The following is a 72,089-nucleotide window of genomic DNA, read 5'->3' as shown; positions in this document are numbered from 1 at the left end:
AAACCTGATTTGGGGTATGGATATTATGCCAATTGCAACTTGTTGAGTAGGGTTTGCCGGGCAAATTGACAGCTGATCCACCTTTCCTTGGTTACAAGTTTGAAAAGATAGCTTTGTTTTTCCTGTTGCATAAAACTAATTACCTTTTATAACAAATCAAGCGCATAAGTATGACAAATTTGCAGTTATATAACCAGCTTGCGAATGGAAGACAGCCGAAAAGTAATTGTCGTAGAAATTGAAGTGAGTGGAACTTCACGCTTTCCATACCTTAGTCCCAATTGCTTCAATAAAAATAAAAAAATAAAATCGCTTGCAATCTCAATCTATTCATACAATTTACTTATATCATCTTCTTTAATTAAAGATAGCAAATCGAAGATTAAAATTATCTGCAAATACTTTTTGCAAATACTGCGCTTGTGACCTTCGTTGTAATTGTGTGAATATTGTGCCACAAACTCAATAACCTGCTTTTGACAGACTTATTTAACACTTTCAACGCTATTAATTAAAAATCAACCAGTGAAAATATTTACACTGCATTTGAATTGAATTTGCTTATCATTCATTAGTATCAAAAATACTTTTTTGTCCGAATACTATTGCCTTCGTAGATCGGTGTCATTGGCTGTTGCTGTAAGCATTTGAATTTCTGTTGTTTGTTATAGCAATGTCCGTGGGATTATCTTTATACGGTAGTTTTTTTTTATTTTTGCCAGGTCTTCTCGCATGTAAACACTTTGGTCTATTAAAAATTTACATACACTGACTTTTTTCACTGGATTGCCTTCGTAGGGGATTAAATAAAAAATAACAACGCAGTCAAGTTGGTTTATTGTTTCGTGATGGAGGGCGAATTCGCTGAGGAGGTACATCATCTTCTTGTCCGCGTTTATCACCAGACTCATTCGCTTTACCTCCCCGAACAACTTGGAAATGATAGGACCAGCAGAGCGGCTACTAAGGCCGTTCAAGTCGAGATCATGTTACGTTACTCATCCTTATGTTACTCAACGTTTCGCGGGGTCCTTAAAATCGATGAGGAGATATTGTGGGTTGCTCCCCTTATAGCGGCTATTTTACACGATTTATCGCATGCTGAATACCTCGCCTACAACAATGCTGATAAGAGCAAATCAGTTGGTGGAGTTAAGCCTTTCACACAATACGCTCGATAATATCGTATAGTCTATGCTTAGGAGGCTCATTGTACGACAGTCGACGCCTATGGCAGATTCGCCTTTCTTATGGATTGGACAGAGCATATGTCTGTGAAGTTGGCATACGGAATGATGCAAAACGAAAAAAAACTGTTCTGAGTAAATTTTCAATACTTCTAGAGATCTTGAAAATGAAGAAAGTGCTGGATATTTGACAAAAAAAAAAAAAATTCTGCAACAAATTTTGTATATGCCAGATTCGCGCAGCATATGCCACACAGTGGTGCGTCCCATAAAAGTTAGCCGGATAAGTTTATTTTATGAATTATTAGATTTTAAACCAGTATGTAGTACATATCCGTACAATTTATAGGCCAAAAGCAATGCATACAAATTTTTTTCCCCAAATTTATATATTCAAAATTTTTTGAAAATGCCAAATGAATACCAAACGGCTGAAATTATTAAAATCGTACAATAACCACGCCCATATCCCATATAACGGTATTTTAGAGAAATGCGAAATCTTCGATAAATCAGTATATACTGAAGCTAATTTATTCAAAATATATAAATTCTTTAGCAAAAAAATACGTTTATGATAACATTTTGGAAAAGGGGCGTGGCGCCGCCCACTTATGACCACTAATGCGTATCTCGGTAAACGTTCTATCCATTTGTATCAAACTCGGTACGATTATTGTTCCCGCCACATAAAAGCATAACGTTGAAAATTGTTGAAATCGTGCTAAAATTACGCCCAATTTTCATATAACGGTAAATTTCATAAATGCTTGAAAGTTCGATACTTCGTAATTTAATTTACTCAACATTGATATTAACAACAATCGCTCGAAAATGAGTAACATTATTTTGGGCTTTTGGAAAATGGGCGTGATACCGCGCACATATAACTATATAAGTTTATCTCATTATGTCTAACTGAACGTTCTATCGAAGATGTTTGAAATAGGCGTAAAACCACTCCTGCTATATAAAACTATATTTAATACTTGCCCCGGGTATTTAATTTTCGGCTCCGCCCGAACCTAGACTTTTTCACTTGTTTTATTTTGGGTTCTGTACATGAAATGAGCTAAGCGAGGAATTTTTTCTGTTTTCTGCGGAGATATGATCTGCCGAAATTTAGGTTTTCTCGTGATTCTAATAATCATATACTTATTCAAATCGTTATATCTCGGGTTGTGCTCATCGCAGAAACTTCATCTTACCTTGGTTTTAAAGCTAAATAAGTGGGCTTAACATTTCTGTATATAAGAAGGTCATGATTGTCCTAAATCTATCTTAGCTATGTACAGTTGAAATAGTTGAATTGATTTGCCCAGTGAAGACCAGTAAATAGGGAATTTAAAATTACAGCATCGTAATCTTTGTTTAGTTCTCTATAAAAAATATGCTTAATAACCTCGGCGTTGTTCTAAAACTATTTTTAAAATATATGTATTTTTTATGACGAGATGTTTTATTTTTGGTGAGTCAACAATATTTTTAATTTGTTTTCAAAAATTTGCGATGAGGTATATTTTTATTATTTATATATTTAACAAATTCCCACGCCCATTTCTAAAAGATTCTTTGATTGAAAAAGTTGTGGAATCACGAAAAAATCCAAACTATGACAGATGTTTTCTTCGAAGAAAAGAAAAATAAATCCTCGAATACGTGTTAGCTTATTTAATGTAAAGAACGCATACAAAAAATTTGAAGCGAGTCTTAGACATGACATAATTTTTTATTTTTTTGCGAAATCCGCCCGATTTAAAAAAGAATGGCTCATATTTGAGTAGATTGTGCTTTCATACAAAATACGAGTTTCATGTAAGAAGTTACCACTTTAGAAATCATTAGAAATCGATCCCGTGTTGTTTTGAGTTTCGTGTATAATGTTCTAAACGTCTGTAGTCTTTATTTCGGGATTCTTCAATATCAAAAGTACAGAGCAGTTTACCGTGGTGTCAGCTTGTCCACTTTAAGTGGAAGCTATAATATTTACTGTGAAAGAAAAACCTATCTCTATAAGCATTTTATGATGAACTATTATCAAAAGATAACTGAACAATTTAAAAAAAAGCTTTAAAAGAAAGGGCGCTTTGTCAATACCGCGTAAACTTTAACTTGGCTTCCTTTTCAAATATATAGTTTTAAATCTCCCACTTGTGTAGGTAAGAAAAATGTAAAAATGAAGGCTAAAAACTACAATTTTCGCATTTCGTAGGTAAGTGTACACCTCTTGACATAAGCCATATTGAACTACCTCAAAATTAGATAATGAATTTTGTACGGATGTATTGATAAAACGCGCCATCGGCTTGTGGAAAAAAGGCAAACGAAAACTGTTCTGAGCGGCTTCTCAATAGTTCCTAAAAAGGAAGAACAAAATTACACCGAAAAAATTAAAAAAAAAAATTTGAAATAGTTTAATGTTAAAAAAAAAATATTAAAACTGTTCTGAGTAGGCTTTTCATAGTCCTAGAATTCCCGGAACCGAAAAAAAAGAAAATTACCCAGGAAAAACATTTTATCCATAATAGTCAGAAAGTTTAATTGAAAAAAAAAATTAAAATATTTGTTTTTACAAGCTTTTATCACCTGTGTGTTATCAAATCTTACAATCATTTTTAAGCCAACTTCGCCAGGTTCAAATCCCAGTGAACTCGATATAGACGTCTGATAAGGATATATTGTGATCTCGGAAATATCAGCTATAACTTCTTCCTTTGTAACTTATTGTTGTTTTTCCGCAACATTTTGCATTTAAAAACGGTCTCAAGCTCAATAAAATGGTTGAAGATACATAAGTCAGCAGTATTGGCTAAAAATATATTTTTGTAAACCAAAAAGGTGAAATACTGACTTCTCGGCCGAGCTAGGGTTAAACGACCTTATTGATCTGCGGCCGTCGTAGTCGGGTGGTAGTTAAGAGGTCTTTCGGATCCTAGTTCAAAGCTTTTCTGAGCATCATTCAAAATATAATTCTTGCTGACTCGGTGGCGCTTCCGCAGGCAGTGAGACTTCTATCAGGGAAAAGCCTCTTACAAAAAAAAACTTTTATCATTCGGAGAAGCCATTCAATTGTTGGCCCCTTAATTGTGTAGCAACATCAAGCAGCACACTACTAACTGAAAAAGAAGAAGTTTCGTTTTTATTGATCGATTTTTACAAACGCATATATATACAAAGCAATAAAAACAATAACCAATAAAAATAAAATTGAGCAATGAAAAGGTGTCAACTGTTAGATGCTAAATAATTAGTAGCTTTCAGAAAGTTTGTTACATAACCGCTATGACTTGCATAAGATGGGTCATCCTGCATATGTATAAACGAATTAGTGCGCACGGTACATGTATGTGCAAAAGGGTGGTCCAACAATGAATGTGAAAAAGTTAAGTCGGAATTTGTATACTCTCACCCGTAGGATTGTTCTATACCGAAATAATATACTCCTAATTTTTGATTTGAAATCAAAAAATATTTAGAGGTCGCTCAAAGCTCTCACTCCATTGGCCAACATTTTAATGCCTAAATATGTACCTGAAGTTTTTAAATTGCCATTTTAAGTTCTAATAGCAAAAAATGTATGGTCAGTTATTAAATGACCAAAAGTATCCAGTGTTTAAATAACCAAAGGTTCGTGGCCCGTTTTCAATTGGGAAATATTTATGCTCTGTTTTTAAGAACAAATTTAATGGCCAATTTTATTGTTACAAAAATGTATGTCTGGTTTTTAAATCTATATATTAATATGATAATATAAATTTTGTCTGCGTTGGTTTGGCGATCCAACCGAACCGATTTCAAAACCAAGAGCACCATTTTTGAATTCTCCCCATTCCATCATTTGAGTTTGACGCATTATATGGAAATAATTTGACACGTTGCGGTTCTAAATTTCACATACTTCAGACCAGGATCATTTGTTTGACGACCCAGGGGTTTTTATTAAAAACATTGGTTATGGAGAAATTGTTGCCCTTTAGTACTCAAAATCTCCTTAAAAAAATCACACTTAGTGCCCTTGGGGTTATAAAATGAGCCGCGTTCGTTTAGTTAATTTTTTAACAAAACATGAATTTTTTAACTTTAAACAAACCATAACATGTTTTATCGTATAAAAAAAGTCAATAAGTTCTTTTCTTCTGAAATAGAATCGGTCACAGAGTGACCCAAATACCTTTTTCATATGGGTCACAGAATGACCAGAAGGGCAATTATTTTTTTTCAAACGAAAATAAATAAAGGTATAATCCACTTAATTTTTTCAAATAACTTTAAAATTTATGCACTGGGCTGCGAGGAAAAAAAATTTGAAATTACATTTAAAACGAAAATTGAGTTTGAAGTCGCAAATTTACTAGTGGAAAACAACTATACTGAGGGAAGAAATAGTAAAATCAAACAAAAACGTATTTAATCTTACTAAAAACTCTATGAAAGTACTATATCCATAATGGAAAGTGTTTAATTCGTATACGCCCATATTAAAATGAAGCATTTTATACTTTACGGATGACTTTTTGCACTTCACGGATGCTTTTTCATAATTAAGATAAAACCAACGAAAAATTGTTTTTATTTATTTATATGGCAAAGCACTCGCCTGATATGCCTGAGGTCCCAGGTTCAAGTCCTGACGCAGGGAATATTTTTTTTGTGTAAAATATTTTTAATGCATCTTTTTTAATTAGTTTTTTTATTTAGGGGTTTTATTGTAATTTTTAAATTAAATTTAATAAAATTTTTTTTTTTCTTTTTTTATGGCACAAGCATTTCTTCCCTTATGTATGTTTTTTCTGCAATGCAATTAGGATTTCAAATTTGTTATTTATATCTAAATTGAAATATCTAATTATTCTTACTTAAATTGATTTAACTTCAAACATCTTAACCACCTCCAATTGGCTTGGAACCTGAGATCTCAGAGCTAAAACCACTACACCCAGAAAAAATACGCTAAAAATATTTTTATCAACACATGATTTCGTAACTATAAACAAATAATGTAACTATGCATAACCAAATCATGTGATGAGGAAAACATATTTAGTTGACGTAACTAAACTATTTTCTCAGTGTGGTCTTCACGTGACACCACATCCGGCATTTGTAAGAAAAGCAGTTAAATGCGTTTTATTTTTGGCTTCGGCAATTCAAAGGCAGATGTCGCTGAACGCTTAAGTTCTTCGAAATTGTCGAACTGATAGGTGCATTTCAGTTAACGAACTAGTATTTTTTTTATTCTTTTCACTGCAGGGCATGTACTATGTTATATGTGTGTGTTTACACAATTGTCACCTCTGTGTATACATATACTTTCTTAATTATGAAAAAGCACCCGTGAAGTGCAAAACGCCATCCATGAAGTGCAAATCGCTTCATTTCACTATTTTGTTTTTTAATAGTTTACTATTTTCCCCCTCAGTGTATACTGAAATACATACGTGTGTGCTAAATTTTGGTATGAAAGTATTATCTTTAAATACGAACACTTTTAAACTATAATCCAATAAAGAATATTAATTTTTACTACGCATTATTTCCCTCAGTGTAAGCGAAGAGTTTTAACTGCTACTCCTCCAATAATAAGGCAGCAAAGTACTAAGTTATATGATGCACTAAAAGAGGTGAAGCAGATGTTGCGTTTGTGGTACAACACAATGATCAACTATACTCTATTCATATAATACATACATACAGACATATGTACATATGTTTGTGTGTCTCTAGGAGTGTTGCATCTAAAGCTTGATTGATGATTATATTTAACAATTGGGAAGAAAAGCGTTACGTAACATAGCTAAGGTATATTTATTACAACATATATATATTTATGAAAACAACCACTAAAATATTTCTGGTACGCAATAAATGTGGAGACAAAATACAAAAAAAACAAAAAAAATTAACAGCCGTAAATATAATAGTTGGTCTGTGAGGATGATACATAACAATACATAGGTATAAAAAGCGGATATGAACTACGCAAAGTATGAGTATCGGCTTGGAATTCGCATGCATGCTACACCTTGCCCATATAAATAAAACTTGAGTTATTTGAAAAATAATTCTTTTTCAATTTATGTCGCTTTTGAAGACCACAGAATGTATAGTCGACATAAACTTGTGGCAAAGGGCAAAGCTGCATTTTTTAGTAAAAATTTCATACAACTTTCACTCATCTTTTTGAGCCCCGCCAGCAATTGAACCAGTTCGAAATGACTAACTCTATGAAAACAAGTTTATTTTGCAGGGAAATAAATATCAGTGAAATTGCGTTAATTGTATGACTTTATTGCAATCAAAAGTAAATCCAATTTGGTTTTGTAAAATAAAACAAAGATGTAAAATTACCACCGACAACGGAAATGCTCATAATTTTTTTTTAAATTGCACTATTGAATTGGATATCAGCATGAAATCTAACTCAATAGATTGTTAGGTTATTTGTTTAGTATTTTCAAGCAAAACTGATTAAGGAGCAGGGCTCATTACAGCGACAGGTTTGTGAATTATATCATTCGTATAAATAAGTGCATAGATATGTACGTCCATACCAGCATATGTACCTGCAAATGTAATAATAAATATAGTACGTGAAAAATTTATCCTCATTTCCGATTATGTAAGTTTTGCCAAATCCATTCATACAAAAACAGTTAAAAACACGCGCATACGTACATACGTACAGTCAGCGTCAAAAATATTAATACCCTGACATTTTGATGATGTTATTTATTTATATTTTCCATACAAATTTTCGTTATATTTTTTTAAAAAATATAGCTTATTCAACAGCAAAAACCAGCAGAATAAAATTCTTTCAATTTCACATAGAACTCGGGTAAAATCAAGAAATACTAAAAATGTTCATCAAAATTTTGAACTAGAGATCCTTAGAAAAATTTTGGGTATGCAGTTTTGTAGCCCATTGAATTCTAGTCAAATAAGGTGCAAGTTTAAAGCGGGGCTTCGGAGCAGGTTTTATTTTCATTGCTGCGCTCTAACTCCTCTCCGGTATTTTGTTTCGCTACGAGCTCCACTCCCAATAAAAAACTTTTTTTTTTCAATTAGCTGACTTTTTTAATGTTATTTTTGATGCGGAACATACATATGTATGTACAGCTATTTATATGATCCTAATGTATTTTATATTGTAAATGAAATGGTAGATATTAATCCAGCCAGAAAAATAAAAAAGAACTGCGGATTTTTGTCCGCTTACCGATTCCATTTTTGGATACTTTGACGATCTGTTTTTCCAGTAAAGTGTGCGGAAAAAATCTATTTGCAGACAATAAGTCAAAACTTTTTTTGAAACGGATACGTTTTTGTCTGTTTTTAGGATTTTCTTTTTTGAAATTTTTGTTCAATATGCTTTCCTTCTGCACTTCTCAGGTGCCTTTTCATGGTTCGAAAAAAATAGGAAGCGCCTGACGGTATTCGAATTCGACACCTAACACATATGTACTACTACGCTCAGCCTCTGCTGACTACGTAAACATGCTCTCAAATGTTTAGCTAAAACAAATAAAATATGAATATTGCTTTAAAATAACATCATTGATTGTAGTCGTTTTCCGTTCGTTTTCGGATACAGAGAATTGTACGAGACGACACTGTCGGCAAAATTTACGTTACTCTATTGGCTGAAGAGTCTATATATTTCATCGCCGTTCAAATTGACGTAGCTGGGCATTTAATTTTCTTTAAGAAGCTAAGAACCAAATGAATTTTTTAGCTCAGCTCCGCTACAGCCAAAATTCTTTGCTCCTTAGCTCCTTACTCCTTTGTTGCGCTCCGAAGCCCTGGTTAAAAGTCTTTAAAAATTACCATTGATTTTTGAGATTTTTTTTTTCAAGGGTATTTCGAATTTTCTTTCATATAAAGCATGAACGAAATCTATTTTTATATGGAAGAAAATGAACTTGCACTTTGTTTTACCAACATTTAAGGGACTAAGAAACTGTACTTACAATTCTTTGATATTTATTTTAATTTCCCCAGTTCTATGTGCAATTGAAAAAAATGATTCTGCTACCCAGCAGAATGTTGCATGAACTATATTTTTATAAAAAAAATAAGTAAAATTTGGTACGGAAAATAAAAAAAAGAAAATATAAGTTTAAAAATGATGGCTAATTTTTTACTTTTTGTATGAATGACTGCGACTGCGATTTGAATGCATTTCTGTTCCTTAGTTATTTGTTTATTCGTTTTGTAATTAGCTTTTCATACTCATATAAAATAAAGATATTATTTTTTATTCTCATATTCGCACTAAAGCTAGTCTATAAAACTATTTCGTTAACATATTTAAATTAATGGTAATAAATACCCGGATTCAAAAAATGTTCCGGGATTGGATGCCTTAGTCAGGGTATTCATATTTTTGACGCTGACTGTACATGTAAAGGCACTTCATGTATCCCACTCACGCAATCACCTCTGGAGTACCTCTCAGTCATCGCTTTGAAATTGAGAAAGTCCACTCATATGTTTAACGATTTGACGTTTCGTTTGATTGAAGTGGCAAGTAAGCGTTGTAGTTTTGTTGTTTGACACACCCTCATTTAACAAAAGCCTTTGTGCGCAGAAAATGGTAGCAAAACAAAAGTAAGAAATTGTTACGTAACTTCTTATTCGCATGCTGAGATCATTTTAATATTGCTTGAGGGGCACATTAATCAAATTTTTCAATGAGTTAATATCGCCTTTTGCTTATTTTCATAGTGACTAGCTAACTCTCGCCAAGCAGTGTAGGTATTATCGGTTTTTAATACAAAGCACTTAGGACGAAAGCTCATCGAACCGTTCAAGTACTTTTTAGGTCTATGTAACAAATACTTACATATATACTTCACTAACAGAAATGGGTGTCCTATCTACTTCTCTTTGGAATGTGCCCGGCGACTTCTTCTTGGTGTGTCTTCACGCATTGCGTTTGGCAATAATAGCGTAATCTTAGAGTTCTTTGCGATAAAATGCCGAAATGTTCCAAACAAAAAAAGTTTTTTTTATTAGGTAAACAAATATTTTTACTAAGCATTTAGTTTCTTTGTACCTATTCATCAAATTTCCTAATTGCTCCTTAAAACCCAAACCAGTGAAAAACCTCAAATTAGAAATTCATTGTGTTAAGCCCACCTTTAAATTCAAATGCAAACCCAAAAATTTAGACAAAAGATCAACAGAAAACTAAAGACCGCAAAACCGCAAGAAATTTATAAAATTTAAACCCGTAGAAATTAAATAAGCGAATGTGACGAGAAAATGCCTGATCATCGTTGCTTAGTAAGCACTTACATATGCACATTAGGGTGGTCCAAGAATAGTGTAGTCGGATTTTTAATGCTCTTACCCCCTACGATTGTTCTATATCGCAAAAAAGTATACCCTTATTTTTTATTTTGAAATCATAAAATATTTAAGGCCGCTCAAAGCGCTCAAAAATTTTTCATGTATTTTGTATGAAAAAAAAACTTTCGTAAAAATGGTATAGAGTTCCTGGAAGTCAACATTTTTTGTTCGAAAAACTCAGGTTCTCGTCAGGAGACTTCTAGTAATAATACCCAATTGTTTATTTAGCCATTTTTTAGTACTAACGATTTTTATTAAAAATGGTAAAATAAACAATTGGATGTTGTTATTGGGAATTTCCTGCAGAGGAGCGGAGTTTTCCGAGCGAAAATATTGATTTTTAAGAATTCGATACCATTTCTACGAAAAGTTGTTTTTTCCCCATATAAATTACTTGGGAAAACTTTAAGCGACTTCTAAACATTTTTTCAAAATAAAAGATAGGGGTATATCTTTCGGTATCTAGGGGGTGAGAGCGTAAAAATTCCGACTTTACTTTTTCACATGCATTTTTTGGACCATCCTAATGTACGTGCATACATAAACTGTGCAGAGAGCCAGACAAAGATATTGGCGTGCTTTATTTGAAGACAAGAAAACAAACATAGACCGCAGAACCACCTACACAATGACACTTAAAAATATTTTAACAAAATTTCCAAGAGGACTTTTTCATTAAAAAGATATTTTTATTGTTATATTCACAGTTTTATTTTACGTAGGCTCGCATTTATTATTTTTGTACTTTTCAAATTTGCCTTTTGGCGCATTTATCACTTACAAATCACCATTAAAACGATGTAGAAGAGATGCATACATACATATGCACATGAAAACAAAAATTAAAAAAAGTAGCTCGTAAATGGTTGAACGCAGTAACTTATTATGCATTTTCTTTGGGGCTTTTGTGAACACCCTAAGTGAATCACCGTTTGATTATTTGTTAATCGTCTGACTCTACGTTTTATAGTTTTTTAACAACTTTTTGTTCAACACGAGTTTGATTTTGACATATAAAGTTATTTGCTTATACACTTAAAAAGCTGCTGCCGCCACATCTCCAAAGACAAAAAACTAGATACTACGGAGGAATGCCAGCAGTTAATAGTTTTTGTTTTCTGCTTTTTCAGCTAATTTTATGAAGAAATTGAAATTACCACAACTCATTTGTTAATCGTAAACTTTCATTTCAACTTCATTTTTTGGTTGATTAAAAGCTTTGATTTTATTTTCGGTATCCAATTAGTGATTTGAAATTTAATATGTAAGAAACTTTACCGGTAAATCAACCGAATAGAGTTGAGGGCAGTTTATGTAAGAAGCAAAAGTGAAAATTTGATATATGTATGTAAATATTTAAATTTAAAAAACAAAAACTTTAAAGGTTACTCAATATAAATATAATAAACTTAATCTATTAATTCTAAGATATATTTTTAACCGATTTTCAAAACAGTCCTCAAATGCATTGTTTATGTTTCAATCAGGCATAGGAAATAAATGTAAATTATAGATTTTGAAATCAAAAAGGCTCAGGGCCGTTTTCTCAACACGAATTTTATTCTCAATAAATGTGTTTGAAGGGCAGATAAGTTTTAAAAGCTTCTTCAAAAAAAAAAAAAACAACCCTACGTGGAATGATGGGTTTTCTTCGAAGATTCTAATGATACCCATCTCTTTGTAGAATTTGATTTTGTCATTACTTAGAGTACTTGGCTTTTCGTGTTTTCTACAAAAAATACCGATTAATTATTTAAATTTTTTTATCGTATTTTATGTTGTTGGCATTAATAAAAAATGAAATACTTAGAGATTTTTCGGTGACTTTTTAAGATATTTTTCGGTATCGTTCAGGATTTCTCCTTAACATTTGGGGTCTCGTCCTGCTTTACTATTTGGCGTTATCTGGAGCCATTTGGGAATTATCCAACTCCAAATCTCCAAGGCTTTAGGAGAAACAAGTGGGGCTTAAAAAAAATCGGATCACCTTATTTTCCATTTTTATAATTTTTGGGATAGCAGCAAAAAAAGTTCAACAATTTTACTATCCTGTGTATGTTTTTATTCACCCTAATGTACATTGCACATATAGATATATGTATGTATTTTCGCACATATGTACATATTTACTGTAAAAATTTGCATTTCAAAACAATTAGCTTTGGCATCTTCGGGTAAAATTTGCTAATGACTTTTACTGCAGTTTGTCTATCTGTTGACATGTGTGTAATTTGTTTTTGTTTTTACCTTACACATCATACAATCAAATCACTTAAACAATGAAATATTAATTTTTTATGCAGTTTTTTGAATATTACACAAATTTTTGTTACTCTTTAGCTAAACGGCTGTTTGCATAAATTTTCCGCTATTGCACTCTCAGTACCTTTGTTATAAATGCGTATTAATATTAGGTATTTTACATATTTGATTATGCTCATTTACTAGTCTGTAAAGTTGAAACAGATTTTGTTAAAGAATAAACCACTACTATATATGTATGTATATTTATAGGAAAAACTTAAATTAAATAACAAAAAATTTCTTGTTAAAACTTGCCAATCTGTTGCGTGCTTATAAATTTTGACACGGAATGTACGACGATGGTATACTACTCTTCATTTCTTTGTTTATTGTTTTCCCTTTGTTTTTTTGTTACTAGCTTTCTTAATTGTTTACGCACTGAATTCATAGCGTTAGTTTCCACAATTTAACCAGAAATGTATCCTTTAATGGTTTTTATTTATTTTTGATTTTAATCGAAACGACTGATCAATCGGTTAATTTCCTATAATTAATTGCAATTAATAATCGAATGCTTTTGATTAATCAATTAACCTATTAATCGATTATAAAATTTTGTTTGTGATCACTAGGTCCGTACTTCCACCCGGTTTCCATTCGGAATGCAATAAAACCATCGGGGTGGTGCACAATAAATTGGAGAAGATGGACGGCGAAATATGTACTTACCAAAAGTGTAAGTGCCAAAATAGTAGTAATTAGATTAGTATAAGAGGAGCAGATCATCTAGTCACCGCGACCGAAACAATCAGTTGTAACAAACCTCTATTCGACCACAGGTCTTCTTTGATGCACGTATTGCTAAGAATCCTAGCAAAGCCCTTTAGCAGAATACTATTTAGATCGTTGCTTCAAGGAGTTCCAATAATTGACAAGTGTTTCATTACCCTACAGTGGCCAGTAAGAAAACCCGGAACAATTCTTATTTCATGCCTACTGAGGTGAAGGAATTCTTCGGTTCTCCAGAATATCCGGAATGTCTGTTACCTTCCTTATCTGTCCCGTAACGTTGCGTTTTGGTTTTCATCCAGATTGTTTCGCCTAACAGAGCTCCATGGCAAATAAGTAAAGGGTCTTGGGCCTACGAATCTGAGAATATCTACCACTTCGTTGCCCTTGACTCCACTGTGTCCTTTATGAGGTATATCCGGTTTCTGGAGGGGATCAGTATTAAAAACTGAAGGCAGTGCCACACCAGCTTTGAGGTGACTGCGTAAGTTGTAGTAGCGAGAAGCGCCACTCTGCTCTCCGAGTTTCTGTAAATGTGTGTTTTGGTTGCCCTACTTCCTGCATACTGCTTGAGACATAGTTCAATGGCGTATACCTCGGCCTAACGCATGCTGGTGAAAAGAAGCCGTCTTGGTTGTATGCCGTAAACTTCTGCTCCGACGCCGTGAGCAGTCCTGCAGCCGCCAGGGTATCAGATTGGGCTATCCTTCTAGAGTTTAGGTCGTTCATTGTCCTGGATAATCCTGTTGGCTAAAAAGAACACGAAGTTCAAATCTCGGAAGGCACAGGTCCACAAAAAAGAAAAAAGCGAAAAAAACTTCCTCGAACACGTGTTAGCTTATTTCATGTATAGAACCCATAAAAAAAATTGAAGCCAATTGAAAGTGTGACACCAAATTTGGTGTCCGATATGAAAAAGCATGTCTCATATCGTCGTTTAAATTGCAAAACCGCGTAGTTGAAGTTGTAGAAATTATTTTCTAGAGCGAAAAAACACTCATATTTCAAAATGGTTCTCTTTATTATAAAGCAATCGCAATTCTGGCTAGTATATTTCAGGACAAATGGATAAGGATTGAGCCAGGAGCTTGTGTGAGCAAATCCAATTTTTGGCAGCCAATGTCTGTGACGCTACGCGGTTTTGTACTTTAAACGACGATATGTATATTTATAAGAAAAACTTAAATTAAATGATAATAGTATTTGTGCGCAGAGAGAAAGCAACATGTTTCAGTAAACGTCATTAACGATGTTGATATTTTCCAACGAAATTTATTTCGAGTTTAATAAAAATGCATTTTATTCAAAACCAATTAAGTTCTCTAGCGAAAACATGCAACTAGTGTATGAAAGTCGGATACTTATTCTTAGAAAATATGATATGTATATTGTTATTATATTATTATATTGTTTTATTTTCCTTGTTATTATATGTACAATGCGCATTTAAAATCCACCATGACATTTTCATTTCATAAATATGGTAACACTAAAGTTTTATATTGAATACTCAAACCGCGGAAAGCTCGTGGCTACCCAACGCAGCCCAGCGAAAAAACCAGCTTTTATTAACAAAGTGGTGAGTTTTTACTGAAGCTATCTCTTGTGTTTTAAAAGGCTTTCGATGTGTGAGTAGATATGCGCACGCGTATATAAGCATGCATATAAATATGTACATACATACGTTCATACATAAAGACCTGTTTATATTTGAATATGTAATTTCGTAAAAACACATCTCTGAAAATTTAAAGTATTAAGCAAAAAAAAAAATCTATTATCTTCAAGAGTTGTGACAATTCCAAAATTATTGGGTACTCGCCCTGGCATCAATAGTAGAATTGATACAAAGATGTAATATTTTCGAGCTTAAGGTGTTCTTACACGATATATGTGTATTTGCATGTGTACATGCCACTTTTTACATATGGAAATGACAACATGTCGTGTAAAGATTTGTTTCTGAATCATCTGAGGTTAGTTTATTTCGTTTTCAAAGTACATATTTTTAAATAGTTAAATGAAGAATGTGAATTTGACATATGTATTGAAAAAGTCACAGTTACAGATGCAAATACATATCGTGTAAGAACACTTTTAATAAATACAGAGGAGCATTTCGATTCCATTGACATGGAAAAATGTTTATAAAATTATGTGCCCTTTTCGAAATTGCATACTCAAATTTGGTTGGATAAAAGAGTGGTTAAAAAAAAAAACACTCTTTGGAAATTCATAAACGCTACATAAAAATATTGTTATTTGTGTTAAAGGGACACTTATTTTTATATTTTGAAAAAAAAAAGTTTTTTTGGAAGCTTGTCGGGTTTTTATAAAAACTCTGATGTTCTAAAGTTTTTTATTTTTTTATTTTCGTGACATGTTAAAGTGCAGCTAAAAATGTTGTTGTTACATATAATTACTCAGGTATTATTGAGAATATTCGGTTAATTACATGCCTGACTTGGACACTTAGAATCGGCCTAGTGCCCAAAAAATGCTTTCGAAAAGAGACTACTAAATTAAAACGTTGATACTGAATGTTTTAAGCATTGTGATGGGTTAAAACTTATTACCAGGGGGTTTCTACGGTCGCTGATAACAGATCTAAAGTCAGTTTTTCAAAATTCAAAACATCGTTTTCCCGCTGGAATTTGAATTTTAAAAATTCACTTCGTATTCGTAATCAGCGACCCCAAAAACTCCCGAGTGCCGGGTTTCGAACAAATCCAATCATTAAAAAAAAATGAATCGCTATTTTATATCCGCCATTTTGAAATTTGAATTCCACACTTTAGATTCCAAATAAGCGACCCTCGGTACTAGGCCCATGCTAACTGTCTAAGACAGGTATGTAATTAAGGAATTGTTTCCGAATAATACACCAGAGTTATACATGTAAAAACAACATTTTTAGCTACATTTTAACATGCCACGAAAATAAAAATTGATAACATCACTGTTTTTATAAAAAATTAAAAAAAAATGCGTTTCTCCTTTTTTTTATCACAAATAACAATAATTTGAGGTAGCGTTTAAGAATTTCAAAAAAAATTTTTTTTGATCCATTTGATGATTTGGTTAACTACCATTGCCTGCCGAGCGCGACCGCTGTTAAAAAAAAAAAAGTTTTCTAAATTAAGGTGTTGCTTGGACCATGGATTGAACCTAGTTCCTACGGAATGGTAGTACGCTCCTCTAACCTTTCAGCCACAGAGCTTGTTTTTTGTTAATTGCTATAAATTAGTTGACTCTTTTTATTCATTTATTTATTTCTATTAAGTATTAACAGGTAGAACTATTTTATATGTGAGTACCATTCGCTCATTTACTTCAATAGTGTCATAAGTCAAATATGCAAAAGTCGAGAAAAACGGCCTTTAAGTTTTGAACTTGCATATCGCACTTTAGAGTGAAACGTTGCTAAGTTTGCTAAGTCCAAAAGAAGCTCCGAAAATTCGTTAAGGCCAAAATAGTAAGAAATTTTTTAATAAAGATTCTGATTCGTATGGAGTTTTGCTTTGCTTTAAACAGGAAAAGTTGTGTATTCAAAGTTTTGCGAAATACTTGAAGAAAATGGATACAATATTGGTTTTTTTCTCCTGTAAAATTTTTAAATTATGACTTAGCAATTTTTCACCCTAAGCTCGATATACTCGCATAGTAAAAATTAACACATGGTTTGATCTAGTGACATAATGGAAATGGATACAGCTATTAAAGTTTTATGCATCATAGAAGAAGTGGTAGCGGTTATTGCTGCATATTTACTCAACTCGAAATTTATATTTTTTTCAATTATGACACTATTGAAGTGATATGTATTTAATCACTTCATATATTTATTTGCATTTAAATACAAAGATTGATTAACACTTCAAACAGCCGGACGTGTGAACGAATGTCAATTCGGCTGACATTACCTGAAACAAAACCTTAGTTTCAATAAATTATTTTCGCACATTAAAGCAATAAAAAGGAATTTGACAAGTATTGCCACCGGGTTTCGGTAGCCACGTTAACACGAGAAATCAAAGAAATTTTCTACTAATGTATGAGCACGTACATACATACATACCTAGGCAGTATCTGTGGTTAGTTGCTTATCGAATCATGTTTTCGTATACAACTCTGACAATGTATTTATGCTTACGTATTTACATGCATGTATGTATGTAAGTGTGCCACACCGGTTTTTAAACCAGAAAATAGCTATCAACCTAGTGTGCGGCATCTTATGTTTTATTTAATGCTGGCATACTGCGTGTTTTGAATATGCCAGAGACTATTTTTTTTTTGATTGATTAATTACGTCAGATATCAATTGATGACATCCGTTGGGCCCTACACTGTACTTACTTATGTAGTATTTATTTCCCTTAAAATATTAACCCATATCCAGCTAATTGAAATAGGCTCGTGCAGACAGACAGCAACCTCGCATGCATTATCTATCGATGTATGTTTGTACATATGTATTTGAATAGTGTGCGCTTCAGCTGAAGGTTGGTAACCCAACCAGCAAATAAACGTAAATTTTGCCAACAGTGCAGTTTAGTTCAATTTTCCGTATCCGAAAACACATACAAAAAAAATCTCCTACAGTTATCGTAAAATTTTGTGTCCGGAAAACGTGCGAAAAAGATGATGCCATTTGAAAGCAATAACTAAAAAACAAACTAAACAAAACATTTGAAAGCATGCAAGCGTAGACGGCAGTGGCTGAGCGTGCACAGGAGTGTGCCGCTATTTGTAAGCTTCCAGAAGGTGCCGGGTTCGAAGCTCGTCAGACGCTTCGCAATTGTATTTTTTTTTCCCTTTGGAACCATGAAAAAGTATCTGTGAAGTGCAGAAGGAAAGCGTATTGAACGAAAAATTCAATCAGTTAGATTTCAGAAAAAAGCCGAAAGCGTATCCTTTTCATCACCATTTTCGGTGCTTTTCTGTACATACTACGTTTCTGCCGCACACTTTAGTGGGAAAACGGATCATTAAATTATCCGGAAATGGAGTAGGTAAACGGACAAAAGTCTGGGTTTCATTAACTTTTTTCCCCATTTTCGGATCGGTTTTCGGACTTTTTTGCTGGCTGGGAAGGCAATGTTTGTTCAGGTACTGCAATTACGGTGTTTGTATTTGTTATATTCCACTGAATTTGGTTTCTTTTGCATGAAAAAGAAGACTGCCTCTTTAGGCATACATACGTATGCTTGCCTTTGAATTTGAACCCCAATAAATCAATTGCGGAATTTATGATGGGTTTGCTTACTTGCGAGATGCGCGTGTTGAAATTAGCTTTACCTATGATTACCTATGATTCGGTTGTCATTGATAAGACTTTGTAAACTGAAAGAGTAGTACATTAGAGAGACTTTTTCATTATACATAGATTTTTGTAAAAAAAAAAACAATGGTTAGCCAAGCTTCTCCTTCGATGTGTGGTTTGTGTCTTGATGTTGTTATTCACATAAATGGAGGACCTACAATTTTATGCTGCCTCAGACAAATGGTTTTATGAGAAGCTTTTTCAAAAATACACTCGGAGGTATGTCACTGCCTGAAAAGGGGCGACCGCTGTTGTAAAAGACTTTTTCGACGAAGTTGATTAAGGTGTGTAGGACTCTTTTGTCCGCAGGAAGTATTAAGCACGAGTTAAATTTAGTGAATTACTGGCCATAAAAAAATATTTCCGGAAATGAATCCGCAGATGCGTAAGCAAGGGAAGGTTCCACAATCTTCAGAACTCGGGTCAAAGGTGGCGCATGGCGGGAGGAAAAGTTACGTGGACCGAGCACAACCCCAAGAGCATACAAAATTTATTGGTAACCTGTTGGCAGACCTGTCTTCGCGAAGTTTGTAGCAGTTATTACTGGGCATTGGCCGGTTGGCACCAACGCCAGAAGACTGGGCTTCGTCGAAGATGACTTCTGTTTATGGTGCAGGAATGAAAACGAACAGTAGGGAGCAAGGATGTCATATCACGTAGGGTCATATGAGTTTTCATCGTTACAGGATCTGTCTGATATAAAGCCCTCATAACAAACTCAACTTTATCAACGAAGCTGATTGGTTTTAACATAGTAATGCGAGATCAATTATATCCGAACTAGATCTAGCTACTTAGGCGTAAACTTTTCGGCACAATGACAAACTAATCTCTAACCTAGCTTAGCTAAACGAAAAACCGCTACTCCGGATAGTCTGCTGAGGAAGTAATGTTTCGGGTACACACCGGTCGAAGCTGCTCCAACTCGTTCTGCAAGTTAAGTTGATTATTTCAAGCTGAATCTCAGATTTTGTAAAAGAAAAGTACTCATTACAGCGCTTGAGTGTTTATTAAAGAATTAGGTAATATATATTTAAGTACATATCGCCATTGCACCTGATTGGGCTTGACAGCTGCAGGTGTAATATACCTACCATTGAAGTAATTAATCAACTTAAGTTTATTTGCTTCTCATAATTTTAATTTCAAAACTTACACAACGGTTGATAAAGGCAGAGATTTAAAGTAGAGGAAGTTACAAAAACAACAACAACAAAACTAGTTTTTTCTTTATCTCCGGCTGCCTAAAGCAAAATGTGTCGACACATGACACTGACCTTTCCCTAACAAAACCAAACCAAAGACTCAAGCAACAAACTCTCGAAAATCAAGAAGTAAGCAATCAAATTGGGAAATAAAATGCGAGGGGAATGAAAAATGTGCCTACATGCAATTAAGGAAACTTTGCTTGCTGTGGAAATGCTATGCGGCTAATGAAAATGAGGCAACAAGAAAATTCCTTTGCATTGGCGACAAGCAGAGCAATACGAAGCGTTTGATTGAAGAAAAATGAAGAAATAGCAACAAATAGAAAATTACAGGAAAACCTAACGCTCATACCTGTGCCCCAGTAGCTGTCGCCGTTTGAAGTTGCTAAAATATAGTTGGCAATTCAGCTTTTGCTATTTGGGTGGCACGTTTCATGAATGCGGTGCCTGTTTTAGTGGACTCTGACGTAGTCTAATCAAAAATAGATTTGAATACATATATTTGAAAGCAAAAATATGGTGAAATGAAAACCAAAAATAAACACTTACCTGCTCCAATTGTTAAGTAACATAATGTAGCATATGATGGGAATGCCGTTTAGTTGAAAATCATAGGGTGAGTTGGAAGAATGCGGGGGGTAACAAGCATGTGATATAATTTTAGTACATAACTACTTACAAGTAGATAAGCGAATGATAAATGATGCCAACTAAAATTCGACGAAAATTAGTAGGAAATGCAGGTCATTCTACTACACGCGCCTGTACTCATACATGAATACATACATTTATACATACATATGTATGTTCAATATAAAAGTATACTTGTGACTTAAAAAGTTTGTTGTTTTAGTTTGAACAAATATGATTTTAGTGATGTACTAACTCGTCTTCCTCATGCACACTCGAAAATAAATGTGGAAATACAATTCTACTAGGTTAAAGACGGAACAGCAACAAGAGCAATCAAGAAAGCTACACAGAAACTAGCGTACAAATTAATAATGAGAGCGATGTCTTCGGCTATGGGCTTCTGAAAATTTGGCCGCAACCTTTACTGCATTGAAATTGTTAATTGCGAGCCAACATTTTTGTTAGCTTAGCTTGCGTGTGGCCTCACAAAATAAACCATCTCGTCATAAAGAAAAATATTAAAAAAAAAGTTCTTGAAAAACCTCCATTTTTTCGAACCATGTTTTTATAGAGAATTAAACAAGGATTACTATGGTATAATTTTAAATCCCTAATTTAATGGTCTTCACTATACAAATCAACCTCAAAAAGTTCAACTGTTAATACCTAAGTTAGCTTTAGGACAATCTTGACTATTTTATTTATAGAAAGGTTAAGCCCGTTTCTTAGCTTTAAAATGACGTTAAGGTGAAATCTCTGGGATCAGCAGAACCGGAGATATAACGATTTAAAAAGTAATTTGTCAGAATCACGAAAAATGCAAACTTTGACAGATCATATCTCCGTGTTAGCTGATTTCATGTAGAGAACCCACAAAACCAATTTGAATAGAATCGGAGACATGACATAATTTTTTTCACGAACTCCGTCCGACTTATAAAAGAATGGCTCATTGAATAATTATTAAAATCTATACATATTCAAATATTTCGTTGTTTACTTCCATTTTTTACATACATAAGGTTCTTTGCTTTCACCGCTTTCTGTTTTTCTTTGCACATGCAAATCAGCTGATCGTTTGACACTTTTCATAAACTTACAGAAAAAAAAACTCCAGACTAAATCCTGTAACTTCTGACTAGGAACATTTGCTCGGTTACTCTCTCAAACTGACTTCCTGTTAGTTCTGACTAAAGCCTGTAAACCGGACTGATATTGGAATAGACTATATATATATCGTCGATGTTTTTGCAAAACGGCCCATCTCCCAATTGCAAAACCGCCTATCTTAGGGCACTCAAATTTTACAGGAGAGCAAAAAAAGGTTTATTCCATGAAGGCATTGCCTTGATAGGCGGTATTTTCTTTAGCTATTATTTTACAAATCTGCTGTTTTAATAACGATTTAACGATCTTTACGCATAAATCTCGATGCCTGGAGTTCAGGGTTACCAAATCTAATTTTTGCCACAACGAAATTTTAGGCGGTTTTTCAACTGGTCGATGGCGGTTTTGCAAAAACATCGACGATATGTACAATCAAGTATATACATATATAAAATATATGTAAACTAAAATTCGTGAAGACAAAGAAATAGAAAAACGGTAAATGCGTTCTCCCAAAAGTATAATTTATAAATTTGCATGAACCGTATTTTATTTTTGTAGGAATATCACTTACCACCACACGCCAACCTGTTAAAATTTAGAGCTGCAAATTCAATTACGATATATATATATGTATGTACATACATAGATACATAGATATGTACACACCCTGCAAACTATTTTTTCAGAGTATTCTGCATTGTAAAGAAATTTTAAAGAATTTTCAAAATGAAATAAATTACGCACACTTCCATTCTTTTACGAAATATCGGAAGAAAATCTGTGAAGCAACGAAAATAATGCTGCTATGTGAAGAATATCTTTCAGAATTTTCTTTTTTTTTCGTACAGAAATTTCTTTCCGAATTCGTGTCAACCACTTTATATAATTTTCTTTAAAAATTCGTAAAAAAATCGTTACAGAAATGAGATGCTCCTAACGATTTCCTTAAGATTTCGGGAACTTTGGTTTGCAGAGCAGTTACCTACAGCGCATAGTGGGTTCTCAGTACTTGTATTTGAATGGTTTAGCCCAAGGGCGTCAGCTTTAGAGCTGGAGTGGGGAGGGAGGGATGTTTTCAATTAAATTTTTTTGTTTTTTTTTGTGTATATAAATAAATAATTTTAGTTTTAAGCAAGTATACGTTTTCTGGTATACTAGAACCGCATGCCGAAGTGTTTTAAGTTGGCATTTAAACAGGTGGCAATCCTGTCTAAAAATGTTTCCGAAACAAGGCGTACTTATACGTCTTCCGATAAGGATCTATATTGTAATATTTATTTAACTTATGTAAAAAAAGAGTTGGCTTTTTAACAGGTGGCAAGGCCTATCAAAATAAATCACTACTCGACACCGAAAAATGCTTAATTGCCATCCATTATTAATAAAATTGACTCTAAATTTTCAAAGAGGGGGCAATCCTTTCAAAAATGTTTTCATACTAAACCTTTTTTAGATCTCGCTTATTTTTGCATCCATATTGTAAAATTTCCCTCGCAATCAGAACAATCCACACGTAGCCTGCGATACAACGCCCCTTCGCAGAGGATTGGAGAATCGCCAAAGGACTGTTCAAGGAGGATAGAACAGGATGGGCTATATCTGCCTCAGTGCCTTTCAAAGCACCTGAAGCAGATGGCATTTTCCCAGCTCATCTTCAAAAGGGACTTTCCCGATTGCTACCCTTCCTGATACCACTTTTAAGAGCATGTTATGCGTGGGATCCCTTCGACTATAATGGCAGGAAGTGACGGTCCGCTACATCCCAAAGGTGGGGGGTGAAAACCAGCAGACCAAACAAAGTCATACCGACCCATTAGTCTTACGTCCTTTCTACTAAAAATAATGAGAAGAATCGTAGGCAGGCATATCAGGGATAGTTTCCATACCAGGAACCCGTTGCACAGACAGCAATCGATACGACTATAGGCTGCTGAAAAAATACACGATTATTTAACGAATTTCACTTTTGTTTATATTATCAGAGAAGTTAGATGATTCAGCAATAAGAGGATAACTTTCGCATGCATATGTTGGTAAGCAAACGCTGTGATTGCACATGTAAAAATGATTTGAATTAAATCGTAGACATCAACGAAACAACTTATGACTACCATATGGGTTTGAACAAATGAAGTCAAACAAAAGCCGCTGACTATCTGGCAGCTGGCTTTTAACCTACTCGTACATATCACTTGCCTGCTGATGAACTGAACACCAAAACGTTGACTTCGACGTAGACGCCAATTTCTTCATGGCAGTTCACGCACTAATGCAGACGCTAATGAATTACAATTGTTACAGGCTTGTTTAATAAATTGCCGTTTAATAAAGATTTTTTTTTAGAGCAATCGTAGTTTGCGAAGTGCGCATGCCTATAAAAACCAACTGTAATACCGGCAAGGCACACAATAACCCACATAATTGTTCAAACATCAACAACCAACCAAGTGTGAACATGCGTGGATTTACAGTAAGTGGAGGAAAGGATACGCTTGCACGGGATTAATTTACTTGAATTTTTGCTTCATTTATTCTCACACTTTTGCAGGTTTTATGCACCCTTGTGGCTTTGTCTGCAGCTGCACCCCAGCAAGGGTATCAGTACGCCGCACAGTCATCAGATGGCCAATTGCAGTTCAGTGGCGTGTCTTCGAGCACGGCTGAAGCTTTAAAGGATCTGCAAACCGTTATGGCTGTGCAGTCGGCCAATTTGGGGCCCAACTTTGAGTTGGGGAAGGTAGCAGGTGCTGCCTCCGCGACTGCATTTTTGGGCCAGCCTCAGCCAAGATACTTGCCGGCAGTGAGCAGCGTACAGCAACAACAGCAGGTGCCAAAGTTACAGCAACAACAAGTTCAGCAACAAATTTCTCTACAACAACAGCAACGTGTACAACAGCCTCAGCAAATTGCGCTGCAGCAACAGCAGATTCCTCAACAGTCTTCACAGCAACAACAGCTCGTCGAACCAAAGACAGTTATCACAAAACGCTTCTTTCTACACGCCGCACCCGAAGATGCCGAGGAAGAGGTGCAGGAACGTCATATCACTATTGGCAAAGCACGTAAAAGCTACAATGTTGTCTTCATTAAGTCCTCCAACAAGGCAGCCAAGAAGGCGTCCATCAAAATCACGCCCGCTGCTAATGAAGAGAAGACCGTTATTTATGTGCTGAATAAGAAACAAGACGCTGCCGATATCGATGCGCAAGTGTATGAGCCGGCCACTACCACCACTAAGCCTGAGGTATTCTTCATTAAATATAAAACAGCTGAGGAGGCGGCGCATGCGCAACAAACTATTCAGGCACAATATGATGCATTGGGCGGTTCGACACAAGTCTCTAATGAAGGTGTTGCGCCAGTTAGCTCCGTCATTGGATCTCTGGAGGTCGCCAAGCAAGCAGAAGCGGCAACTGGCGGTAACAATGAAGCAGCGCAAGTCTCGCGTGGCGCACAGGCAGAAGAGTTAGTGAAGTCAGCAGGTGTACAGAGTCAAGGAGAAAGGCTTACCGCTCAGGTACAATTATCTCAGAGTGCCAATGCAAACAATGCCTATTTGCCTCCAGTGAGATATTACTACCGTTAATTTAAACCTTCGCAGCAATTAGGCGTTTATCTTCATTTTGCCATGTTTATATTCTCTCTTTGATTGCCTCTTTCAAGAAGCAAAATTATTGCCATATTCTTCTTGTTATATGTATTTGTTGTTGTTGTTGTTTTTTTATATTTTTTACGGTACATACTTTAGTTTCAAATTATAATAATAAATAATAAAAAACTAGATGTCTACATTTAATTATGTTTACCATCCGTTGATCGAGGGTCCACATAATACAGAGCAATAAAACAGCTGAAGAGGCGGTGCATGCGCAACAAACTATTGGGCGGTTGGGAATAGGTCACCGACTTTCATTTTTAAATCATACTTATAAAAGTCATTTGTATAACACCTTTACTACGAAAAATGTTAATGACTTTTATACGAATTATTTAAAAATGAAAGTCGGTGACCTATTTTATATAGATGACTTTTAAATGTTGAAAAGTCACTGACTGATTTTTATTGATGACTTTTATAAATAAAAGTCTTCGATAATGTTATCCAAAACATATAATATAAAAATAAAAAATAATTGTTATTTTGGATTTATAATATAAATATCAAAAATAATTGTTTTTTTTTTTAATTTTGCATAAAAATTGCAAATAAAAATTTATCTTCAAGTTTGAGTCTCAGTGAAAAAAGATCTCGATTGGTAGATATCACTTAGTTGCAGAACGTCTCCTTCATATTGAATTTTTCCATGGCAGTTTTCATCAATAACTGTTATGATCGGTCCCTGCTGTAGACACATTTTGGCTATGAAAAGAATCTCTTCGAGCACCACGAGTTAAAACTATGTTTTAGAAAAGGTGAATAACTTTCCTCCCATTTCTTTGGTCTGACGTTTTAAAAAAATATTTGTAGTCTATCTGCGGAAATCAACTACAGTGGCATTACTTTGACCTCCCTTATGTATGATAAGCTAAATAAAGGTACGATTGTACCAACTTTTTCTTCGCTATAGGTAATACAGCAGCTAATTTCGTATCGCTAATTGCGCAGCTGACTTGTGTGTGAACACCAAACTCAACGCCGCAATTTAAAGCTTAATAGCCTCAGCTAATTGACTTGTTTGCACATAGCCTTAGGTTCGATTGTTAGCGGATCTACCAACAACAGACCATCTCTCTTGAAACCTCAGGGCCGAATGGCATAATCCCGGAAACGCCATTACTGAGGCAAAAACCCACAGTTAAAGTAAATGCTTTCTGCTTTTAAATTAAATTTAAAACAGTATTTGTTTCTTAACGTTCGCTGGCACTTGAGGCTATAGTATAAAGTGATTATATACCACACAGTTCTAAAATCAATATGGACCTATGGATGTCCGTTATGGGGCAACGCCAGCAGTAGCAGCATCGAAATCCTTCGTCATGCGTAACCCAAAATCCTCAGCGGAGCACCGTGGTATAAGAAGCGAGAATATCCATCACGACTTGAGAATTCGAGGAGTACGAACCAAAATACATATATCAACGAAAGGCGACGTATGTATCGATGCATCGAAGCTTTTAGCGCACCCAAATCAATAAGCAAGAGCTCTACTGCCTGTAAACAGGCACTCAAGGTTCAAGGCGGACGGTGTTATTATTTTCTTCGATGCAAAAAAAAATGTTTGAACGTACTTTATGTGTGATTGTATATTAGGGTAATTGGTCACAAAATACCCTATTCTCACATAACAGAGAAACTTTCAATTTTCGTTTAAAAGGAATAATTCGCCGTCGAAGCAGTGCTGTCCAGTTCGTTGAACAAACACAGAACACTGGGGCCAGCATTTCACAAACAACTGGAACCAACACAAATAAACGTGGGCAATATTTCTTATTTTAATATGACATTGGCGCAAACCAACAATCCGTCAAACGTGGAATGTGCAACAAATTTCTATGCAAATACCTAATAATAATAGATTGGCGCTTACACATATGTTAGTCTTTGGCCGAGCATCTCCTCCGATTTGGGGCGCGCGCCTGGATGTTGTTTTTATGAGAAGCTCTTTTCAATGGCAGAAATACATTCGGAGGTTGGCCGTTGCCTGCCGGGTTGCGACCGCTGTTAAGAAAAAAACCAATTTTTCTGTATTCGCAAATGTTGCTTTGACCAAGGCTTGAACACAGGCCTTGCGAAGTGCTAGCACGCACTACTAATCACTGCACCCCCGTGTCGGCCTAATGTACAGAATTTTCTGAACATAAATAATTATGCACTATGTATTGAGCTATGAGATCACCAAAAATTTCACGAATTAGGTTCGATGGCAAAATCGAAGATTTAAAGAAATTAAAAAAAAAAATCTAAACAAATGATTAATTATAATCTTTATTTAATTAAATAACTAAAAATGAAGGCTAAAACAGTCAATAACCACAACTTTGTATTTAGTTAGTCAAAGCATAAGCGAAAAAACTATTGTATATATAACACACCAAAGTGATGCCAGGTGAAAGGTGGATGGATGTGCAGCAATGACATTGACGTGTGAATAAAAATATGGCAAAATATTTTGATGAATTTTTGCGAAAGTTATTTTGCGGCTAAAAGTTCATGGAAATATGAATAATTTAGTTAAAAAATTATTTTTTTGCTTTTAACAAAACATGCATATGAAAGGAAAAAAAACACATGCATGTACACTAGGGTGGTCCAAAAATGCATTTGAAAAAGTAAAGTCGGAATTATTACGCTTTCACCCCTTAGGATTGTTCTATACCGACAAAAGCTATAACCTTATTTTTTAATTTGAAATCAAAAAATATTTAGAGGTCGCTCAAAGCGCCCAAAGTTATCCATGTATTTTATATGGGGAAAAACAACTTTTCGTAGAAATGGTATAGAATAGTTAAAAATCAATATTTTTCTATCTATAGCATTTGTACGAAAAATTTTATTTTTCCCATAAAAAAAATACATGGAAAACTTTGAGCGTTAAATATTTTTTGATTTAAAAAAAAAAAAAAAAAATTCCAGTATACTTTTTTCGATATAGAACAATCCTAGGGGGTGGGAGCATTACAATGCCGACTTTACTGTTTGTGGACCACCCTAACGTGCACACACTTGTGGTTTATGATAAATATTTAACTTGGAAATTACATGTGAAAGCTAGCTGTGAATTCGTCATAAGCTCTTGGCCATATATCAGACAACAATTTTTTTTGCAAGTTTTGACTGACTTTGACAAAATCAAATTAATACCGGCGCTGATGATGAAGTACATACATATGTATGTATATTGTGTGATAATTGACCGAGGAAAACTAATATAATAAAAAATGTTGAATTATATTGAGTGGTGAAACTCTTTTTAATTTAATTAATTTAAATTTCAGCCAAAAAAGAGACATAATACGATAAAAATTTTAAGTAACCATTGAAAACAATATTCACACATTGTATGGGTTTTGCTGGCACTTCATCTTTCATATATGTAATTGGCATAAATTCTGTATAGTACATACTATAAGAGACGAAATGTTCCCAAAATCATTTCAATATCGTGGTTAATTTAGGTTAATGTCTATTTAGTAGAAAGTCGGAAGCCAAAAATTTTAACATATATAACTTCCTGTAAGGGTAGTAGTCAGTTTAAGGTTAATATTACCTGAATTTGAATGATTAGCATTCCTTAGGAGAAAAATAATGGATGAAAGGATTATAACTCTGATGATATTATTTACAAAGAGGCGAAACTTGATTTTCACAGAAATTTTAAGGTTTTAACTAGTATCTGCCAGCGATGAAACTTGAAACTGGGCCAAGTGTGCCCTTATTTATATATACATAATTAGTTAGTCTAGACTCTAATCGATTCAATAAATTTCCAAAACTTTATTTCGGCAAATTTTCGACACTTTCCAATAGCTGCTGGCCCATAGCGCTCGGGCAAAGCTCATTGAAAAAGTGGGTGTGAACTCTTGCAAAAAGCTCTTCTTTTATACATACATGCGCATGGTCGATTTCGGCTATGCAACAACAAAATAACGCTTAAAATAACTTCACATAAAACCATTGCGTGGCCTAGAAAAGATTTGTAGTCATTGCTACATTAAAACTATAGGTTGACGTCGATTTTTATTTTGAGCGGCGTAAACATCTGAGACAAGTGCTTTCCCTGCAGAAAAGCTACAAAAAGCTAAATTTCAACTAGTTGACAATTAATGCAGGAGATTGTTTTATATAAACGCGTTTCTATTTAAATATCCTGCACTTCGCAAATACTTTTTCGAATTGAAGTCAAATAAAATGAAGATCGAAATTTGATATTATCATTTTGCAGTTTTGTTTGACGGAGTTAGAATATGCGACCACCTACAGCATCTGTAGAAAAATAAATATATGTTTTCCTATTGATACTTTATGTCCAAAAGTAGTTAGTTACAAATTAGTTACATCAATTGCAGATGTAACCACCCTTGACTATTTCGCGGCCATCGCCATAGACATATAGTTAGCTTTCGTCACAGAAAATATACAGATGATAGTTACTTTTAGCTCGTACCTAATCAACTTAAAGTTAGCTTATAGTTACATACATTTCCTGCAGGGTTGGTCAAAAGACTCGTTTCTGTTAATTTATTTGCTAATTTTTATAAAAAAAAGTCTTAAAAATGAATTGCCATAATTGGTTGATACGTAATAAATCAATGAAAAGAGGCGAAGAGAAAAAGCAGCAAAAATTACAATAATTAAAATAGTCTTCAAATGAGCTTCAAACGGAAAATACGTACAAAAGAAAGAAAACTGAAGTGAACACTAATACTGACTTAACCTCTGAGTGTTGAGGTTGTGCTATATTTTAGCTAATGGCTCTGGGAATTTAATTCTCTCAACTCCCGTTTTTAAGGCATTAAGTTGCCTGTTTTTATTTTTGTTAGCATTTATTAAAACTTGAACATGTGGCTGCTGGTTTTTCGGTATACACAAAATTTGGCAGTCAATGACTTTAACGAAGAGACAGCAACTTAAATATTATACATTTTTACTAGTGAAAAAAAAAATACTAACTGGGAGACAGACACAAATGTTGACTCCTGGGTATTGAAAGAAATTAATTGATTTCAATATAGTGTCGATTCGACGCTTAATCTTCGCTTAAATGACTGGCAGATTTTAATTTAATTTTATAAAAATTTATATTTTGTAGGAAATAGGCTGGACAAGATATTGTGTAAGAAACATTCTTAACATATATTCAGAAAGCAAGAGGGTTGGGCGGCAACAAAGGCAACAGAATATATATACTTTCTTTATTCAATGACACTAGTAGTAAATCTATCCGCTTAAAGACACCCTTCTCTAAAAACATGAAATGCGAATGGAATAGTTATATCCCAGCAACAAATTTTTTCAACTGTATAAAAGGGAATTGAAGAGAAACTGAATCTAGCGCTTAGTCGCCCTCTCGATCCCAAGGATCATAGTAGCAAACGTCATAAAATTAATCACCCAACTAGCTACTAGCTAACAGAATAATAACAGCAAAATTTTTTCAGGAACTTCCTAGGGCTGGTTTTATCTTCGTAGCAGTTGGTTTAATTTCCACTTCAGTAGAAAATATCAGTTTTAGCATAAAAAACTCCATCAATCTACGTCGCTGTCTTCGGATGAAAAAACGAGAAATCAAATCGATCATGTGGTGATGGACGGAAGCCACGCTTGCAGTGTTTTAGATGGACTTACACTCCGAGGACCAAACATCGACTTGGACCATTATATTGTGAGAGCCATTTCGACATTACTTAGATGGGGTACCTGCTCTTTATCGGTCTTGACTTTAGAGAAAAATACCAAACGAATGAAAAGTTACCAAATATTCTACAGTCGGTCCACAGTACATATCGTCCCCGTGGATTATGTTCACTAATCAGTGCAGTCGATACGAGACCCAAACGTCTCTTCCATAAAAGCACGCGGCCAAATCAAATCCATTTAACAAATAAAACTGTCAAGATTCCTTAATAGTTAATACGAGTATCAAATACGACTTGTATCTAAATAAAGGTCTGATATAGAGTGCTGATGTTCGCCGTAACTGGCGATTGCTCTTTCCTCAAATATAATCTTATACAATTTTCTTTGTAGCAACTTTTTAATATCGCCTATGTTTTATTTATGTCCGTGTTAAATAAAAAAAAAAAATGTTTGTTACTTTTATTATTTCTATAAAAAAATCTGAATACCACACGTACATGCGTTAATAGGTATGTGTTAAATAAACCGAAGTAGAAAAATAAACAAATAAAATAAATTTCTGAAAAACTAAAATGCTTTATTTTTGACCCATAGCCAGTGATCGGACTTTCAAAAAAATTTTTGTGGTAGAATCTGGAAAAAATTAGGTAGATATAAAAAAAAAAAATGTGGTAGATCTCAGGTTTCGGATCAAACTTTGTACACAATTTAAAAAAATTCTGCAAAATTTCACCTAAATTGCAAACATTTTAATTATAATCTAAAAAATAATTAATTTTAGTATAATAAAGTTCAAGATTGAAGTTGCTAAAAATTGCGTTGAGTTTTGGCAATCTCTTCCTTGACGGTGTAAGGCAGTTGCTTACATATCTAGATATTTTTCACTGAAATTTGCTAATACTTTCAGAAAAATCGCTGTTTTTTTTAACATTTTCGCTATTAATTTTAAATTTTTTTATAAATCAAATATTTTGCATTTTAACGCACGCATAAAACCACGGTTCCTCTCGAAAAATTGATTATTGAACAAATTTACATTTTACAGTTTAATTCATCCTCCCATTTGGCTTTGTTGTTAGTGTTTAGTGTTGGACAGTGTTTGCTCTTAAAATTAAGAAAATTATGTCGAGCAAAAATAAAGCTACTCAAAAACGCGAATATGTGGTAGATTTCAGACCTTGTGTGGTAGATGCTCAAAAAAGTGGCAGATCTACCACAATGTGGTAAAAGTCCGATCACTGCCCATAGCTGAAAAAAAAACAACTTCAACGCAATTACAAAGAGCAGTTCCTTATTAATTTTTGTAGTAAAATTGAAGAAGTAAATTAACAAAATAGTAAGAACGGTGCTGACTTCGGCCATGCCACCATGAATATGAGAAAATTTTACTTCAACCGATTTCTACATTTCCAGTTAGCTAAACAATATTTTTACCCTCAGAAGTGTGACTTTATATTTTTAACGAAATCCGTTCGATTCGAAAAAGAACGCCTTACATACGAACATACAGTAAACTACAAATTAAGTAATGTTGATAAATTTGTGAATCATATAGCTGTAGTGTAAGTGCTTGTTACAACAAGCACTTGATAACCAGAGACGAATGCGCTTATATCCATGAAAAATATGCCCTTGCCTGCAGCAGACTGCTTAGGCATGCCTTAGGTAACAATAGGTCTGAAAGCGAATGGGCAAGGAGGAGGAAGAAGTAGCTTTGATAACTATTTATTTGACTGCAGGCATTCGGACTACTGCAATATAAACACAAACATACATACCCATATTTACGTTCATATGACGCAAGCTGCCACATAATGATCTATCTTTATACCTCTGCCTCAGTTTTTGTTTCGTCGACTTATCTTTTATTTGATCTTCACCATTTAATAAGGTAGCAGCCGAATAAATGCTTGGCATTGCACAGTGTTAGACGTATTTAATCCAGGTGTAAATTTGTATTAACTAATAAAAAAAGTGTTGAAAACTCCATACAGTTTGACTCATTTTACGTACCAAAAGAGGAGTACCTGCTTGGTATAGTTCAAAATATTTTTTGTTCGCTTAAAGTTAAATTTAAAGTAAGCCTCAAAAGAACGGAATTGTTCTCAGCCCTCTTTCTCGTTAACTTTTATTATCGTGTCCACACGTACTGATTTTAGTAGTACAGTACGGATTTTTCAACTCACGTTCTGCTTTTGTTCATTTCTTCAATCAGTACGCTAATGTCCTGATTTTTCAAATTTTTTTACTGATTTGTACTGAATTTTTATTTCCGAGCATACAAATATACACCTACATGTGTACTTATGTATTTATGTATGTATGCGAAATAAATAAAAAAATAATTATCATATCTAATACGAGTTTAAAATCAATTTAAATTCAGGTCAAATTCGAAATTAAATCAATTATTTAATTGCTACATTAGTTACTTAAAACAATCGCTTACAATGGTGATTACATACAAACTTTTTGCAAGTGATTATGACATACCTTGTATTGTCTTTTCCTAATCGCACGTTATCTGGATCCCTCCGATATGGATGAAGTAGAGAAAATTGTGCTAATTGGTAACACTTTCAATTTTGCGGGTGTTGGTTGATTTTTTCGACAGTGTGGTAAGATTTTTTATTTTGGAACAAAAAAATACATTGAAGATGGTATAAGGGTTGATGGAAATACGTTCCAATGTACATAAATCATTTTTAATTTTTTTTTTTTTATAACAAATGTCAGCGTTTGGAAAACCTTTTCGTTCCAGCCAATATGTATTAGCAGATGCAACTTTTATTCAATTGAATTATCAGATATGTAGCTCAGAATATTCTGTCTTATCTCTACTTTTCGAACAGGATTTTTAATACTTTTTTCACTATGGCCTCAGTATTGAGTAAATTTTACTAGCCTTTATTTTTCTTTAAAGTATTTGTATCAACTTTATAACGCGTTTTATTCCTTCCGACATTACTTTACTAGTGTAACAACATTGTAGTAAACATGAAAGAAGTATTTGCATATAATTCGATACCACTTCACGCTTAAATGCAAATCAATAATCTGCGGATTTCTAACTTAACTTGGCAAACTGACCGAAAACAGTCTATCTAAGAAAAATTTCAATAACATCATATTTCAGAATTCGGTTTGAAAAAAGCCCTTTCTCAGCTGCTGATTCGAAAACGCCCTACGTAAGTCTATTTCCAAAGTATTTTCATTTGAGTTGGGGCTTTTTTAACCGAAGTTTGAGATAGGGCCTTCTTGAAAAATTTTCTGAGATAGGGCGTTTTCGAACTGACTGTCGATATAGCTAGATCTTCCATTAGGATGCCGATTTATAAAGAGCAATAAGAGGGAAAGAGGCAAATAACTGGTGCCAAAGGAACAGAAAAGCGTCAATATCATTATTGAGCAAAATATTACCCTCGGCCATACAAAAAACTGGGTTATTTATAATGGATCAAATTTGTCCCGAAGATCTTATAAGTGAAAAATATTATAACTAGAAAAGTAGTAAATATATAAGACCAAGATCATAAGTATCACTTTAGTTTCCAAATGGAAGAAAAGCCATATAATATCAAAAGTATTGACCCCTAATTTTCCAAGGAAAAATGGTTTTCTTCCTGAAACGGGTCAAATTTGGCTCAAAGACCCTATGAAGATTGTAAAGACGGCTGACATTTATTGTCGAGTTATGTTAGTTATCTCGAAAATATGTTTAGTAACAGCAAATTTGCAAATATGCCTACAGCATATAATTATTTTTTCTCAATTTACTGACATTTTAAAAAGTTTTGCATACAAGACTTCGAGCCAGTTGAAAAAAGTAATCCATGGAGAAACACGAATGAAGTGTTTAAATAGCGGTTCGTTTACACAGTTTGAAAAAATATGTAATTTTTTCAATACTACACTCAAACGAAGCAACTGAGAGGCAAATTTGCCAATTGTGAATGCCCTCTGTGAGTGTATATCCTTCTAATAATAATTATAATAGATTGGCGCTTACTCATATGTTAGTATTTGGCCGAGCTTCTCCCCCAATTTGTGGCGTGCGCCTTGATGTTGTCACACAAAGCGGAGGGACCTACAGTTTTACGCCGACTCCGAACGGCGATTGTATTTTTATGAGAAGCGGTTTTTCATGGCAGAAATACACTCGGAGGTTTGCCATTACCTACCGAGGGGCGACCGCTGATAAGAAAAAACCTTTTTTATAAATTTGCGATGTTGCTTTGACCAGAGCTTGAACCCAGGCGTTGCGGAGTGGAAGGGAAGCGCGCACTGCTTACCACTACACCGCAGCGGTCGCCGTTGCATATCTTTCTAACCGAGGCTAATCCATACAGTCAGTATAAAGTCTGTCAAACCATTTACCACCCCGGATGAAGCCGTGGATGTTCGATATTTTCACCTCCGCACGTTCGAGATACATACGTACGTAGATGGTAGTATTAGGCATAAATTTTGATTATTGATTTTGAGTTCCTTAAATTTCAAACAAGGATCAGTGAAGTGAAGAAATATTTAAATGAAAAAAAGTTGCACACAAAACAGATATGTCATTTATGAGCTGTTCAACCGAAAGCGTAACCGCAGTGCCTTACAATTAGGCCAGCTTCATACAACAAATTTTTAAGGCAATAATTCAGATGGTATTGCCCTCTGCATTCTAGAAAAGGGCTTATGCAAGTGCTTTTTACTTATTTTATTCTACTAGTCACATACATATATACATAAAGTCGTACTTTTTTACAAAAGTATCAATAAGTATTTTTTTCATGTCTCCATAAAGGTGAAATATTATCGATAGCAGCGACTACAGATATTTGCCGAGAGTATTGATAAACAGTATCAATGTGTCGATACTATCGGCCGTATTTAATTGTTGCTTTATTAAGTCCTATACAGTTTTATATGTTAGTCTAATAATTTGTTTGCAAAAAAGAGCTTAAGACTCCCTCTAATTAAACAGATAATGCTGGAAGGAAAACGGTATTTTATATTATACATGTATCTAGGTATGTATATTAAACGTTGTTTTTGATGGCCGACAATATCGAGGATCCATAGCATTAAGTAAATTAATAATGTCTTCATAATTCACTTCACTGAACGGTTGAAGATCCTTGATTCACATTGATGAAACAGCTTGATCTATTTCACTTTTACGTCGACTTTAATTGTCATAGCTGTATATATGTATGTACACTGAGAAAATGCTTCAGGAAAAACGCAAAAAAAAAGAAATTGTAAAGTAAACATTTTGATGACAATAACATTTCAAACAAAACTAAAACTTATATATTTGCATACACAGTATATTTTTAACACAAGGCTCTAATGTTTTAAAAGTAGACTAACATGTAATTTTTTATCATATCAAAAGGATTGTAATACTTCACAGATGAAAATTACTATGTAAGAGTCCCAGTTGTAGTTTGCCAGTTACCTTTTGAAGCCAGAAATAATGAGTAGCGCTGCAGGTGTTCCCACAGTTTGCCTGTATTGCCAATAGATTTACTTTTTTTTTAACAAATCGCTTAAATCCAGACGTAGTTTTTCCTTTCCCGTTTTTGTTTTTGGCGAAATAAGGGCTACCAATTCATCACTACCATACCGATGGTATCGCCGATCATTTTCCACCTCTACTTTCCAAATGTTCACGTAAATTATTTTTTTATTTCCACTGTACATTGATTGGCTCTCCTAAACTGGCCACAGGTCATTGGAAATCTTAGAATTAGTTTTTAATTTAAAATGCCTTCGATTCGCTAGTTAGTTAAATGAGCAAAACCAAGTAAGTATGTATGTAGTTGCAAAGTGTTAGAGTACCGAAAATATGTATGAATGTATTTAAATATATACCTAATAATTTACATACATGCATACATATGTATATATGTACATGTACATAAGTACATACATACCTGACCCTACATGACGAATAAGTGGTAAAAGCAACAAGCTGAGTAATTAACCTAAAATCGGCTGATCTGCGACGACCGCTTCGGAACAGATTGGTGCAAGCAGAGCGCCGAAATTTGGCCAAAAAACACCCGCTGCCACAGCTACAGGGAGTTTACTAAGCAAAACGGCAACAACAATAATACGAGTAGCTACAAGAAATCTATCATCGAAACGGAAAGCGTAGAAGTGCAACCATTCAGCATATTTGTTGCGGATGCTGTGGATTCGTTTGCGGTTGGTGGCATGGCGGGCGGTGACTTCATGTTGAACACGGTGAAATGCCGTAATGATGATGTACTCTTGTCAGGTTCATCAGCAGCATGACGATATTGTTTCTTAGCTATAAAAGAAGTGCACTGCGCCACAGTTCATCAGTTCAAAGCAAAGCTTCAAGCAAATCAAACAACTTCAGTCACAACAACCACAACTATCCCCAAAAAACCCTAAGCAACGAAATGCGTGGATTCATTGTAAGCATTTAATCAGACGATTACTTAAAGGAGCTCATCTCATTTCGTCAAGCAATAATTTTAATAATTCTTTTTTCACGCCCGCAGGTTTTGTGCTTGTCCGCCGTGGCCGTCGCCGCGCCGCAAGGCTACAACTATAACCAAGGTTCCGCTGGTGGTAGCTCCGGCGCTGCTGGTCTCATCTCTCAGGGACAGGGTTCTTATACACAGTTTGGCCAGTCTTCCGGCGCAGGCGGTGCTTTCTTCCAAGGCGGAAATGTAGCTGCTGGTGGCGGTGGCGGTGCCGGTTTCTTCAGTCACGGTGGTGGCGCTGTGGCGCAACAACAACAAGCCATCGTTTCGAAACGTTTCTTCATCCACACTGCGCCCGAAGAAAACGATGAACAATACCAGGAGAAACACATCACCATCGGTGCGCCACGCAAGAACTACAATGTTGTGTTTATCAAATCGCCACACCGCTCGCACAAGAAGGCTTCGATCAAGATCACGCCCGCCACCAACGAGGAGAAGACTGTCATCTATGTGCTCAACAAGAAGACCGACGGCACCGAAATCGATGCCCAAGTGCTGGAACAGCCCTCAGTCACCACCAAGCCCGAAGTTTTCTTCATCAAGTACAAGACCGCCGAGGAAGCCCAACATGCCCAACAGGAAATCCAAGCGCAATACGATGCGCTCGGCGGCAGCAGCCAGGTCACCGACGAGGGAGTCGCTCCAGTCAGCTCTGTTATTGGTTCTTTGGGCGGCGGCGATGCTGCTGGAGCTGGTGCAAGCGCTGGCGCTAGCGCAGGTGCTGGCGTTGGTTTCGGTGCTGGTATTGGCGGCGGTATTGGCGGCGGTATCATCGGCGGACATGGCGCTAGCAATGCTTACTTGCCACCCAATTTCAAATAAGCTGAGATAGTTGTTGTTTTGTTGATTAGTTAGCACTGTTTTTGTTATGTTCGTAGTTGTCATTAGCTTTGCGTTTGTACTCTATACTACGTAAGGAATTGTTAAATTTGATTTTCTTTTATTACGCTTTGCGTTGTGCAGACTTTTTGTTTGTCATTGCGAAGCTAAGAAATAAAGAAATTTTTGTAAATATTAAAATTAAAAATTTCTTGCAAATCACTCCCGTTGCGTTGCGCACCAGTAAGTAGTGACCCAATCGCGCAACAAATAATAGTTTTAGCCATCTGTGTGTTTCACACAGTATTACCACAGCACACATTGGCCTCGAGCGGCAGCTTTGACCGCCTCCAACTCAACACTCAGTTGGTTAGCATTATTTGAGCTGATGTTGTTGGATGCTCTCTCCCCTTCACTACCGTTTTCCTTATCTGTGTTTTATTTGTCTTCGCATGCAACGCGCACGTCAATCATCCGCGGTCAGCTATATGAGCGACAAGCAATAAAAAAAAAACACCCATGTTAACAATGCACCATATGTGCTCAGCTATTTCCCTTTTCACTTTTTTCTTTCACAGCTAAGTGAAGAAAAAAATTAATTATTTGTTACGAAAAGCAATACTGACAGCTTAAAATTAATTTATTATTTTGCAGCGCAACAAAATGTGTGCTGAGGTCAGCCGGTACCAATAGGGGATTATAATTTCTTCGACAACTAAGCAAAATACTTGCTTGGAGCATACAATAGCGATTACAAGTGGGTTACAGTAAAAAAAAAGATTAGTTGCTGTGTGCTTTTCACATCCTATTGTGGTTAACATAGACGCTGAAGTCTCTATTGAACGACAACTAAAAATTGGGATACTGGATAGGTAGGTAAGTAGTAGAGGTTTGCATAATCCAAAAGTAATTCTGCTGTGCACTGTAGCAACGCCTTTAAAATATATCCGCGCCTCTTCGCACTCATGGCAACTCTAGAAGGTTCTCATCTAATGTTCTAGTTCCCGGGCATCCGAGTATTTTACAACCCGAGCATACTGACCGGGTAAACGGCTCAAATGTGAAGAAAATTTGAATAGAAACACCACCAGATTTTAAATTAAAATATTTTAATGAGGTGGTTGGGGATATTGTATTCAATGAAATATATTTTGTTACAATTTGTATCAAAGTATACATATTTTTACAGAGTTGCCACGCGTTAAAAAAAATTAAAGATATTTAAGATAATTTAATTTAGCTGTATATTTTAGTAGAGTTTCCTCCGGTCTGAACTAACAAGATGAGTTACACAAATTTGTGATTTTGAAATAGGCATTTTCGTATTTTAAACGCCGTTTTATGTATTAGGTTTAAAAATTTATCTTGCGTACTTGAGAAAAATGCCTAAAAGGTATAAACCTCTGGTTAAGCTATTTTTCATTTGCGCTGACGTCAAGAAAGAATTATGTTTAGGAGCTGAGTGATCACCGTAATAGTAGCTTAAACGTAAAAAAAAAGCAATTTTATAATTTAAATTTAATAAAATCGTTCAAAGCTTAAAGAATCGCAGGTATTTATATTCTGAAGATTTACCATATTTAATCGATTTCTAATTCCTTTGTAAATAATGGTTTCAAGTCTGTGCTAATATTTAGCGATTTCGACACGAAGAAGAATGTAACGCAAACTTTTGCACGAAAGCGAATGTAATTTCTTTGCTTTGGGGGATGCTTAAGTTGCCCAATTACAATGTCTACGCATGTCCATAACCTTTCAAGTTCAGCGGTCGTTTAACAAATGTGTGTATTAATAATAAGATTATGAAAGCCAACTTTTTCTGTTTATTGTTAGTCAATAAAAGCTCCGTAAGAAAGCACACACATATGCATGTCTATATGTACTTAAGGGTGTCCCAGAAAACAGGTAGTGAATATTTTTCTGAGATATGCATACCCACTATTTTTGTTTGTTTTTAACTTATACACATATAAAGTTTTATTGCTGTAAAAGTTAAAGTTTTAGTTTACAACTTGTACCGGGACAACCACAGGGTGGTACAAAATTTAATTTCGGCAACAATCGGCATGTTTATCGTACACATACAGTGATGCCAGATTGTGGGTAATCTCCCTGCTTTAGGGATATTTTGCAACAAAAATTATTAAAAGGGAAAAAGGGGAAATTTCAAATAAAAAGGGATTTTCTTTTGACACACTTATCGATGCATAATTGATCGAAATTCAAGAACTTTCGACATTTCGACGTAGTTAATCGTTCTAAAGATATGAAATGATATATAATTATTAAAAAGTATAAGCACAATTTCGAAAAATTTCTACTTTAACCAATTCAAGCGCTGAGTAAGAAAGAATATTTTCAATTGTAAATGGTGTTTCATATAAAAAGGGGAACAAATTATCTGATGAAATGTTAAAAAGCACATGTAGGTATGTGGTTAAATTATAAAGTCACCAAAAAATCATATCGTCATTTAAAGTTACCTTAATATTATAGAAAATAGTTTGTTCAAAATCTTGGGTTTTAATAAACACTGAAGCTAATTTATGAATGTAGTAGATGTTTTTAAATTATTTTATACCCTGGGTTCAACCCCCCGGACAAAGCAACATCGCAAAAAAATGTAGAAAAAAGGTTTTTTCTTAACAGCGGTCGCCCTTCGGCAGGCAATTGCAAACCTCCGAGTGTATTTCTGCCATGAAAAACAGCTTCTCATAAAAATACAACCGCCGCTCGGAGTCAGCGTAAAACTGTAGGTCCCTCCGCTTTGTGTGACAACATCAAAGCGCACGCCATAAATTGGAGGAGAAGCTCGGCCAAACACTGACATGTGTAAGCGCCAATCTATTATTATTATTATTATTATTATTATTATTATTATTATTATTTTTATTATATATACCAACATCACTTAAAACTGGTTATTGGGCATTTAATTTTTATGAGCTGCTAAAGGCTTCAAAATACCGAACAACCAATACTGGACAAATTCAGGAGATTAAAAGAAATACTAATAATATTTTTCGTTTTTGCAAATTAATAAACAGCTTCCCTGAAGATGACGCGGAAATGCATCGAAACGCGGAGGAGAAAAAATAAACTTGGTTTTTATTTTCAAACAGCGGCCGAAAAGCTCCAAATGCAAATACACAAGTAAATTTACTCCATTAGTCCAAGAAAAAAGAATCAAGAAATACAGAACATTTGGCGTCCCGTATAAAATAAATCAATTTCCAGGACAATAGACGAAAAGACAGGACAGGTCACCGTGAATTTACTATAACATATCGTGAGATAGTAATTTTCTCAATGCAAAAACCCACATGCACATTTCAATTTCCCCCCCCCCCCCAGTGCGAGCATTTTTTAAAGAGGCTCACATTATAGCTAAGAGTATATAACATACACATATGGGCAATTCAGATAGTAATGTTTCCTATCCAATCTTAGTGAAACGAAAATGATAGGGTCAAGTATTTTACTTGTTCCCATTATTACATAGGGAAAATTCTTCATCCCAAATTAGAAGTCTTGTGTTAACTTCGGTTTAACTTCTTAACCAAGAGTGCAACATCAATACGGCACAGGTTGTCGTCATCCTACACCAGTAACATATTATATGCATATATATACATACGTTATTGAGGTCAAACACAAATCAAAGTTACAGGTTACATGTATCGAATTTCGCTAAATTGTTTGGTATACCCTATATGAATGTGTACATATAAGAGTATGTATGTACATATAAAGTTACGCGTGTTTATGAGTGTACACTGAGGGAAAAAAATATTAAAATTAATCAGAAACGTAGTTGATCTTACTATACCCGGTACGGCATAGATCAATCTGGTAGCCTCATTGAGAAAAACTTGATGCTTAACCTTTTGATACATATCTTTGCAAATAGTTCAGTATTAGTTGAAAAATCATCTAACTCTGGGCAATTAACTATTTCAGCATGAAAAGATATCTGCAAAAGAAACATACGGACTTTGCATTGCTTTAAGCCAAATCAATTTTAAAATAGTTGAAATCAAATGGAAAGTCGGACAATCAACATGCTGCTTGCACACAATTCAAACTGAACATTTGAAAACACACTTATATATTGTGCCTGTAGCTGAGTACGCAAAGTTGCATGCTACAAGTAGTTGCGACCAAGAGTGTCCAGGTTCAAATCTCATTAGGCGGAACATTTAATTTTAAATTTTTAATTTCGGGTTTTCTTGGTTATGAAAAAGCATCTGTGAAGTGCAGAACGAAAGCGTATTCACATGAAACATACTGACTTTGAAGAGATTTAAGCCAAATTAACTTTAAAGTAGTTGAAATCAAATGTAGAGTCAGATAATTGACTGATGCCTAGGCCATCCGTGCCCGGTACGGAAAGAAACACCAAATCTACATAGTTGAATATCTGACTTTCTTCCTTGGAACGAACTGTTGGTTTTGACATGGCGATATCCTAGGCATCAAACAGTTATCCGCCTCTGAATTTAATTTCAACTACTTTAAAATGCATGTGGCTTAAGGCACTTCAAATTCTGAATGTTTCTTTTGCAGATGTCTTTTCGTGCTGAAATAGTTAATTGCCCACAGTTAGATGATTTTTCTACCAAAATTGAATTATTGGCAAAGATATGTATCAAAAGTGTAAGCATTTGGTTTAGCCCAATGAGGCTGCTAGTTGATTTAACATGAATTTTAAATTAGTTGCTGCATAAGTAGAAATAAATAAATTTTTCTGAGGTAATTGGTTGAGCTAAATATGCCGTACTGGGTATGTACACTGATATATATATACTCAGATGTGGACATTCAAAAACGTGCGTGCTAAATTTTGGTATGAAAATATTATTTTTAAATACGAACAATTTTAAATGATTATCAAAAATAAGGTATTCATTTTTACTATGCATTATTTCCCTCAGTGTGGGCATGAGAAAACAGTTAAACTATGACTTTCTAAAGTTCATTAATTTTTACCAATTGGTTTTGCCAACGGCCTATTTAATTAAATAACTTTCTTAATTAGCTATAATTATTTCCGCTTAATGGTATCATGAAGTGCCAATGATTGCCAATTTTGGAGGATATATTGCTATTACATATTTACAATGTAAATTGCGCGTACAATTTATATCCATAGTAGATACATATAAATATATCAACCGTTTGTTGGAAAAGCACTACCACAAATTTTATTTAGGTAAGTTTAGTTAGTTATAACGAAATGGCAGCCCATCACTCGCATACAGGTTTTTTGACGTAGAAAACATCTTACGATTCGATATGGAGGCTATGCTCAAATGTTGTAGTTGTAATTTTTAGAGCTTCACGAAAACGTTTATTGCACGAGAAGTAGAGAAGCGATTTCAAAGAAAAGTATGGCGTTTCAAAGATAAAATTCCAGACCTATCGACGGATACATTTCTCTAGGCAATCGATTCGTTGTCTGTCTAAGAAACAATGGCAAATATTGGCTTATTTTGGGGTCTTTTTTGAGCCTTTATGGTGCTCTAGCAACTTATGATTTGCAGGTATAACTTTCATTTTCGGATATAGGTTCCTTGGAGGAATAAAAATATTATTGTGTACAAATTTTGTATAAATTCAACAAATATCAGGGATCTTAGGGCAGACATTTTTTTGAAAAAATTAGCATTTTTTTATTACCAAAATTCTCGAAACCCGCTCGAATAATTTGGTTTTTTTTTTTTTTTTTAATCAAAAATTCAGGTGTTTTCCCTTCGTTTGGTATATGGGAAGTATTGGTTGATATCTTCCAAGTATGTTTATTTGATTCAAATATATGGGCATAAATGAGTTTCCATACAACATCACTTTGTCATCATTTTGCAAACACGTGCATGCGATGAAAGAGAGCGAAGGAGACAAAAAGTATGTGTGTGTCGGTATTTCGGATTTTGAGTAACAGATGGCGCCATATTCATAGCCTAATCACAGCGTATGTATGTAAATATATTCATACGTACCAATGTTGATTGCAATTAGTGTAGATCTGTTTTTCTTTTAGTAATCTATGTATGTACTACATATGGATGCATAATACGCGAAAACATTTTCGTCATATGAGGTATCAAATTAAAGGGCTTGTCCTGTGCATGTGCAATAGCTTCTTAGTGTTTCAAAAAGAGTCTTCACCTGATAAAAAATTAAGTTCAAATTAAGTTTAAGTTAAATAAATTATTACACTATGAGCACCGATCGAAATGGGTAGTGATACACGTCTTGGCATATATCTATTTATAAGCTCATGGTACATTTGATTGAAGTTAATGTGGATATGATTCTCTATTACTATGTATTAATATTTTGCAATTCATATTGGTTTATTAAATTCGATTCAATACAATCAAAATAAATATTTCATGTGCTGTTTTTAACTCCCTATGAACATTTTGGCGAACGTTCGAAAATGACCTTCTATATCCATTATGCATATCGAACTGAGAACGAACTCATAGCCAACCTTAGCTTTCCAATGTTCATAGTGTATTGGAAATGCATTCGGAATGGGTTCGAAAAAAAAAATGAAAATCATAGTAACAAGAGAGGAAGTGATTTCCAGCTAATCGTCGAAGGGAAATAAAAGAAAATCACTCTCTTTCGTTAAAATGTCATTTCGATAATGGGCTGGATTTCGAATTCATAACGAAGGAAAAATACATGGGATAACGAAGGTTCCGTTTTGCTGGAGAATGGCCTAGTTCTCGAATCGAATACTAATCTATTCCACATTAGTTATCGAAGGTGAGACTCCAAAAATATATTGGGTTTTCAATCATTTTCGAATTGTTAACAAAGCCCCATGTTTATTGGGCTTTAATGTTATCTTAATAATTTCGTATTCAACGGTTTAGTTTAAGGGCTATGACATCGGCACAGCCCGCAGGCCAAGACGAAGGCGCTGGACTGGTCCTATTCCCCTATAACGGTCGGCTTCAGCAGGCATTGGCACATCTCAGGAAAATTGCTTTATTTCGATTACGTTAAATTTTCTGTAAAGCCGAAGAAATTATCCCTTTCTGTTTACGATTATTAACAATTTTCCATAACAAAGAGTCATTATCCCCACTATTTAGTTATGTAGCTATTTTCCACGATAAATAATTACGCTTGAGACAATCCACAATGCATCCCACAAATTAAACTGTCGACAACCAATCAAAACAATTTAAAATCCAATCAATTTCGCTCATTCCAGCACCGTTCTAACAGCGTCCTGTGCTCAGCTGTTAAATAATGCAATTTTTAATTTGAAATTCGATTTGTTTACGGCGCCGTTCTGTGGCAAACAAAACAAGTAATTATCACATCAAATGTGACAATTAATTATTCGACAATTGTCTGTATTTAAGCCCTTATATAATGGCAACATTCAATTCAAAATCTGTCCACAGTACGTGCGATGGTAACAAAACGTATTCGCGCATAGCAGACAAATAAATAATAGAAAGTAAAAGTACTTGCAGTTAACACAAACAAAACTCTAACGACCCAGGCACAGACTGTCGAAAGTGGTCATAGGTGATTTCCCTCGTTTAGTGCCGTTACGCGTCTCATAAACAGCAATGCCTGAAGATTTATTTAGGATACAACGCAATTGTCTGCGCCTAATGGGCCACCAAGACATCAGCGACAACAATGAATTGCCGCCCAGAGCAGAGCAAAAATCAAGACACTCGCTTTGCACTCGCCAATGTCAAATAATGAAGCATGCATTGTTGTTGCTCTTTATGATATCGGCACAATGGCCAATGATGGATTACATTATCTATCACATCGACGATTTACCGCTGGCGACGGCTTGTCTCAGCATCCTCTTCACCAATGTGCTGACGGTCATTAAGACCTCAACTTTTCTGGCCTACAAGCATGAATTTAATCAGCTTATGTCGGAGTTTGAGATGATGTACGATGAATGTGAGTATTTAGTTGGTGTAGCACAAGTAGACGCAGCTGTAATTAGAGTTACATGAATTTTACTTTTGACTTTTCTGCAGTGCACGAAGCAAACGCCAAGCGATTGTTAGTGGCGGCCAATGTCGGCGCAAAACGATTTGTCAAACTGTACTTTTATAGTGTCTCATGCACGGGTGTGTATTTCACAATCAATCCGCTGGTCGGCATGATTTGGGACAAGTTGCAGGGTAAACCGTTATTGCTGGAGCTACCGATGCCAATGAGGTACATATATAAAGAAAGATGGGATTGAATTTTTGAAACTATTGTTAGACGTAGACACTTATACAATTTAGACATATCGTTCAGATTTGTGGGATGCGTAGCTCTAAATTTTGAAAAAATCCGAATTACAAAACCGCTGGTAGACTTCTGAAATGCAGCCGATTTTTGATTAGGTCACAGGATTATAGCGGAATTTATTAGATACTTATGAATAGATCTGCTGAATAAAATCTCACCGTAATCCACCCGCTTCTTAGCATTTGGAGAACGAGAGTCCTCATACACGAATCGATGCCCATGAGATGTGCCCACATAGCACGGCACATCATAGTACGATTATCGTACCAATCCAACCGCCCTCGGGGAAAATACCAGATATGATTTTAAGAGAGTACGAAAATATCTGAAAAGACTTACATACAAAATCGTTTACTTCTTTTGACCTGATTGGATAATCGCCTGACGGTTATGATTATTTGATCCCTAACTCCACTTAATTCCCCCTACATCTTTACCAATTAAAATTAATACCATTCTTCTATTTTTCTCAGATTTCGCTTTGATTTCGAATCGACGCCAGGCTATCAACTCGCCTACGCCTATACGATTCTTATCACCATTGTAGTGGTGATTCATGCAACATCTGTGGACGGTCTGTTTGTTTCCTTCACCACAAATCTGCGCGGCCATTTTCAAGCTTTGCAACATTTCATAGAGACAAATACATTCGACAAATCTGATGCGCTTCTACAGCAGGAACTTCGCGCCTATGTTCAATACCATGTGCGACTGCTGTCGCTGGCCAAAAGCGTACAACGCATATTCAAGCCAATAATTTTCGGACAATTCCTGATGACCTCGCTGGAAGTGTGTGTCATCATTTATCAGCTGGTAACGGTGCGTTTGTCATATGGTTTTAATGCCGATTCGCTTCTATGTAACTTCTTTCTTTTTGCGCTCCTTTTTCTTCTATTTCCTTCCTTCTTTTCTATTTGCAGCACATTGGCGTTTTCATGGAAATGGTCGTTTATTGTACTTTTCTAAGCTCAATTTTGATGCAGTTGCTGATTTACTGTTACGGCGCTGAGTTTCTGAAAATTGAGGTACAAATTTTCCTTTTAATATATTTGAGAATCTATTCATTGCGCCAATATTAAATTCCGGAATTTATTATGCTTGTTCGCCATCGTTTGTAGAGCTCGGCCGTCGGTACGGCTGTCCAAATGTCGCAGTGGTATAATTTACCGCCTCGCCATCGTCATGTCCTGCGGCTCATTTTGCTTCGTTCGCAGCGTGAGATCATCATTAGGGCGGGCTTCTACGAGGCATCGCTGGCCAATTTTATGAGCGTAAGTTGTAGTTAGAAATGTTTATGTGGCTTACGTACGTAATTTTGTGGTGCAGTTAGTGGATAATAAATATTTTATCTGCAGATTTTGAAGGCCGCCATGTCTTACATCACTTTCATACAGTCCATTGAGTAACGCGAAAATTGGAAGCAGTTGAAATGTTCAGCACTAAACGAAAAACGCTACAATGTATACTTTATAAGGTTATTTATGTTAGGCAATTTAGATGATTTCTTTTGCGAATTAGTTTTTAGAGATTATCTAGTGCAATATATAAACACACTATAGTTTTACGCAAACGCGTCTTAGGAAAATAGATTGCAGTGTGTATGCGTAAGGCACATTTGATAATGAATTATAATTCTGATGTAGGTCAGGTGCGATGCTGACTTAGTATCAAATAGATTTTGTTGACGTAATGAACTAATGTGTATAGTGTTCCAATGTAAATTTTCGCTATCTCCGCAAAGTTTTGTGGTTATGCTTAATGCCGGACAGTGGCAGATGAGGTGTCGTACACTTTCCTGTGCCGATTAGCCAGTGCAAGTAAGAATTCGTGAGAGAATGAATACCTCTATACGTTTTATCGTAAGAAGACCATGTGAGCTTGGCGATTTCACAAGGGAGGTTTCCCCAGCATTCGTGTTTTACTTCTATGGTGCTGTTCACTGCCTCGAGTTTTGAGGTGGCCATTGGTATACTTACTATGTCCTTATCCGGAAATATGGGGAGAGTAGTACCATTCCTTGCTAATCCGTCAGCCTTGCGGCTACCTGCAATATTCCGGTGTTCAGGCACCCACATGGTTTGTATTCCATAATGCTGGGCCACCTTGTTTAAGGATATTCAGCATTAAGTAAGAGATTTCGTGTTGTGTAAATATATGAGTATAGCGCTATCAGAGCTGCTTGATAGCTAGAGAAGAAAAAACCTGTCTTTCCTCCTTAGGTATTCTTGCTAGGCGCCGAATTGCCTGCTGAATTGCCATCACTTCCACCTGGTATACGCTATAGTTGTTTTCTTCTGATTTTGTAGTCAGGGAGCCAAATAGATATTTCTAGTTACAGTTGTGGCGAGAAGACTCCTCCTCCGACCTTTCCGTCAAGTTTGGAGCCATCAGTATAAGCGTTTATAAAATTTCGTTTGTGGTAGCGCCTAGCGTTCCAGTCCTGTGAGGTTGGTGTGATGATTTTATAGTTTATGGTGAAGATATGTGATGGTATCTAGTAGTTAGTACTTGAAGTTATCGATATGGGCGCCATTGTTCCTAAGATTTTCGAGTGGCCGGATGTACCATGAGTCCAAAAACCTGCCTTGATGAGTCATAAGCCTGCAATAATAGCTACATCTGGCGAAAATACCCCCAAGATACACGGTAAATCGCCGCAACAATGGGTTCATCGCCTCGACCCATAGAAGGGGAGAGAGAACTGTGTTGTAGAATTTCCTAAGAAAAAATCTAATCAGTTAGATTAATATGTGGAATGTTTTCAAATGAGTTTCAACGGAAAATCGGGTGATGAGAAACAAGATCAACGGAAAAAAGGTCAGTTGGCACTATTTCGCGTACTGGTGCGAAATGAAGTCATTATTTCCTTTCCAAAAGCGTAATAAAATCCATTGGCATTATTACTCTTTCAAACATTAGATTTGCGTAGCTTCGCGGTGGCCCGCGAGTAATTCGGGACATGCGTCAGTCCGGTGAAGGCCGCAAGTTCATCGAAAAAGAATTAAGCTAAGTGATGGTTTTACCCGCTAAATAATTCTTCTATTGCGGAAATTATCATCTAGTGCTTCTGTTAAAGGCATTTTCTATTTCGAAAGCGGGGGAAATATGGGAAAATTTACAACTTTTCAAAATTTTTTTCTTCTCTACTTTATGGCATCAGTGCAAGTATGCTCTGCTCAATCCACAAAAAGAGCTGTTTTACCATATGAGCCAACTACCATTGGATCAGCCTTTTAAGTATTGCTGACAAGGTATGATTGAGCATATTGTGTGAAAGACTCTAAAGCTCACCTTCAGTGATCCAACCTTATCGTGTGTATTAGAATCCGTAAATGCACCGCAGGCCGTTTTTCACCATAAGTAAAATTACGAAAAAGACCTGCATGAAGTAGATCGACAAGCACTGTCTCTCTGCCAATTTCAAAACCGCTTTCGATAGTATGAATAGAAGCCGCATATTCGTCGCTACTGAATTTGGTAACCCAGCATATTCTGACATTGAATAAAGCAAGCAGCTCCGAGCCGTTCGATTCCCAATGATGGGACTATGCAGTTAATATCGTTCAGGTTGTAAAAAAAATTGTAGGTTGCAGAAACGTGAAAATATGAGGAGCACGTGTTGTTTTATGCACAGCATTGTCTTTCTATTTTCAACAACAATTTTAAAAGTTTGCCCGGCTTTATACTGAAGATAAAACCCAGATGGAAATGGAGAATAAAATACTTGTATATATTAATATATACTAGTATTCGCTCAGCGGCTGAAATTTAACCACTAAACTAAAGGAGTTGAGGTGAAGTGAGTTTAGATAAGTTAAGGTGAGTTAGCGTGAGTTGAGCTAAGTTGATTCAGTTGAGGTGAGATAAGGTGAGTTGAAGTGAAATAGCTTTAGTTGGGGTAAGACGAGTGGTGGGAATTGAACTTAGCACTTAGCATAACATAACATACCATAACATAACATAACATAGCATAGCATACCGTAACACAACATAGTATAGAATAGCATAGACTAAGATAAGATAACATAACCTAACATAACACAACATAGCAAGCTATACACTAACATAACATAACACAACATAGCTTAGAATAACATGCCATAAGATAACATAACATCCCGTAACACAACATAACATAACATACATAACATACCATTCCATAACATACAATAAGTTGTTAATAACATAACATATCTCATCATTCAATTGTATCTCCCTTTATCTCTACCACTTTCTCTATCTCTATTTTTGTCTCTATAGCCTTTTTGTTTATCTCTGTGGTATATAGGTATAATTATCTTTTCTCTCTTCCGGTAAGTAACATAAATAATGTCAAGGGCAGGTAATAATGTACCTTTGTACTATTTAGCATGTCATTGGTCGGTAACAAGAGCAACTTAAATTTAAATCCATTAAATACATTCTAGCTTGTCTTAGTCCTTTGCCCACAAATGCGGCTATAACTTTTTTTCTATTCGAAACAGTAAGAGTGGCACCTTTCTGAAATCTTTATTAAATGAGCAATTGTTTTATGTAATGTAAAGTTATAGCTCAGTACATTTTTTTTTTCACCAGAGATAGTCAAAGTTGGGGAAGAAAATATCAAAAAGTTAAAAATCCCAAAATAGTCCTATTTTTATGATGGTTCCTTAATATATTTTAACTACATTGCATTTGAGTATGGAGAAGCAACTATCTGGAAGTATTTTACATAAAAAATTTACTAAGTATAGCCTGGTTTGTAGATGCAGTTAAAGAAAATACATGAAAAGGCACGATTTTTTTTTAAATTCAAAAAATGATAATATTTCAAAAACGGTAATACTTTTACCTGAAAATGTTTGTTTATCAGAGAGCTCACCTCCCCACCTACCTTCCCCTAAAGTTTGGCAGGTTACTTCTGGGACACCCTGTATATGTACATAATTTGGCTACTTTCAATTGAACGTCTGAAATATTACTTAGTCTCTCCTAGAGTAGAGTAGAACTCTAAAAAAATTAAAATTAAAAAATTAAATTAAAATTTAAATTTATAGCTGAATAAAGTGCTGAAAAGTAGTGTGAATTCTTTAAGCCATTTACTAACTAGCTTACAGCTTTGTCGCTAATTTGGTTGCATTGTGTAAATGCATACAGCACAAAAATTACGCCTCACCTTTTCACTGCGACGACAACGTCATAACGACCAAATATTTTGAATTTAATATCGATTTAACAGTAGCGTCAGAAGATTGTGAACACATACATATGAAATATAAGCCGTCATCGATTCGCCATCAGTTAGCAAGTGCCGAAACGAGCGAACTCAATGAGGTACAACCAAACTTGCTATTGTCTATCCGTGCTAGCTAACTTTGTTGTTGCTTTCACATGCAAAATTTTTCGTTAAGCGACCGGAACTCAAACATAGCGGGCGAGAAGTGGCGAATCGACATGTCAGTGCGCTGAGGAACAGGAAAAGAGACGTGTGAGTGCTTAATAAAATTGCGAAAAACTTACATCAATAAAATTTAAATTTAGCATGGAAACTGAAGCCAGAAAAATCGCCAGAGGAAGCGAAATAAGTTGTAGCCTGGAATCAGAGCCTGTTGTGGCAGATAATAGTAAAACATTGAATGAAATTGTTGATGAAAGCAGCCTAAGTACAAAAGACGAACTGCATGGGGTTTATAAGGAGGAAAATGTAAAGAAAGAAGAAGAAGCAGAAAAAGAAGAAGGAATAATAATTGAAAAGAGATCAGAAGAAGAAGAACAACAAGAGAATGAAGAAGAAGAAACAGAAGTAGAAGGAGTTAAAGAAAAAGAAGAAGAAATAGAAGGAGGAAATGTAGAAATAGCTACAAGAGCAGAAGAAAAAGAAGAGGAAGAAAGCGTGGAAGAAGAAACCCAAACTGAAGTATTAATGGAAGAAAAAGAAGAAGCAGCGGGAAAAGAGGGAGAACAGGAAGAAAACAAAGAAAATAAAAAAGAAAAGGAAGAAGAAGATAAACAGGAAGAAGAAGAATTTAAGGAAGAAGAAGAAATACATTCCAAAGAAATAAAAGAAGAAGCAGATGAAAATGTAGGAAAACCAGATAAAGCCGCAGGAGTAGAGGAACATATAAAAGAAGGAAATGGTGGGGAAGAAACAAAACCAGAATTAATAAAAGAAGAAGTTGAGAATGAATCAGGAGAAAAGGAAGAAAAAGAGAAACAAGAAGACAAAGGAGACGACGAAGAGAAAGAATACGCAGAAGAAAATGAATGTCGGAAAATCAAAGAATTACTGAAAGAAGAAGATCAAAATGAAGTAGAAATAAATGAAAAAGGAAACGAAGAGGACGCTGATATAATGGATAATCTTGAAAAGTGGCTTAGAAGAAACTCTAAAGAAGGGGAATACATGAAAGAAAAGGGAGAAAAAGTAAAAGAAGAGGAAAAGGAAATTGAGAAAGAAGAAAAAGATGATCGCGAAACAGAAGAATCAGTGGAAAAAGATGACGAGCAAAAGAAAGAAGTAGAAATAAAAGAAAACTATGGAGTAGAAGGCGAAGAAGGAAACAAAGAGGCTGCTAATAGAATGAAAAGCCGTGATAGTATAAGCCAGGTGCCTATTATGGAAGAGCCTAAAGAAGGAAAAGAGGAAGCAGTAAAAGAAAAGAACAAAAAGTTTGAGGAGAAAGAAAAACAAGAAAATGAAAGGGTTGACGAAAAAGAAATTTATAAAATAGGAGAGAGGGAAATGGAAAAGGAGGAAATGGAAGTTTCAATTGGAGGGGATGAAGAACAAAAAGAAGCAATAGAAGAGCAAGAAAAGGAAGCGGTGGGAGGAGAAGAAGGCAGCGAAGAGGCGGTTAACAGAATGGAAAACCATGGAAGTGTAAACCAGGCGCCAAGTCCCGAAGAGCCGCTTAGCAGGAACCTTAAAGCAGAAAATGAAGACGGGCGAGTAGAAGAAGAAAGCCGAAGGGTTGAAGAAAAAGAAATTGGGAAAATAGAAAAAGAAGAAGTGGTAGAATCTATTGGAGAGGACGAAGAACAAAAAGAAGATGTAGAATGGCAAAAAAAGAAAGGAGAGGTAGAAAACGAAGTGGCGGGTAACGGAATGAAAAACCATGCAAGTGCAAACCAAACGCTAAATCTCGAAGAGCCTTATTGCAATGATCCTACAGAAGGAGTTAACGCGGAAGAATGTGATGCAAGTGACGACAGTGCTATTCCTCGTGACCCCGCTTTTGAAGTACGCATTGTTGAAGAGAAACAAAATAGTGTGTGCATCGACTGGACACCATCACCCGAAGCTGAGGTATACAAAATCGAAAAATTTCACCGCCGACGTGGCTGGGAACAAGTGGCTTGGTACGCATCAAACTGTGAAAACAAGGAGTTTCTTTAACAGATAAAAGACATTTTTTTTTCAGGGTTGGATACGCTCCAACCACCGTCAGTGATTTAGCTGAGAATTTCACATATCGGCTGCGCATCAAAGCACAACGCTTCTGTGAGGCGCGTGGTCTATTTGAAGACTACAAAATGTCGCCAGATTTCTTGGTATAGTTTTTTTTGAACTTTGAAATTCTATAAAACTCTAAAGCATTTGCATCTCAAAAATTTCAGGTCACCACATTGTCGCCGCTGCCCACCACACTAAGTCTACACCGCGCCATTAAGAAAGGTCAGCAGTTTCTGGTGAAGCGCATTTTACGACGCCGACCCAGCCTATTGGAACACCCTGGGCCCAATGGCTATTTGCCGCTGGCGAATGCTATCATCGACGGTCAAAACAGCGTCATCGATGTGCTGCTGAGTCATGGCGGCAACGTGCAAATTGGCAATCCGCTTAATGCACGCACACCGCTGCAGGTGCGTGTATGCGATTTAAAATAGTTGCTCTGCAGGAAAATCCACTAATTCCGCATTGAAGCGCCTCAAGTACATTTGAACAGTGCTTAATTTGTGTTCATGTTTCTGAAGTGTGGGCTTCCTTGAAGGATTTTGGTAACACTGCAGCATTTGCAATAATCAGTTCACCTCGTTTAAGGCATAATTAATTTTGCACACCTCTATTTCTTCCATCACTCTACTCTTTGTCCGCAACTCCCTCACCCTACTCGCACGCAGCTTGCTTTCTATTATGGCCGTTTGGCGGTGGCACGCATACTGCTAAATCGCAAGGCGCAACTAGAGGCAGTTGACATTAATGACATGACTGCTTGTCACTTTGCCGTCGACGCTAATCAATTGGAGTTGCTCAGATTTGCGCTGGAGAATGGCGCCAACGTAAACGCAACAGACGCTTGCGGCTGGTCATTGCTGTCACGTGCAGGTGAGTCTCGCCTAAGCTCGGGGCGATTAAGTCAGGCTGTTACATCAAATTTGCATTTACATTTCATCGCTTATATGTAGTCGTAATGGGCTCGGATGTTTGTGTTTTGAAGCTGCTGTTGACACATGGTGCAGATCCTAAGTCGAAGGATAAGATGGGGAAGACTTGTGTGGATTTGGCGGAAATATACAAGAACACAGTTGCCACAGACTATTTAGCTAAAGCGTTGCGCTCAAAGTAATGGACTTGGCTACTAACTAAAGTTATTTGTAACCAAACGGAAGGTTAAAGTGGTTTTTAAAAAATTAATTGTTTACTTATATTAACTTTGTACAAGTGCACGACTTATCTACTCAATCCCGACCATTATGTCCCCGTTCGCGCAAAGCGATAACCAACTCGTGTCCCGCCTTGGGTTACCGAAAAAAGCGCCACCATAATCTGCGTATGCTAGCGGGTGTTTCTCTCGGAACAAACAACGCGGTTCATAAACGTGTAACTTAGTCAAGCAAAATCTAACCTAAAAAAATAAGCCTAGAACGGGAACGCATTTTTTTTGATGAAAACCACCGCGAACGGTAAACGATTTGCGGATAGGTATCTCGAATGTCAAGACCCTTAGATTTGTTGTTGTTAAATAGGAATTTTTCAACATCTTGCTCATTTGCATCCACGCCCTGAAGCTCAAGAAAGACGAGGAGTTCAAACGCATCTACTATGAGCATTGGGAGCGCAAATCGTGCTTGGATACTTCAATGTCAAAGTGGAAAAGGAATAGAAATTTGGTCCTAGCGCCGGAGAATTTAGCCTCCATGATGAACCGTCTGATAACTGACTGCGGCTGATCGCTTTTAAGGCCAGAAATTGGCGACTTTATGGCAAATGTCCATGGCCCACTTAAATTATTTGCCGATTTCAAAGTCGCTTTCAACAGCACGAAAAGAAGTTGCGGCATAAAAGTTGTCCGAATTTGGTATCGCTGCGAAACTAATACGGCTAGGAAAGGTTAATTTGGAAGTACTTCACCGAGCTGTTCGATACCAAATGAGGTTTTAGACAGAGCGACCTTTTCAGTCTGACGACGTAGGACATGAGCACAACATCTTTTCTGCCTTTTCCAAGTTGAATGTGGAGCAGTGCATACAAAAGATAGTAGAAATTGGTAGATTTTTTAAAAGAAAATATATTAGATAATTTTTATTCATATAGGATAAATCAAGACGAATTCATATAAGATGATGTTAACAGAGCAGCTAGATTTTCGCCTCGGTGGTTCTTAATGTAAAAGTTATGTGTTTGTTGTTGTTTGAATCGGATGAATTTAATTTTAAATTTAAAAAGCGAGCTTGTTACCAATTGCCGTAATCTCAAAAGGAAATTTTGATTCGAAATCGATTTAATCCCGGATACCGTGATTCACGCCCTGTATAAATTTAAAATTTTTTGACTAAAATTGGATGTGAAACGCTTAGAGTTTGCAGAACTTCCGCTTTTCAGTCAAACACAAAACACGTATTGCAAACGAAAAATACATTTTTATAAACAGCTGGTAGAGATCAGTTTCAATTTTAAATTGGTTATGGTCAGAGTTAGCGTTTCATTTTTATTTTAGGCAAGTTCGATTACCATATATGTATACAATGCGTTCAATCTCTTTGCGTTCTTTCTGGAATACATTGGTCGATTTTTAGCCTTTGTTTGTAAAAATGGTAGAAAATAAAATACAGCCAAAAAGCTGGTAAGTACCAATTAAGTGGTAAATTCCGTGCACTGATATATAGATAAATCGTGTGGTTCTCGTGAATGAGGTATACCGAAGTATTTCCTGACACTCACATTCCTGTTGACAGTTGTAATTTCGAAAAAGTCGAGGAAATACCTGGAAACCCGATGGAGAATCGCGCTTGCCAACAAGTAATAGTTGAGTCTGAGTGGGTAATTTTATAAGTAGAGTGCTCTCTTGTCGAACAAGAACAACCAATGGTACAAATATGGCATAGAAGCAATCACAACTTCCAGTGAGGTGGATTTTTGAGTATTCGAGAGAGAGAGAGAGATTATGTGAGAAATTTACGGGCCTTTTTGCAGTGCCGAATAGTACAGATAATGGAGCCAAGAGCTGAATTAGGTTTACAACGATTTCAATATAGTGCAGAAAATTAAAATGCGGAGGCACCGCTCGATTTGTGATGTCTCTGCAAATGGGCACAAACGCTGCGGGTCTGAAAGCTTCTGATCGAAGCCTAGCACGATTGGAAATTTTCGACTGATTTTGTGCAAAAATGGCTGGAAGTAAATTTTTTAATGAATCGAATATTTTAGAACGGATTTTTGTAAAGATTTTCTAGGGCTGTATTTTTATCAGCATAAGGTGAAGGATGATTTTTTTTTAACCCTAAAACTATAAGCAATATTTATTTGGTGACAAAATTTACATTTAAAGCCAGAATAAAGGTTTCTGAGGTCGTTTTGGAATTCAAAAAGGCTGACCCAATAGCGTTTAGAGACGTTTTTTTTTTTAATCTGGATTTTTCGAATACCGGAAGCAGAATCAAAAATGTCCTTATATTTATTTTATTGATAATGAAACTACAGAGAACATTTGTATTAATTTTATATCTGAAGACTGGAGTATTTTTTATTGTAGAATTTTTTTTAATGATGTGAGTAGGTATGTAAAGAGGTGGTTGGTGTCGATGGGGCCTAGTTGATACGATGAATATTGTGCCTTGAAAGGCGGTAGTAATGCGAATTAATGAGCTTTAAAATAGTAGGTTTGAGTCCCCGGCCAGTTTTATTTTCATTTAGTTTTTAGTTGTTTACTTATTTTTATTCATTACCACTTCATTTTAATGTTCCTTTCAGTTAGTTATTGTTGATTTTTTTATAAAATTAAAGTCTAAAAGTTTAAATTAACTAAAAATAAATTAAATAATGTAAAATTAAATAAATCAAAAGAAAATAAAATAAAGTAAAATAAAATATGTATGTACATAAATGTATGTATGTATGTAAAAAATAAATAAATAAATAATAAAATAAAAATTTATGACTTCTGACTAACACTAAGTGTTGATGTAGAGAAAATATAAGTATGTAAAATAAAACCGCGTTTTTCTTCATATAAAAATGGGGAACCAATTTTTTCAAATTGGCATTTTTCAAATAACTTGGAAATCGGTTTTGGAAAAAAGGCGAATAATCGACAACTCTAAACTGGCTTCAATTGGCTTCAGTTGGCGCAAAAAAAAACGGCTGCTTACTCTATTGGACGCCAATCAAGAATCTTCTCCAATTTTTTTACTCCAATAATACTTTATAAATACTACGTGGTCATCCCTGGTAATGAGTTCAGTGATTTCTCAACCGATTTCAGCATCAAATTAAATTCCGAAGCTGTTTGATGCGTATCAGAAAATATGGTATTGGTGTTATTTACTACTTGTTTCATGTTTTATAATAAATATGAATACTGAAATATACCACGAACAATAATAAACTACTAAAAAGCTTATCAGCAATGGGAACAGATCGACGTAGAGGCGAAGCGAATCTTTCGCCGTTTGATTAGTTTGCTCTTGTAGATTAGCGCAGCAGCATGTCATCGGCGCGCTAACTTCGTTTGCATAGTGTCAACGTTTATAAATTACTAGCCCTTCTAATAACAGCATAGTGAAAGTTTCACTTCAAAACTATAACCACTTTGAACATAAAATATACTGAACTGGCGAAGTTGCTCGCTGGAACTAAAAATTGTTAAAGTTTCTGACACAAATCCAATTCGGAGTTTTGCGCAAAGTGTTGACCAACGAATTGTGGTTTTGAGAGCGGCAAAGTTTTCAGTGACTTGTGACGAAGAGTGAACTACATATTTATTAACTATTTATGTGACATTGACAAGAAGGTTAGTTAGTTTTGTGGTTCATAATAATGTTTCCGCTTGGCATGGACATGCATCGTCGCCATCGTCGTCGTCAGCAGCATAGTCGACGGCAATATTTCATGCTCCTCTTATCGCTGCTCGCGCTAGTTTTCAGTTTTGTATGCTTGCCAGTGAGCGCACAAGAGTACGAATATAATACTTATAGACATATTAGCAAAGTGCGTCAAAAGCAGCTTGAAAATCTTGCCACACGTCTACATGCATCCATCAACCACAACAGATTGCCATGCGAGAGCTTCTACGATTATGTTTGTAGTTACAACAATCCACTCTTCACGGTTTTGGGTGAGATGTGAATGACATATTTATACATACATACATAGGTACATATGTATATGTTTACATTGTAGGCCACTTACCCGAATTTGCCGAGCTAATGAAGCTGCTCACCGAGCTGCAGCAAGATCCCGAGCAATTCGATGCTAAGCAAAAGATGATGGACTTTTTTATTTCTTGCAACTCTAAGAAAGCAATCGAAGACTGCTATCGCGAAACATTTGAGTACTTCAAACCACTCTTCGGCTATATAATAAGCAAAAATCACATAAGCCCCAACTCCGTGGAACACCATAACTTCCTAAATTTACTCGAGAATTTTCTCTACAAAGCAGCGCAAACTCACAACTTCATGCATCATCCCATTCGTCATCGCCTACTCACGCTGAGGGAGAAATTCCGACTTCCACACATCTATTTTCGACCACACGAGCTGAGTCATGAGTACGAGTCGTTGCGTGTCTATCGTGAAAGTTACAAGCACAATGTGCGCAATTTAGAGCTGCATCGCCGCCGCAACTCCACCTACGAGTTGGGCGTTGAACGCACCATGCTGGACTGGACGCTTTATCTCTATCAGAGCCGCAACATGCCCATGTCCTACTACTACCCAACACTGAACGTACACTTGTGGATGACACTGTACAACACGACCGAGCGCGATCGTGAGCCGAAGCGTGTACACGAGTTGGCTGAGTGCCTCAAATTGCCGCCGTACGTGCACGTCTTGGATGAGGCTCGTGTCTTGGCTGTTGTCTATCTGAAGGCATTTCAAAATGCTTGGGTGGATTACAGCGACTGGACTAAGCCTGATCGAGCGAGCATAAATAATGAAATCTACGATAGTGAGAATAGAATACTTGGCGCATATGATTTGGATAATAAGAAAGTCTTCTTCGTATTATATGCACAGAACTTTTGTGAGTTTGGCAAGGAACTGGCTGAGAATATATTCTACTTGGGTATGAAGCAAAATCGTGATTTCGCCGATAGTTTCGACTGCGTATTCTCGCGTGAGCCACGAATGCCGTGTGATGTGTGATATGCGAGAGCTTACGCTGAGTTTAAGTAAGAAAAAAAGCAATGTTATAACACTTAATCAAATTGACCAACATTTTCAAAGTACGAGTGTTCTTAATACAAACAAATTATAATCTGAACTAAAGTTTTCTTTTACCATAAAAGTCGAACAACTCCTGCAACCCTGCTGCATTGTTCTGAGATAAAGCAAACTTGCAATTTTATACCGCCTCCGAAGGACAACCAGTTTTTACGGCGACACCTTTTACGCCTGAAATAACTAGACTCAAAGTTTTACGTTTGACTGCAGAGGGCGGGTCGCCGTAAAAATTCTTTTCCGAATTCTCCGGTTTCTTGGCTCTTACCCGGCTACGTCTTATGTATATGAGCGCATTATTAAGTGAAAAATTTGTTGTTGAATATCACCCCTCGGCATTCAAGAACCTCTAGAATTTAGTTCTGAATTCAATAAGCCTTCCTCAAAATGATAAAGTTCCAAGGGCACATTAGTAAGCTATTTACCTAGAATTTGACTGTACAGTGCAATGTGGATGCCAGATTTAAATTTACCGATGGTACAAAACACTTGGCTAAAGTTGTCCCGCCAATGCAGCAAAGTTGAAAATATGGAAACCACTATTATATATAAGACGCAGAGAAATGGTGGAATGAGATATCCTGCCAAATAGTACCTCTTGCGAAAGACATTCTTGCTTCATTTAACATATAAGAGATAAAAGGTCTTAACGTACCGAGTGCTAATGGTAATTTCGTTTCTTCCAAAAAATGTTGCCATCTCCCGGTGCAAAATGTGTTTGCTGTTACACTCAGCTTGGTAAAAAGGCATGTTTTTGCCTTCTTGTCCTTGTCTAGCTCATGCATTTAATAATATTGTTGTTTTAAACAACCATCTAGTTTTCATGGCAACCATAACCCCTGATAAAGCTTCACAGGGCAGAGAATGTGTCTTCTTCTTCTTTGCCTTACAAGAGTGTGATATTTAAAGAAACGAACACACAATTCTCACACCCTTTTCCTTTAGTTTAGAATCGAACACGAGAAGAGAAAGGGGCAATCAAAAGGAAATTTCTTTTGGTAGAAACGAAATCACCGTAAAATAGCAGATGATTTAAATACACTCAGCAAAAACATTCAATGATGCTGAGAAAAAAATATATTATTCTAAGGGGATATTACCATGAAATGGCTCCAATGATATGGCTGCCTTAACCCTAGAATACTAACCTTATTTTTTATTCCCATGCTATGTCTCAGTACCCATAATTAATTTTCTGAATAAAAAATTTAATAAATATACGATGGAAAATAGGTGGCAACACTATTAAATATATTTCTGAATTGGGCTTTTTTTAAAATAATTTAAATTTAAATGCCTTTTCTATAGAGTTTAACATAGTACAGCATGCCGGCGAAAGTTTCAGTAAGTATCCAATACTCAAGTAGCACACTGATGTATAACACGGTGTGAATCTGTGAATTCTGGTACAATTAATCATATTTATACCAAAATTCTTAAACTTACACCAAGTTATACTCCAGTGTGCTACTTGAGTTTAAAATCAAACCATTTAAATTTAGTTTTAAATTATAGAAAAGGTTTTTTGTTGAAATAGGTTTTAGCTAAAGCATAATTGGCGAATAAGCTGGAAGAAGGATTGAAGGCGTCGAGAACAACAAAAAAAAGCGATCACAACGTTGACTGTTTTCAGGTTGACATACATACGGCAAAGGAAAAGCAGAAGGGGTAGTTTTCATGGCAACCTTTCAATGGATTGGATGTGTAGCCATAGGAATAGTATGTTATGTAGATATAAAAAAATACATCGGATCAACGAGATATAACTGCAATTTAATGCCAAAATAGAAAGAAGGCACAGAGTATTTAAATCTCCTTCTTGAACAGACAGTCTTTCCTTAGTTATCCTCGGCATGAGAACAGTATACAAGCTAATCTGAAAGCATCACCAGCCGAGTTATTGTACGGCCTTGTAGTTACCAACACAGTTAGTCGAGGAAATTTGCTTCCAGCAGACTCCATACGAATTTCTTCAAAACCAGCAAAACTCAATGAAACAGCATCGACGAATGCAAAGCGTGATAAAAACCGTCAATCTTCTCGAAAAACCCAGCACACAAGGAAATCTGCGGGCTTTAATTGAACTGAAATTACTATGGAACCTTCGGCATCTCAAAGACAAACTTCGTAAATTCGTAAAATTTTTTAGTTATAATTATTCTTCTTTGAGCACTGTAAAAATTAAAATCTTTACATATTTAATGGAAGATATTCAACCTCAATGCATTATTATTAAAATTCCAGGAGAAATTCTTCATTCGTTGCACTTAAAAAATTAAATATTTCCTTTTTTAAAGCAAATTCCAAACACTCCAACTGAGCATACACTCGCCTGAGCAAAAGTGGTTAACATGTACCGGTGCTATCTAATTTACCAACAATTTGCATGTAATGCAAAAACAATTACATGCACGAGCAGCAACATTTGAATAGTCTGTTTTAGTTTTGTGGTATCCTGTCATTCTGTGGCTTTACAAGAGTAGCCGAGGTACCCTGCTGTGCCGACCAAAAGTGCGTCTAAACACACGCACATACACATACATTGAGCAGCTAAAATACATACATACATATATATATAGATGTATACATGAAGATATATATAGATATAAATGGGTAACTCCACGTCAACGCGGCTCTGTCCAAAAGTGGTGGAGACATTTCGTTATTTTTAAGATGTAAAATATTAGGCATTATTATGTAGAATCGAAAGTTACTTGGCGTTTATGAAAAAAAATAAATAAATATAAAAACTCAGTACCAAGCAAGGTAGATTGAACAGGTAGTATCAGTAGAGCAGCTGATTTGATTTATTTTCAAATTATTTGGTCTCGAAAATGTCAAATATTTTTAATTTTTTCTCACGAAAATTATAAGTTGTTAAAATCCATTTGCTTGTGAAACCTTTTTCCATACAAAACAAGCGATTGAATAGCAGCTTTTGGAACGTTCGCCCAACTCGGCAGCACGACCGCTGATTACTGGGCCTTGCAAAGGATGGATCAATGCTTCGAGAAGCAAACAAATTTACTAGGAAAGAAAGTTGCATCAATTTTTATTTTTTCCAATTTCAATTTTTTATTTTTTATAATTTTTTGTATTTCACATGGCACGCTTTGATTTAGAAGAAAAAATTCAGAACAGTTGTTGACACTTTCGATACCAGAAGCAACAACAAAATACACCCAAATGTTGTTTTTGCTCTACTGATTCTACCTGTTTAATGTGCCTTGGTACCAAGTCATAATTTTCCGACCAGCCTATCGAAAATTTTCTTATGAATGGTTTATAAAATTCAAACTTTATAGCACAACAACAAAATCAAATTAATAGGGAATAAAAAGGAAGATTCTCTTTTTTTTTTTAATCAGGTAGACAAAAAATTTTATAGGTTTGAGAGGCCTCCTTCAAATGCTACTTTAACATTAAAAATTATGAAAAAATCGGAGATGCAAAAGCCAAATGGTGTACGAATCGGCCTGAAATTGCCCATATGTATATAGACAAAAGCAAGTGTGAATAGCGCTTGGTCCTCTATGTACACAAACCAACTTTTGTGCAAATTCTATTTATTTAAGATGAAAGTAGATCATATTCCACATACACTTAGATCACTCCAAGAATTTCACTAAATCCCTAGAAGCTAAAGGGTGAAGTAGAATTTAGAACTTAATTTTCAAATTTGCATATTTGGGTGCGCAAGCAGAGGACGTTTTGCAGCACGGCGTTATGTAATATTTGCACACTACCTAGACTTACCTACATATGTATGTACATACGTACATAGTACATGGCATACAAACTATTTACTGTCATTGCGGCAACTGTAGGTGCACATCTGCAACCACAGACTCAAATTTGGGGCGAAGAAAGTGTGCACGAAATTCTGCTGACTGGCAAGACGAGCGTTGGTGTTAAAAGCCAAAACTGAAAAAAAGAATTATTATAATAAAAAGTAAGTAGCATAAAATAAATGGCTTGAGGGAGCAGTGGCAAAAAAGAAAAGCAGCATATTATGCGAAATATATCAGATGGGTGTAAAAAATGAAAAGGCATTCCTTTAGCTGCATGCTAAGTATACACACACACACACACAAGGACGCGGTAAGAGGTTCGTCTGTTTGTGCTTTCCTACTATATTTGGCTTGCATACTGGCAAGTTGCATGCTTTATGGCGTTGAGCCAGTATTCTCTTAGCCAAAGCCGTTGCCTCTACACACTTATTATGCACTTTTATTTTTATATTCTCAGGTTTTTAGTTTTACTTTCTACTCTATTTTAGTTTTTTTTTTTTTAAATTTTAGCATTTTTTGTGGAACTTGAAATATGAGCATTGTGGGAAATTGCATTGAAAGTGTAAAGCTTTACTCAGCTACGCCATGCTTCAACTCTTTAGCTGCCTAGCCAAGCATGCAATTTGGTATATCAGCAGCGCTGCAGAAAGAGGTTCATTTGATATGTTTTATGTATAGCTACATATGTACACATTCAAACTTATATATGTACATATATATCGACGGCTGAGTGGAAGATCGACCTAAATATCTCGGCAGCTAGCTCGATAACGCCCTTTCCCAGAAAACTTTTCAAGAACGCCCTTTTTCAGAACGAGATAGGGTGTTTATCAATAAAATTCCTAATAAACCATTTTCGTATAACTTCCAGAATTAAACAATTTTTTTATATGACTTTGGAAAGATTAATATTTTTGCTATTTAAAGAAATATTAAGCCAAATGAGTTGTCGCAAGAGGAAAGTATATAGGGATAAACCTGGATAAAATACTCAACCAGAGCACTGATCCCTATTTTCTAAAGTGACACTGACAGTCTTGGCACGCCAGGCATTTTCCGTATTGTCAGTGACAATTCGACAGTTTAGTGGGTGTTTTGTTTCATAAAAACTTTTGCCAACCCGGTTTCAATTGCATGAAAAATTCCGTTAAGAAGTGACAAAATTATAATTGTCGGGCTTTAAAATTGTCACCAGTTATATGAAATTGATATCTTATTTATATATAACTAATAATTGCATTAGCATTATTTTAGTTTTTACAAATATTAAAATCATTAAAAAGTATTGAAATGCGGAGATACTTAGTTTCGTCGTTATTGTCACGACAATTTTGTCAGAGTGACAATTGTCCGAACCATTGTCAGACAATTGTCGACAATATTCTAGTACTGTCTCTTTCGTTTTCCAAAAATTGTCAAAAATGACACCGACAAATCTGGCTTTGAAAATTTTCGGAAAAATCGACAATTGTCGCTCCTGTCACTTTTATGAAATAGGCCCCTGCCCGTTTTTTTAATCCACTGTACGCCACACTCAGCGGCCCAGGCGTTAACATAACCCGCAATGCTTGCATATATATGAATGTTAATATATACAGGTAAATATTGCTATTCTTTATTTCAACTGTACAACTGTGATTTTACGATATAAATATGAATTTAATTCGTTTCCAATATTTTAATTCGCAATAATTTAAGCATTTATGTATGCAAAAGAGGATAAAACAAGAGAAAATTTCGTATCTCATAGCCGGAGGAATGCAACCTTAATTACGGTTTACTTCAGTAATAATACCATTAATTCTGTAAAAAAAAATATTTCACTTTTCACGAAAACAGGCATTTTCTTTGGCGCTCTTTTGTTATTTCTTATTCATAAAAATTTTTGCGAAATGAAAATTACATTTTAATCAAGTAATGCCCCGGATTGAAACGTAAGAGAAGCGGGAAAGAAAAATCACAAAGATATCATTAAGCCTGAGATTAATGAGTGCAGAGGAGTTGAGGGGAAAAAATAAGAGAAGGTAACCGATATGCTTCACACATTGCAATGCATGAGTAACTGTATGTATTTTTGTGTGTGTGTGTGTGTTTACTTGTAAGCGTAAACGTACCCAGTAGTACTTGGGAGCATCGTACGATTGCTCGGTGAGTACTCCCTTGGGAGTATACGAATACTCCCCATTGCTCCCTATGCTTCTGTGTATAAGTATGTAATTTTGCATACTCCCTTTAACATTGGATGTCCTAGGAGGGGGAGTAATCCCTTTTACCTCCTGAACGAGCAATCGGGGAGCACACACAGAATTATCATCCCACAAACCTTCTAATGGAGCAATACGGGAGTACTCCCATAGTTAGCTCCCAGAAACCTCCCAAAAAGACAACAAGGGAGTGCACATAGAAAACATCCCATATTCCTCCCGAACGAGCAATAAGGGAGTGCTCCTATTAGAGGCATTCCGAAAGCCTCCTATAGGAATAATAAGAGAGAAATGATAACGAACATTTTATATTAGCCAAATAGATTTTGCTATTTATTAAATTTTTTATTTAACTTTTTAATCACGTGCATTTGTGCAATTTTACAAGATCTTAACAGATATAAGTACGAGATCATATAAAACATAAATGATACGTCTTACATAATTGTTTAATTTTAGAATTATATTGCAGATAAATCATATGAAAGTAAAACATAATAATAACAAAACGGTAAGATAAGATTTGAATTATATGCACCTATATGCACATATAAGTATGTACTCGTATATGATTTCCTGGGTGTCAAGGATGCTTGCCTGTTCAGGAATCCACCAAGCGGGGAAATTGTGAAGGTGACTTTGCTTATCTGACATCTTTGTCACCCATGCGATGTTTATACCCGGGGGTCACACTTAAATGCAAACACTAATTTGCGCAATCTGAAAAGCATTTAACGTTATATTTATAAGTAATACAATACTTAATATATTTAAACAAAAGTTGAGGTACATACCAACGGACTTTTATTAAAATCTGTGTGCTATCCAAATTAGATTATTGTGTCCTCCTTATGCGTCTATAAGAAATATTTTCTGTTGTTTTTTTTTCTATGATAAATTTTTCCGAAAACACAAAATTTCTTTTGAACGAGGTGCGTATTGCTCTCCTATCAATCAAAAAGAATACTCTTGGATTTCTCGCTTAGGAGACGTCACTTTTTAATCCTAAACGAGTAATAACGGAGTACAAAACCGAAAAATCTCGCTTATTGCTCCCAAATCATGCCTCAGGGAGCATCCTTTAATTGCTCGCTTAGGAGATCTCTCATTACGCTCATAAGCGAGCAATACAGGAGGACATAACCGACAAATCTCGTTTATTGGTCCCAAATCATGCCTCAGGGAGTACTATTTCGTCGCTCGCTTAGGAGATCTCCTATTTGATTCCTAAACGAGTAATAAAGGAGTACAAAACCGACAAATCTCCCTTATTGCTCAGAAATCAGGTTAAGGGGAGTACTCTTTTATTCCTCACATAGGGAGATCTCCCTTCAAGTTCTAGTGGGGTAGCACGAGAAATACTTTTAAGGATTGACGCATTAAAAAGTATTTTACAATTGTCGATATATGTTTATATGTACATACAGACATGCGTATTGTATATTAATAAATGACTTTGTGGGACGACTGTGTGACAGGGCGTATGAGTGCTCGTCTGGCTTGCAGGCTCATGCAAGTGCATATGAACGTATGCAAATGACATACATATTTACGTATGTGTGTATGGCAATAAGGTTGCAAACAGAGTGGAAACGAAGCCGAAGACGAATTGCTTGCGTTGCGGGCAAGCTGGCGAGTGTACATAGTGGAAGATGAATGATATGAAGATTTGTTTCTAAATAAACCCCTTTTTTTTTTGATAAAATCAAATGAAAATAAAGAAAAAACAGCAATTCATGAAATAATTTATATAGGACAACTTTTGGAGAATTTCGCCACTTGTATTATGTGTTACGGCAAGACGGACAGACATTTTTCGAATATACAAGAATGCCAATTAATACGTTTGATTACATTTTGCCAACAATTTAGCCAATTTCTTGAAAAACGCGTTTTTTCACAATTGCAAACAGTTATATAAATTGTAAACAACTCATCACAGCAAGCGATTCGTCTTTGAAAACAGTACCGCACTGTTTCAAGCTGACCGCTTGCGCAACGTCTTCTTCATCTTCATCTTCGTCTTCGTCTTTGCTTGCACTGTGATCACTTTCATATGTTTACTACTGCACTGTTTTTCGTCTTCGGCTTCGCTTCCACTCTGTTTGCAACCTAAGAATTTGCACAATAATACAGTCGCCGGCATGCTGAACACCCTGCAGATGCGACAATGATTGTCATACAACCCGCGACAAAAGATAGCACATCAACATTTTTACCACATTTTGACTACATTTCTTTTGCTTGTTTTTATGTTTCATTAATTTTTAATTAGAATTTCTAAATTAATTTTTGGTGTGCAGTTTTATTAACTTTTTAAAATCTAGTATAATAAAGTGACAGGTTGACGTTTCTAACAATCACATTGATTTTGGATATATTTTCTTCTGACTGTTTAATTATCAAAAAACAACTCGATTTTTTAGCAACTTCAAACGACTTATTCTAGAAATTAAAATGCTTGGAAATGGGATGAAAAAGTTTGCGGAATTGGTATAATTTTTGCTCACAGTCTGAAATTTGAATTTATGGGGTATTTGTTAACTAAGTAAAAAAAAAAAAACATTAAACAAACAAAAGCTAAATAGTCAAAAGTGTTCAAATAGCTGAGGTGCAATCGTTTTGTCGCGGGCTGTATGCTGTTGAATGACTGTTACTGATATTCCGATAAGCCTGCCTTGCCTGCCGTTTTAAAGTCCTTTTTAACAGCTGCATGTCGCGGAATTTAATTTTAAAATTTTTGCTTGAATGAAAATTGTTACAGGTAAGTCATTCATTGGCGCGAGGCTGATAGTGTTCTGTAGAGAGATAAAGCGTATTATGTGGAGGAATTCTTGTGTATGTACGTATATACTGATGAAACTATCTTTGCGTATTATAAATTACTGTTATTTAGGTAACGAAACGCAAGATCCTCTTGTGCTCGTTCAAAGATTTTCTGCTCCGATTTCTCAATAAGCAGCGTTTCTGTCGTACAATGTATTAATCGATAAGCACCGCTGAACTGAATGCTAACGTTAATTTGTATATGCACGTACATATATGTAATAACAGAACCATATTTGTATTTGAGGTAAAATTGAATCACTTCCGACCAGTGTTACCGCCTACAATTTTTCGAAAATCGCAAAAAAAGTGTTACAGCCGAAAAAAGTGTCTTCAAGTCATTCAAATCGTTTATACCATCTATGTATAAACCTTCGAAACTTATTTGGGCATATTCATTGTCGAAACAAAATCGACTCTCACGTGGTTTTAGCTCTTTTCAACGGAAAAGCTGCCCAAAAAACTGCTTAAGAGTAGGCCTTATTTCATCTGTGACTATGCCCCATTATTTTTAATAAATTATTAATGGAGATCATCATTTTCTATCAAAAATAGTTTTTTCTCTTAAAATAATAACCCACTGATGAGGGATATATTAAAAAGACGCAATATGAATATTTCGCATTTAGTATGAAATCTAAATTGCAGTTAAAAAAAGTACTTAAGTTATTAAACAAATAATAAATTTAACACAAATAAATTGGGGGAAATGCTAAGCTACAAAAACGGCGCATTAATTCATGCTGCTCCTGGACATTTATTCGGAAAATGTTTGACATAATAAAAAGGTTAAAGTCAGTCAGAATCTGGCCAGAGGTGTAACTTTTAAGTGTCTTAGAAAAGTAAATACTAAGAGTATTTTTAAACACGTAAGAAAAATATAATTAATGAAGGAATTGTCAAAATGTATATATAGAATTTTAAATCAATTAAAAGGGGAAAAAGTCGCATGATTTTTTGGAAAAGTTTCAAATTAAGCCTATTTTTAAAAAGTCGGTGTCAGGGGGCATCAATCTCCGAAAAGTTTCAATATGACACTTTAGTCGCGCAACGGTAACACTGCTTCCGACGCTCTGAAAAATTCTAATCACAAATACACTGTTGCGCAGTTGCTATACGTATACACCTAAAAAGGTTCTAAGGCGGAAAAGGAAGTATTTTAACTGGCACATTTTCACAATGATATCTTTTACGATGCCATGCCATACTTTGTTGTGGATATTATGGTTTGCATGCGCAACAATAATGAAGAATATCATTTACGACGCAGGAAATTTGGGCTTCCTAAGGTGTGATACAAATAACTTTGCATGTACATACATACTTACATACGCGGGAAATTGTGTAATGGTGTTCAAAGTTGCTTTTTGTGTGCTCACTTTTACCAATTTTTTTTTTGTTTGTGAGTGAAATTTCTTAGCGTTCGGTTGGGAGAAAATATCGATGTAACGAAAAAGCGACAAACTTGTTGGGCTATAATTTCGAACTTCAATGAAGACGGAAAGCGGCAGAAGAAGAGAGGCAATGGCGAGGATGGTTGGGCACGATTAAGACTAAAATTAAGATTAAGGTTTAATTATTAAGGCAAAGGTTTACAATTACACGGACATAGTGCAGCGAAGTCAAATTAGCGGCTTCGATGACTTCAACAAATGGAGAAGGACTTGGTTTCACTTAATATTTCCAATTGGCGTTAGTTGGCATAGAAGAGAAATGACTAGCGTACTGTTTTAGACTCGGCCAAAATGCCTTAGGCGGCTACAGCTCCAATAGGTAAGAAAAAGATGCTAGGATTGCATCTGAGGAAACCTCCAACCAAGGAGGAAGTTGAAGCGGGAACCAAAATTTTAAATGGCAGTTGATATGTGGTTGCTTGCATCGGATTTGGGAAAGCGTAAAAATGTTGTTCCCTACAACCTCAAGGCTCAAATCGGAAAAAAGCCCGTCCAAACACTAACATATTTTGTAAGCGCCAATCTATTATTATTATAATTAGGTATATGTGCCGGGTATCCGATAGATATACGAAAACCGGCTTATCCGGCCATATTTCTGTTATCTGGTTACGGACGCAATACTCGTACGCCTGTAGAGTTAAATAAATCATCCGTAAACTGAAGTTACTTGCAAAAAAAATTGGCATTGTGTAGCTTTTATATCGTCCTTTGGGTGACAATAAAATTAAGTGCACTTGCAACACTGACGTCGAGAAAATCGGTGAAAAGTGGGGCATAACGAACGCGACAAAAACAGAGGGGATTTCAGAGTACATGTAAAAGTAAGCGAATCCTTTAAGATTTTCCTTAATTAAACATTCTTCAAATAAAGTCAAATTATGGACCGCTACAAACAATTCATTTTTAATCAGAAGCAATTCGTTGTGGATTTAATTTTGATTTAAAATTTGGTTACGGACGTGACATATCGGACGTGACAGATTTTTGCCCCATACAATATTTTTACTAGTAACACATACTAAATTTAAGATTTTTTTTTTTAAACCTTTTCAGTTCTTTTCTCCACCGTTTCGCGTTTTCAACACCTTTTTTCGCTATCTGAATACGAAATTTAAAGTTATAAAATCGCTTGAATTTATATATTTGCATTTTCGGTTAACTTATTTTGGGAAATATTCATATATCTATAAAAAAATACATATATCTCGGCACCACAACATTTTTGTTAATTGCTGACCTGCTTTATTTTCTTCACAACCCGTTCAACAAACTAAACTTAACAGCAATATTCCTGAAACGCTATAACCTTTAGCTATTTCCGCTTTTGACATCTTACCAATTTAAGTACGCTGCTTCATTTTGTGGTGACTGAAGAAAATAAACCTCAGCATGATG

The 72,089-nt window shown here is 35.5% G+C and overlaps 5 protein-coding genes across 5 annotated transcripts in view; 4 read left to right on the top strand and 1 right to left on the bottom strand.

The window, feature by feature from the left end:
- Positions 1-8,415, bottom strand: part of LOC118738176 — a 14,712-nt gene extending 6,297 nt beyond the window's left edge. Inside the window, exon 1 of the mRNA XM_036469100.1 lies at positions 8,407-8,415. Coding sequence (XP_036324993.1) covers positions 8,407-8,415 — 9 coding nt within the window. The remainder of the gene's footprint in view (positions 1-8,406) is intronic.
- A 15,891-nt stretch (positions 8,416-24,306) lies between these two features.
- On the top strand, positions 24,307-25,437 carry LOC118738175 (probable basic-leucine zipper transcription factor R). Its single transcript, XM_036469098.1, has 2 exons — positions 24,307-24,321; positions 24,400-25,437. The coding sequence occupies exons 1-2, from the start codon at positions 24,307-24,309 to the stop codon at positions 25,435-25,437; spliced, it is 1,053 nt and encodes a 350-aa protein (XP_036324991.1).
- A 12,137-nt stretch (positions 25,438-37,574) lies between these two features.
- On the top strand, positions 37,575-38,486 carry LOC118738441 (pupal cuticle protein 36). The gene is made up of 2 exons (XM_036469378.1): positions 37,575-37,589; positions 37,677-38,486. The coding sequence occupies exons 1-2, from the start codon at positions 37,575-37,577 to the stop codon at positions 38,484-38,486; spliced, it is 825 nt and encodes a 274-aa protein (XP_036325271.1).
- A 7,595-nt stretch (positions 38,487-46,081) lies between these two features.
- On the top strand, positions 46,082-48,181 carry LOC118738440 (odorant receptor 82a). Its single transcript, XM_036469377.1, has 6 exons — positions 46,082-46,433; positions 46,514-46,697; positions 47,249-47,594; positions 47,696-47,800; positions 47,894-48,046; positions 48,131-48,181. The coding sequence occupies exons 1-6, from the start codon at positions 46,082-46,084 to the stop codon at positions 48,179-48,181; spliced, it is 1,191 nt and encodes a 396-aa protein (XP_036325270.1).
- A 10,484-nt stretch (positions 48,182-58,665) lies between these two features.
- Positions 58,666-61,267, top strand: LOC118737367. The gene is made up of 2 exons (XM_036467817.1): positions 58,666-59,308; positions 59,374-61,267. The coding sequence occupies exons 1-2, from the start codon at positions 59,011-59,013 to the stop codon at positions 60,339-60,341; spliced, it is 1,266 nt and encodes a 421-aa protein (XP_036323710.1). The 5' UTR covers positions 58,666-59,010; the 3' UTR covers positions 60,342-61,267.
- The last annotated feature ends 10,822 nt before the right edge of the window (positions 61,268-72,089 follow it).

Source organism: Rhagoletis pomonella, unplaced genomic scaffold (assembly GCF_013731165.1).
Source record: "Rhagoletis pomonella isolate Grant_MI unplaced genomic scaffold, Rhpom_1.0 Rhpom_scaffold_00004, whole genome shotgun sequence".
NCBI classification, from domain to species: domain Eukaryota; kingdom Metazoa; phylum Arthropoda; class Insecta; order Diptera; family Tephritidae; genus Rhagoletis; species Rhagoletis pomonella.
Note: the sequence above shows the minus strand (reverse complement) of the source record. Positions and strands in the feature narration are given on the sequence as shown.

What these genes read in the sequence shown, in the direction of transcription:
- LOC118738440 (XM_036469377.1), top strand. Translation starts at nt 46,082, where the DNA reads ATGCCTGAAGATTTATTTAGGATACAACGCAATTGTCTGCGCCTAATG. An exon ending in TGAGATGATGTACGATGAAT is followed by an intron (nt 46,434 to 46,513) that starts GTGAGTATTTAG and finishes ACTTTTCTGCAG; the next exon opens with TGCACGAAGCAAACGCCAAG. An exon ending in CTGAGTTTCTGAAAATTGAG is followed by an intron (nt 47,801 to 47,893) that starts GTACAAATTTTC and finishes CATCGTTTGTAG; the next exon opens with AGCTCGGCCGTCGGTACGGC.
- LOC118737367 (XM_036467817.1), top strand. Translation starts at nt 59,011, where the DNA reads ATGTTTCCGCTTGGCATGGACATGCATCGTCGCCATCGTCGTCGTCAG. An exon ending in TCCACTCTTCACGGTTTTGG is followed by an intron (nt 59,309 to 59,373) that starts GTGAGATGTGAA and finishes TTTACATTGTAG; the next exon opens with GCCACTTACCCGAATTTGCC.